Source organism: Lathyrus oleraceus, chromosome 5, assembly GCF_024323335.1.
Source record: "Lathyrus oleraceus cultivar Zhongwan6 chromosome 5, CAAS_Psat_ZW6_1.0, whole genome shotgun sequence".
NCBI classification, from domain to species: Eukaryota; Viridiplantae; Streptophyta; class Magnoliopsida; order Fabales; family Fabaceae; genus Lathyrus; species Lathyrus oleraceus.
Genome location: NC_066583.1, coordinates 144,607,879 through 144,679,967, shown reverse-complemented (window position 1 = coordinate 144,679,967; position 72,089 = coordinate 144,607,879). Strand labels below are relative to the sequence as shown.

Here is a 72,089-nt window from a genome sequence, read left to right as displayed (position 1 = left end):
TCTGATTGGGCTCCTCAGGTTTGATGGTCTATCATCTCTAGTATGTTGACGACATGATTATTCTAGAGGATGCCTCTTTCAAGAATCTTTGGTCCGTCAAGACTATCCTTCAAGTTTTTGAGTTAGGATCAGGCCTTCAGTTTAATTTTACAAAGAGTATCCTCATCAGGGTGAATTCCGATCTTGCTTTTCTTGACCTATATTGTGATTTCCTTCACTGTCAACATGGTTCTCTTCCATTTAAATACGTTGGTTGGTCTCCTGGTGGGGGCGAATCCCCGGTTGTTTACTACATGGGAACCCTTGATAAGTCCCATTACTATACGACTTCATTCATGGAGACATAAATATGTGTTTCTGGGAGGGCATGTGGTTCCTTAAAATTCTCTATTGAATTCTATTTCTATTTTTTTTCTCTAAATATGCATGTTAAGGTCTAGATGAAGATTTTAAAAATTTAAAGGAGTTTTCTGTGAGGTGGAGTTAAAGAGGTACTAAGAACACTTGGGTTAGGTGGTGTATTATATATATATATATATATATATATATATATATATATATATATATATATATATATATATATATATATATATATATATTCTTTTAAAAAATATATGTGTCTTTTGTGACTTCAAAAAGTAAAAAGAATTTAACTCCCATACCTAGACATACACTCATTGTCACAATAGAAAACAACTCTCATTTAACTCTTTGCTTCTCGAATGATTCAAACATCTTGTTAATACGATTATAAATATTATAATGTGTATTTATTTGTGATGTTTTGGATATTTTGATAGTTTAGGCACTAGTTTATAAAGACAATACTTTAATGACAAAACTGAGTACTCCTAAGTCTTATATTTAAGAAGTATATGCAAGATGATGTAGAAGAGTTGCAAATCACTTTGGATGTTCGATAAGGCAAATTAGCATGAGTTCTACTAAATTACTTGTAACTAATGTCATAATCGAAGGAGCATCAACTCCTAAGTGAAGTTAAATGCCATATTTATTTTATTAAAAAGTTACGATTTTTACACCCTCCACCTCTATAAATGGATAACCATATGCATGCTAGTTTATTAACAAGAGGCACTAGATTTGATTTAACTGAAGTTTATAGTAAGTGGTAATCATGAAGAAGGCATGCTTTTGGTTTTTCTTCATTTTGCTAACTCTCCTTACTTCTGGTGAGTCTTATGCACGATATTACAACATAACGATCATTATTTATATTAATCATGTTAATAACCGATGAATCAATAATGCAGGGATGGTTGTGCAAACGGAGGGAAGGCGTGATCGTCGGGAGTCAAGGAGTCATCGGTATAAAGAAGTCTGTTTAAGCGATCACAGCTGTGAATCGGATTGTCGCAGTCAAGGGTTTAGTTGCGGGGAGTGTCGGAGATTTCGCAGAGGCTGCTACTGCAGAAAGAATTGTTAATTGCTTATAAGTTTAATACTGTGAATGCAACATTTCAATCTTATTTATGTAGTTTTTCTTTGAATCGGTTCGTTAACACTCAGAGATTGGCTTTGAGCTAGAGATCAATTAACTAAAGTGAGTGCGATTAGAAACATTGTGAGTTTATTATTTTTTAGTTTTGAAAATCAATTTTATAATTAAAATATGTTTGGCTAAAATAGATTTGAGTTGGTTTTTTACTGACTTTCAAACATTTTTGGCTAAAAAGTATAGATTTTGTAGTTTATATTTTGTTTTTTACTCTGAAACATCACCACTGATCAAAGCGGATCTTCCTTCAAACCATCAATGTGCATTGTTCTATTAACTTTGACCACCATTACAACTATTCTAATAATTAACATCTAGCACATTGATCATCGTCGTCTAATAAACTTACCCGATGAAAAAAATGATTGAAATATGAGTGCAAGTTTCTTAATATCCAAAATATAGTCATATCATGCATGGGATGTTAGAATTTGTTCATAAGTTTATAATTTTATGGATATAGAAGTCAAAAATAGAAGTTTAAATTAATCTTTATCATCGGTCGATAACTCATTAACTTGTATCTCTTAAATCCATATCATAATTTAACCAAATAATAAAAGTAGAAGCGTATTTGAGTTTGTCATTGCATATCCCTGAAGATTTTGCGGGTATTTGACCTTTCGATTTATAGAGTTCCTCTATGGCTTCTTGATTCTCTTCTGATGGGGATGAATAGAGAATTTTCGATAAGCTATAATGCGTTCTCTACAAATTGAACCATAACCCCTATAAATAACCTAAGGGTTATTTCTTAGTTTTCAATATTCTAATTTGATCTCTCATCAGATTAGATATTGATTTATGGTATCTGCACAATAATCTCATATTTCATAATATTTATGTTTTTAGCCACATACTTAATATTGATTAGACTACTGCAGTTTTGGATAATTAAATAATGACCCTAACACATGTAATATTATATTTGTGACCCAAAATACTAACAATCTCTCACAGATCACATATGTAATTTTACACATGTGTTATACTTTATGAGCTCAAAATTTGCCAATATATTCTTTAAGTATGTCCAAAGTATCTCGTCCATTAGTCATGTCTCTATACAAAATCAAAGTGATTTTCGTTTTATTAATCGTAACTACACCCTTCAATGATCACTAATAGTGACACAACTAAATGAGATAGATCCATCATGAAATATGAAGCATGAAAATCACATGAAGTTGGCCTATATATGTTGATTTTCAACTGATCCTACTTTATTTTAGTGAGATAATTCAATAACTTTATTGTACAAAATATAAACTACTAAATATCAAACTTTATTAATTGGAAAATATCCAAAATCATAGTATATGCATACATAATACCAAACACATAACAAAAAATTCATAATTGACAAATTCCCACTAAACCAAAGACTCCTCTAATGGTAAAACACATATTCGAGCATTGTGCTCATGAAAGACCTTGGACGGAATACCTTTTGTAAGATGATCCGCTATCATGGAGTCTGTCCCCAAGTGTTCTATGGAAATACGTCCACTTTGTACCTTTTCCTTAACAACAAGGAACTTGATGTCAATATGTTTTGACTTGGTTGGGCTCCTATTATTGTTGGAATACACGACGACTAATTTGTTGTCACAATATAACTTAAATGGCCTTTCAATTTCTCCAACAATTTGCAGCCATTGACAAGATTCCTCAGCCAAATTCCATGGTTGGATGTCTCATAACATGCTATAAACTCTGTTGCCATGATGGATGAAGCTGTAAGAGTTTTCTTAGCACTGCGCCAAGAAACTGTACCACCAGCCAGCATGTAGATATAACATGAAATGGATATTTTAATATCTTGGCATCCAGAAAAATCTGAGTCAGTATCCAATGATCTCTAACTGATCTGACCTCCTATTTGTGAGCATATAGTCTGATATTCTCTTTAACATCCCAACTATGAACGCAATATCCTGACACGTACACACTTGGGCATACATCACACTCCCTACAGCTGACGCGAAAGAAATCTTTTGCATTTCTTGAATTTCTAAGTTTCCTTTTGGGCAGTGACAAAGACTGGATTTGTGTCCCTTAGAAATAGGAGTTTCTCTTGATTTACATTCCTGTATGCCAAAATATTTTAAGTACCTTTTCGATACAACTCCTTTTTGATAATCCTAGAATACCTCGAGATCAGTCTCGATGTATTTAAATTCCTAATACAAAGGAAACATCACCAAGATCTTTCATCTTAAATGTTCTTGATAGAAATTTCTTGGTTTCGTGCATCATGCATATATCATTGGCGGCAAGTAATATGTAATCAACATATAGGACCAGGAAAATGTTTTGGCTTCCATTAAATTTGTGATACACACAATCTTCAACAAGATTCACCTCAAAACCAAATGAGAGAATTAATTCATGAAACTTGTGGTACCACTGACGAGATGCCTGTTTTAGTCCATAAATGGATTTTGTTAATTTTCAAACCATATTCTTTGAGTCTCCTAACACAAAGTTTTCTTGTTTCACCATATAGAACGTTTCATCAATATTGCCATTGAGGAAAGTTGTCTCGACATCCATTTGATGGAGTTTCAAATCATAATGTTCAACAAGAGCCATGATTGTCCTAAAAGAGTCTTTCGATGAAACCGAAGAGAAAGTCTCTTTAAAGTCAATCCCTTTATTTAGAGTATAATCTTTAGCCACAAGATGAGCTTTATACCTCTCCACATTACCGTTAGAATCCCGCTTGGTCTTAAAAATCCACATTACAAGTTCTCAAACTTTATTGTCTTGCATGTAATTATAATCTCCATTCATTTCTTTAATCCACTTTTCCAAGTTTTAATCTTGCATGGCTTGATGGAAGTTAATTGGATTATCTTCCATCATACCATTATTTTTCTCATGTTCTTGGACAAAGACTATGTAATCATCCAGAATAGCATTTCTCCTTTCTCTAGTGGATCTCCGCAAAGGTATTGGTTCTTGTAACACTTGTTCTTGAGGGTTTTGAGTTTTTTTTCATGAATTACTTGTGGAGGTTCCATACTTGCTTGATCAAAAGCAACTGTATGAATTGGTTCTGAATTTTTTTACTGATTCTTCCTCTAAAACAAAGTCTCTAGCCTTATTCTTTCCCTCTTTCGCAATATCCTCAAAGAATATGGTTGATCCCGTCTAAAAAAATGAATTTAATTTGTGATTGTAGCCCATAATGTCACACCCCAATTTTGACCTTGAATCGTTGAATCGATACATACATCATAGCATTTACATTTATGCATATCATAGCATGTATTGCATACCGCATAATTCCTAGAATGTCAGTCGAAATGAATTTTTGAATCTAAAGGAAAACCGGTTGACTCAATTGTCAAATATGTGTCAAATCAACGGGCGGAAAATTTCCAAATCAAGCTTGCAGACATCAGTTTTATTAACCTACATTTCGCATAATTTAACCTGGTATGCTCATTTTACTTTTTGGCTACTTTTTTTAGTCATATTCTGATCCGTCTGAGCATTTTAACCGGATATTTTTTATTAAATTTTTTGACAATAACCTACTTATTTTGCACGATCACAACTGTGAATCGGATTGTCACAGTCAAGGCTTTAGTTGCGGGGAGTGTCGGAGATTTTGCAGAGGCTGCTACTGCAGAAAGAATTGTTAATTAGGTTTTAAGTTTATTAGTGTGTATGTAACATTTCAATCTTATCTATGTATTTTTTTTTCTTTGTATCGGTTTGGTAACACTCAAGGTTGGCTTTAGAGAGTTTATTAGTGTGAATGCAACATTTGAAACATCACCATTTATCAATGCGGATCTTCCTTCAAACCATCAATGTACATTTTTCTATTCACTTTGACCACCATTACAACTATTCTAATAATTAACAACTAGCACATTGATCATTGTCGTCTAATAAACTTACTAGGAAAAAAAATTGAAATATGAGTGCAAGTTTCTTAATATCCAAAATATAGTCATATCATGCATGGGATGCATGTATTTCAATGTGATTTTCTGTTTTTATTTGGCTTTAGAGAGTTAGGTAGTAATATTGATGTGACATAACTAATTTGATTAGTTGCAATAGATATAAATAAATATTTGCAATTGTTTCATAACTAATCAATTATAGAGAAAAGTCTCATATTCATCCTCACTTTTTCGCCCTCTTCTTTCTCTCGACGAACACTTGAGATTATTGTGATGGTATTAGAGAAGGTTCGTCATGCTCTGCTTCCGTTGTCTTATTATAGTTAATTTGATCAATTATTCAAGGTGACTGAATCAGTTTGAAGTATATTTCATAAGTTTTTCGTTTGTTGTGCAAGAGATCGCAAGTGCAATCATGGCAAGAAATAACATCAATAATAACCTTGCTCATAATCAAGTGTCAAATCAAGTTCAAGATCAACTTGATCCTTAATATGTGCATTTTTTTAGAAAATTCGTCGACTCTTTGGGTTACACCAACTTTATCCAATGATAATTATCATACGAGGTTGATCAAAATGAGAAGAGCATTGGCGATGAAGAGCAAGTTCAAGTTTGTAGATGGATCAATTCAAGTCCCCGATGAAGTCGATATGAACTTTGTAGCTTGGCAAAGATGTAACAACCTAATGCATACATGGATTATAAACTCCATCACACCTTCGATTCCGCGTATTGTGGTGTTCATTGATAATTCCATAGACTTGTGGAATAATCTTAAAGATCGTTTCATGAAAGGAGATCGTATTGGAGTTGCTCAGCTACATCAAGAAATTTCGAATCTAAAACAAGGAAACAATAAAATTTCATATTACTTTATTGAATTGAGAGGCTTGTGAGAGGATTTGGATCAATATAAATTAATGTCTAATTGTACTTGCCGTGTGCCTTGTACATTTTTAGCAAATGAGAAATGTCAAAAGCTTCAGGTATAAAGATATGATAGTACATTTATGGATAATTTCAAGGAGTTGTATCACAAGTTTTGCTTATGGATCATATGCCTAAGATAAAAAAAAATGTTTTATTTGGATATGTAGCAAGAAAGAAATCTACAATATGGAACAACCCCATAACGACATATAATTTCCTTTTTCAAGAAGCGAGCAACCACTTACTTTGTAACGTTTGCAAACGAGACTGCTTCCACTCACTCGGTGAAATAGTCAATGGCTACAAGGATAAAGTGATTCTCATTCGAGGCAGATAGCTCTATACGCCCAATCATGTATATTCCCCACATAGAAAAAGGTCAAGGGGATGTCAATACATTTAGTGGAACCGGTGACACATGTATCTTATCTATGTAGATCTGGCATTTATGACATATTTGCACATGACAGTGGCAATCAACCTCCATTGTCATCCAATAATAGCTCACAGTCAAGATTTTCTTAACCATTGTGTGCCCACTGGCATGCGTTCCAAAGAAGCCTTCATGAATTTCAATTATGATTCGGTTGCTTCGTGTATATCCACGCATCTGAGCAGGACTGAGTCGTAATTCCTCTTGTAAAGTACATCTCCACTTTAAAAAAACTTAGCTGAGAGCCTTCAAAGGTACTTCTTATCCGTAATGGATGTGTTCTCTGGATATTCTTGCTTTTCCAGATACCTCTTGATATAATAGAACCATGGATGACCATCAGATTCTCCTTTGGCTGCCCAACAGTATGTTGGTTCATTCAAGTAGTCAATACGAATAAATGGTGCTTTATTCTTCCACTAACCTCAAACATGGATTCCATAATGGCTAAGGCATCTTCTAGTTGATTTTCCCTTCGATGGATATGGTGGAATGTAATCTCATCAAAGTATGTGATTAGCTTCAAGACATGCTCCTTGTACGGAATTAGCTTGTGATCTCGAACCTCCCAATCTTCCCTAACTTTGCTGATTACCAAGGATGAATCTCCATAAACTTTAAAGATCTTAATCCTTAAATCAATTGATGCCTATATGTCGAAGATGCATGCTTCATACTCCTCTATATTGTTAGTGCAGTCGAAGCACAACCTTGCAGTGAAAGGTAGATGAAAACCGGTTGGAGAGGTGAGAGTGCCCCAATTCCATTTCCTTGGGCATTGGAAGCACCGTCGAACATGACCGTCCATCGCGATCTTGGTTCGGGTCCTTCCTCAGGGCCATAAATGTTGCAATATCTAATGAGCATAATATCTTCATAAAGGAAGTCAAAACACATAGGTTTATAATCCTCCATGGGTTGATGGGTTAGATAATCAGATAACACATTACCCTTGATGGCTTTCTGCGTGATATGCTGGATGTCGTATTCTGTTAGTGCCATTTACCAACGGGAAACTCTTCCTGTGAGTGCATGCTTTTCAAAATTTTACTTGATCAGATCCATTTTAGAGATCAAAAGAGTCGTATGCATCAGCATATATTTCCTTAAGCGTTTGGCATCCCAAGCAAGCGCACAACATGTATTCTCGAGCAGTGAGTACCTTCTCTCGCATTCAGTGAACTTTTTGCTTAGGTAGTAGATTTTGTGCTTTTTTCTATTTGTTTCATCATGTTGTCCGAGATCACATCCCATAGATCCCTCAAGAACTATTAGGTACATCATAAGCGGTCTTCCCAACACATGAGGCATCAATATTGTTGGCTCTTGCAAATATTCTTTTATCTTTTCAAATGTCTTTTGGAAATTATCATTTCACTCGATCTCCTGATCCTTGCGAAGTAACTTGAATATGGCTCACATGTGGTTGTAAGGTGAGATATAAATCTAGTAATGTAGTTTAATCTCCCTAAGAATCCATGAACCTCCTTTTAAGTTCTTGGCACTGGCATACCTTGTTTATCTTTGACTTTCTCAGGATCGACCTTAATCCCATGTTGGCTTCTGATAAAACCTAGTAGTTTTCCAGATCTCACCCCAAAAGTACACTTGTTGGGATTTAGTCTCAACCTGAACTTCCTCAACCATGAGAACAACTTCCACGGATGACTCAGTTGTTCCTCCTCAGTTTAGGGTTTTGCAATCATATCATCGACGTACACCTCAATCTCTCTATGAATCATTTCATGGAAGAGAGTTACCAATGTAAACTGATATGTCGCACCAACATTCTTCAACCCAAAAGACATGACCTTGTAGCAAAAGGTCCCCCATATGGTGATAAACGTAGTCTTCTCCATATCCTCCAATGCCATTTTGATTTGGTTATACCCGGAGAAACCATCCATAAAAGAGAATATTGAGAATTGGGTTATATTGCCTACCAACACATTGATGTGAGGTAGAGGAAAATAGTCCTTCGGGCTTGCCCTATTCAGTTCTCCGTAGTCGACACACATCCGTACCTTACCATCTTTCTTAGGTACAGGTACTATGTTCGTCACCCATTGAGGGTAATTTTCCACTACTAAGAAACTGGCATCCAGTTGCTTCTCGACCTCTTCCTTGACTTTCATGGTTGTGTAAGGTACAGGTACTATTTTGGACTTTTATAGTTTTGAGATTTGCTTTGAGGTCCAAGTTAACCTAAATCTATAAATAGAGGGAGTAACCATTACTTTTGTAATGAGGTGAATAGAGTATTCATAACATTGTATTCACAGTATTTTGCAGTTGCAAAGTGAATAACAAGTTTTCCACAGTTTGTGGGCAGAGAGAAACTCTACAGAATTTTAATTCTTCTTCTCCTTCATCGTTCTTTACACTCTTTTTTCTCCATTATTCTTTTCTTTTCATTGCTATTGTGTGGGTAATAACAATCTTGTTCATTAAGATTGATTGAAATTCTCCATAGATTTTGGTAGATTTCCAACAATGTGAACTAAATAGTTAAATGAAAAGAAAAAATAATTTATAAACCTTTTAATATATTTCAATAGCTTAGGGATCAATTTGAATAGATAATGATCATTGAGAGACAAAGTTAAATATTTATTAATTCTTATATTTATGGAGTGTATGCCAGATGGTTTAAAAGAGTTTTTACATATTTTGGATGTTGCATGAGCCAAACATGATCTCTACTAAATTACTCATAGCTAATTCCATAAGAGAAGGAACATCAACTCAAAAATGAAGTTAAACGCTATGTTTTCCAAAAACAAAATTATGTTGTTTACATCATGTACCTCTATAAATGAATAATCTGATAAGAGTTTGTAATGTTATTTATTTATCTTTGCTCGCTTTTGTTTTTCATGACTTGGCTTTGAGCTAGTGTGAAATTATCTAATCCTAGTTTTGTTATAAACAATCAGCTGAATATTTATAAAGATAGAATCAGCTGAGCAATTCATCCTACTTCATAAAGAAAGAAAATTCTCTAAGAGAATATTATGGTTCTTAGAAAGATCAGTCTTCCATTCTAATCAATTGAAAATCATATACCAAACACTGCTAATTAAGATAAAGTAACATAATTTAAAAGTTGACTCGATCAAATCATCACAAATAAGACAAACGATAAGATCAATGTCAATAATCACATTTCTTTTGAATAATATGTTTTAGAGGGAAACCTATCAAAGACACTAGCCAAAAGAAAACAATCACTTAAAAAAAATCCAACTATTCCAAATGTATAAAAGAGACGAAGGACAAAAGAGAACAATAAGATTAAAAAAATGTTTTATCTATTTTTAGATAAATGGTGTTTGAGGTTGATGGAAGAGAAGAGAAGAATGGTTAGTTGTTTAAATTTTTAGAAAAAAAATATGGATTATTAAATGGAAGAAATATGGTGTTAAGTAATGTTAAAGTGGCAAGTTTAATGAAAATAAATTTTAGACAATTTAATATTTAAATTAGAAAGAGAATTTTATAATAGTTGGACTTTAAGTTAGTTATTGTTTAGTTGGTCTTTTTCTTTTTTATCTCATTATTTATTATTGGTATTATGTACATGTACTCTTGTCGAGAAATTTCACAGAATTCATGAATAATAATGTTATTTTGATTTTTATATAGTTATTTTAATGTTCTTTCTCTTTTATTGTAATTTTTTTATTTTAATATTATTGTTTGATGGAGAAGAAGATGCCTATTAGTGAATTATTTTAATATTATTATACTACTTGAGGTATATGCTACCCATATCATGTTTCCAATTTTGGGAAGAAGCTCAAGGATGTCATCACCATTTTTTACATTAAAAAATAAATTGTGGTTTGTTTATACTGATCAATCTTACAATATTTGTATCGATGGAAATTACAAAAACTTTTTTGTAGCGACCGTTTTTACTATCGCGGACTACATTTTAAAACCCTTAACATTAATATTCGTTTTGTTTTAATAAATCTCTTATCTTTCCACTTTGTTATAATAGATATGTTGATTTTTAAGAACTTGAGGCATGCATCACTTGCAAAGTGTTTAAAAAACATAATTGAAGATTTTGAAGGACTTATTTATCTTGCTTTTAAAAAATCAAAAGGCTTTGCATATATGCATAAAGAGGTTGCTGGAGGAGTTTACTTAATGTTAGGAAATATAGAGTTGTGCATGCATCTTAAACCAACCCAAATTAAATCATATATATTGGTTGGGTTGATTCTTAATTTTTTTCTTCATAAAATCAGTTTTTTTTTTAAAAAACTAATTTATATGTGGATCGGTTCAGTTTCAGATCGATTCTTCACAAAAAAAATAATTAAAAAAAAAACAATTTTAAAGCAGGTTTGTCTGAAAACCAATTTTATTTTCTTTAAAAAAACATTTTAAAACGAGTTTGATAAAAACAAAAACAATTTTAAAATCTGTTTTTTTAAAAAAGAAATTTTATGTATGTTTTTATTTTCTTTAACTAGTTTTTTATTTTAACTCATTCTAAAACTAGTTTCTGTCAAAATCAGTTATTTAAAAAACATTGCTTTAAATTTGGCTCATCTAGTTTTCAAAATTATTTAATTTGAGATTAATTTATAAATAATTTTTACTTACAATCTCCACAAACAAAATATCAATTAAAAAGGATCATAAAATAAATTATGAATCATCTCACTATAAATCATTCAAGCTTCTAACATCTCTTTGGATCATCCAAACATCCAACATCTCTTTATATCATCCGTCATATCTACAATAAAATAAGTAAATAACATTGTTCTTAAAATAAATAAATCATAAAAAAATTAAGAAGACTTCAGTATATTTGAATTGCACTCATTCCTACTAAATTTTCTAATCATGAGCTCCACATAACTTTGTTATCAACCAAGAATTAATATATAAAAATTTGGGAAACGTTACAAGCTTTTTTTGCCATTGATATTTAGAGATGATGCATGTTTAGAAATTCTTCTTTTGCCATTGATATTTAGAGATGAAGCATGTTTAGAAATTTAGAATTGAAGAATTATTGATATTTAACACCTAAATAAAATTGCAGTTGTTGGGTATCGAATTCATGTGGATAACACTTTAGCTCTCGGTTATTTAAAATCTGAGGTAAGGACGACAATTTGACTCATTTCTATTGGGCACCTGCAAAATTTTCCATAACGGGTAGGGTGAAAACCCTCAAAAATGGGTATGGATACAAACTCGAGTAATTATCCATGAAAATCAACGGTTATGGGTGCGGGTATGGGCACCTTGGTACCCATCCCGCCTCATACCCGTATAATACATATTTATGTATTTATATTTTAATTTATATTATTATATATAAGCATTTTTCTATCAATTTTAAAAAGTATATCAATGTTAATACATTATGTATTTAATATAAGTGTTCGTTTATTTCAACAATAAATTTTTTGATTTTTTTTAATATTTTTAAAAAACTTAAAATGATAAGATAATTTATAATTGATCTATTTATTTTTTGTAGAAATGCGGGTCACAAGTATGGGTATGAGTACTTACATACCCATAGGGCACAGATACGTGTGTTAACTTTGGCGTCCAATCAGGTATGGGCTCGGGTACTAGGATTTTTTCAAATTGCGGGTATGGGGATGAATATTATAGTACCCTGCCCAAACATTATCCATTGCCATATCTAACCCGAGGGTAAAGTGACAACTTTTCATGATGCCCTTTGTTACCTCACGTGTGTAACCAAGGTTAAATGCCTTTCGCGCCCGAGGTTAAATGTGTTTTTGTGGTAGAGAGAGATCTTGATTGGGGTCGTTGTGTTGATACAAGGTGATTCATTTGTAGCTATTGTTTCTTTATTTTCCAATCTCTTGTTTATTGGAAGTCCAAGAAACATGTCATTGTTAGTTGTTCTTCTGCAGAGGCTGAGTACCATGCTCTTGCTTCAACTACTTTAGAGCTCCAATGGTTATGTTTTTTCCTTCATGATATTATACAACATCCACCGCATTTGTGTATTCTCTATATGATAAACAAAATATTAGACGATAGTACCGATCTAGAAGTGGGTTGAATAGATCAGTTTTTAAAATTTAGCGCTTTTTAAAAATGTTTTCAACGGTTGCGGAAGCACCCTAGATTATAATCGTCTAAACGATCCGTTAATGGAAAGATCGGATATGCGTGAAATCAAATGGAATAACTACGATATAGATAATCAACCACTATCTAAATCAATCGATTAACTACCACAATCCTTGATATCGTTACCTCTAATAATGCGTTAACACAATAAGTGAGCAAGTAAAATATTAATAGATTTGTGTGACATTAGTTTTATCAAACACTTGGTGTGCACTTCCCACCAAGTATCAATTTCACTCAATTTGAAAGTGTAGAATTTTACTCAGTTGCAATCAAAGTGATTGCACCAATTTATCGAACAGCTAATATGCACAACAATTAAGCGATATTGATTTTACTATTAATTTCACACAAAACTTACTTTATGCAGAATTTAAAGATATAAGGGAAAGAGAGAACAATACCGGATTTGTTGAGGTAGTTCTCCTATCGTCCTCTCTTAGGGTACGTCTGTCCTCAATTCTAAATCTAGAATTGAGATGTTTTTATTAACAAGTTGCAAAGTTTGCACAAGAGAAGTAATGATCACCACCAACAAACCCCTAGTATTGTTGCGGATCCTATTCGCTTCACTCCCCTTGATTAGAGTTGAACCAAGTCTTTCAAGCGCTTAGAACAAACCTCTGGTTATAGCTACCTTATTGCAAGAACGCCATGTTCTCCAAAATATCAACTCGACTGATTTCAATCGCAAGTCGCTTGAACCCTAAGCTTTCTTCACAATCCTCCGATTACCGTTACTTGTTTGACCGGACCCATCGTTCTTCAAACTTTTCACTCGGCTGAATATGTGAAGCAAAGGTTAGTGCAAAAACCCCTAATTCTTGGAGGACAAAACCCCAATGGTTTTATTCAAGAAAAAACCACACAAAGCCTCAACCCAAACTAAGATTACACAATCCTATTTGGACGTTATCACCACAACAATGCACAATGATCAACAAAAATTGTTATGTTTATTTGTTGAGAAATGCAATGGAGAATGAATATGAAGAGAACTTTGGTGTATATCTTTCACTTTTCTTGTTTATTGTTGAAGAAAAGACTCTAGAATATTTATATGATGCATGGACCAAATAACAAACATAACAGAATCATTTTGCAAAATTACACAGCATAAAATTGAGTCCAAGAAGCGACCACTCAACATGTTCATACAGGTCACTTGAACTGTATGGACCCTAGGAAAAATTGTTCAAGTGAAACAGGCGATGAGTCAACTCAAACAGGGGATGAGTTGACTCAAACATAGTTTTTCCAGGGTTGGGTCGACCTATGACTCGACCTGTTCAGACCCGTGGCTACATGGTTCAAATGGAAATAGGCAATGAGTAGACGTAACATGTGGATGAGTCAACTCATTTATTTTTTCCCAGGATTTAGTCAACCTGTGACTCGACCTGTTCAGACCCGAGAGTTACGCTCCGAGTCATGAGTCGACTCACAATTCTTAAATTCTCAAAAATGAGTTTTGAGATGTATTTTGATCAATTTAAACCAATCTCTTATGAACCTAGGGTATTACCGATGATCAAGTGCATGATTCACATCAATGATATGCTCTTATATGCCTGGACACGTTGAACATATATTTTGAACATGTTAGAGGATAAATGCATTCTATTATATGATGACACCGTCCAAAGTACACGTTATGGGCGACTAGAAAGGTTTGACATCACTAAAATAAGAACTAGGCATATTTTCCCTCACATAAAACACTCTCCACATTTTTTTAAAATCTTGTATTCCATGAAAGCACAAAACATTTGGATATTGGCCCTCAATAATTATTCGAGTGCTTATCCAAGCTTACCTTGGTAGGCATCTACCAACCTCAAGCTTACGGGGGGTAATAAACTTACGTGATGAAGAAAACTTAGAAACTTGAGTGCAAATTTCTTAAGGTCCAAGTTAAAGTTATACCATGCCTTGGAATGCATGAGATGCATGCATTTTAATATATATTTTTGTTTTCATTTGATATTGGAGAGTTAATTAGTAATACTGATGTGGCATAACTAACTTGATTAGTTGCAGTAGTTATCAGTAGACATTTGTAATTGTTTCATAACCAATCAATGATAGAGAAAAGTTTCATCTTCTTCCTCATTTTTCCATTCTTTTCTTTCTTTCGATGAACACATGAATTTCTTTGAGTACACATCGGTGAAGCTAGCAGAAATATACCCGAATGCATCACACGCTCGAACATGCAACAAAGTCTCCATTGAACTTTATTTATTCCCGAAGGAAAGGGAAAATATCGATAAAACTCGGGGAAAGAAAATCTAGGTAAGGAAGTCGGTTATGCAAGGGGAATGTATTATCACCCCTAACATCCATGGTACTCCATGGGAACCATTTTGATTGTTCTTACTCGAACGGGTGTTATACCTAAGATTTACTCACAAAAGAATGAGGGAAAAGAAAAAGAATACATAAAGTTCTCGGTGAGGATTGGGGCCCTCATGCCTACGTATTCTCATTGTGAAATGAGAAATTCAGAGCTTCGTAGTTCATGGAACTAGTGGTAGGAGGTGAAAGAATTTGTGATAAAGGTATGGTATAAACCAAAGGATTGTGTGATTGGAACTCCAATGAGGGGGTGAAATATGAACCCAAGAGTAAAACTAGTATAGACTAAGATGTGAAGGGACCTACGCATACCCACTATATTGTCTTACCAAAAAAAGGAGTTAGGTGTTTGGTATCAAGAAAAACATCTCTTGATTCACAAGCTGACACAAGATAGAGCTCAAAGAGATAGTGTATTTGGCTTAAAGAGAGAGGTATATCACATGAAGTTAATGAAGGTGGAATATGAATGCATCATAGAGATGACCGTAATGAAAAGTAACAAAAGTCACAGAAACGAAGGGTTTGGTAAAAGTGACTGGATAGTATAATTTTAAACCAAAGGTAAAGGTGTATGGGAATCCATAAGAGGAATGAAATTTGTACCATAGAGGGAAACAAGCATATTGGCCAAAAAGAAGGAATAAAATGTTTGTCATCCAGACAAACAACTCTTGGTACAAATACAGACTTTCTACTAAGCGTCCTAAAAGGGTATATATGGATATCCAAAGGAAGTGTATTTGATTTCAAAGAAACAGTATGTCACTGGGGTGAACAGTTCAACGATTGAAGGTAAATAATGAATTATGAAAGGTATGAGTGGTGCCCTAAGGCAAGAGGAATAATTAGGATTATGCTCGCCAAGGATTCTCATCCTTGTGTCTATGAATTCTTACTATGCAATGAGAAAGTCAGAGGATTTTATAGTTCGTGGAACCACGAAAACAACAAAACATGTAAGGAAGTGTTCACCTAAGCAACTAGGACTAACAAGACAAACAACTTCAAGGGTATGATTGCAGTGATGAATAATATACTTGTACCAACAAAATGGTAACATAGGAACCCATAAAGGAAAACTGGATTTGAACCCAAGAGTAAAAAGATACAGACTAAGATGTGGAGGGACTTACGCATACCCATTGTATCGTCGTACCAAAAAGAATGAATTAAGTGTTTGGCATCAAGGCAAACATCTCTTGGTTCACAAGATGGACAAATGTCCTAAAAGGATGGGTATGGGAGTCACAAGAAGGTGTTGTTTGGATACAAGGAAATATATATCATTTGCTGGGGATTAAACAATTTGAAACCAAAGAAGAGAAGTATCTTGGATCCATGAAGGAATAAATCTTGAACCGAAGAGTAAAAGAGGTATAGACAAAGATGTGTAGGAAACTAGACATGCCCACTCTTGTCATAACCAGAAACAAAGAGAATTAAGTGTTTGGCATCAAGGCAAACATCTCTTGGTTCAAAGGAAGACATTGATTATGGAATCCAAGGGAAAATGTATTTGATCTAAAAAAGATGGTATTGATTAATGAATAAATGAATAAGATAGGTTAATATATAAGGTAGCTCGTGGAGAATTTGGGTTCTCCTGCCTATGTATTCTCATTGTGCAATGAGAAAGTCAGAGATTTTGTAGTTTAACCTACTAAGGCTAACAACAAGATGATTGAGGAAAAATAAATGATTTATTGATAATGGAATATGAAGAGCGTTTGACAGTTATTTGATAAGGATCACACTAAAGTCTATGAATGAGGGCGAATGATTTGAATAGCTAGGTCCTACGCCCCGTACGCAAAGTCACTCTGGATAAGGATAGGAGAAACTCCATCTCATCATTTCTCATTACTTAAGGTTCATGACGTATGGTTTTTATCATAACTGACAAGTTGTTGGAGAAGAATCCTTATTGCTGCTCCTGGAGTTGGTGTTGCTTTATGTGAAGGAGACTTGGAAATTTATTTGATTCGCATTGCACTAAAGTCTATGAATGAGGGAAAATGCTTTGAATAGCTAGGGCCTACGCCCCGTACGCAAAGTCACTCTAGGCAAGGGTAGGAGAAACTCCGTCTCATCATTCCTCATTACTTAAGGCTTGTGACATACAATTTGAATCGTAGTTACCAAGTGTTGACCTTTGATTTATCTTGTATGATCCACTACTTGATATGATTGTGATGCCTTGCGTGAAAGTCTGGACTTGAAGCTTGGAGATCCACGACGTTAAAATTAGTCTTATCAAGTGATCAAGGGACTTTGGATCACTTGAAGTGACTGTGGGGTTCGACACCATCAAAGGATTTAGGTAATCAAAATTTCTTTTGATCAACTTAAATCAAAGGGTTTGAATTAGTTGGTAATTATGTACAAAAAAAGATTAATCAGTTAAAACCTAATTAACATCATCAATAATCAACTAAAATCTAATGTTTCTAATCATTTTAACAAATCTAATTAGAAGTTAAAAATCTAATCATTTCTAATGGACTGATTAATTTAATTAATTTCTAAAACCCAAATCAAGTTCTAAAAATTAATAAATCTAATTAACTTTTAGAACCTAAACAGGTTCTAAAAATTAATTAATCTATTTAATTTCTAAAACTTAAATCAAGTTCAAAAAATTAATTAAATTAAATATATAAAATCTAACTAACAAGATTAAAATTCTAATTATTCTAATCCTACGTTTTTTAATTCTAATTATTTCTAAAACCTAAAATATCCATAATCTTATTTTAATAATAAAAAAAGTAATAGGGAAAATAAAAATAATTGGTTTAAGAGATAAAATGGTTTAAGAGATAAAGGGGGTGTAAAGCATAACTCAATATTAAAGGCCCAAACTGAATTTATTGGAAAGTATTTTTCAGCAAAAATAAAAAATAAAAAACATGGGCCTAAGAAAAAGACATTGGGCTACAAACAAAAAAAGGGTTGCATTAAAAAGAAGAAAACTTTACCTCGTACCCCTACAATTTTACCCACACCCCTACATATAATTTTTTTGGACCAAAATACCCTCATATAAATAGGGTATATTTTTCAGAAATGAAACTTTTTACCATTTTCGCCTGAAGACTTCCGGAACACAAAATTTTGCATTTTTTGGCATTGTAAACCGGAACACTAAGAGTAAGTCTTCCGGTTCACATAGTGTATACCGGAACACTTGTCTAAAGTCTTCCGGTTTGTTGCCTTTTGGGGGCATTGAACCAGAAGTCTTTTAGAAAGTCTTCCGGTTTGGTTGGTTATATACCGGAACTCTTTCTTAAAGACTTCCGGTTTGGATGAACTAAACCGGAACTCTTTTAAAAAGTGTTTCGGTAGTCAACCTTTTACTTTTCTACACCGGAACTCTTCTTTGAAGTGTTCCGGTGCGTATTTTTTTAAAAAAAATTTTTAAAATTTTTTTAAAAATTTTTAATAATTTTTTTTGTAGTGGTTCAAAGACGAGGTGCAGATGGTAGGATTCCAGACCGCACTTTAGGGCGGGGCGCATCTTCATCTGCAGCTGAGCCGGCTGTATATCCAGGAGGGTCGTACGATACGTCTCTTTTGGTGAAGTACGAGCATCATGTTGCTCGACATTTATGGTTTGGTGAGGTAAATAAACGGGATATATTTGAAAATGAATAATAGTTGAATATTTTATATTGTGTTTTCTAATATGTGTTTTAATTATTTTTAGGAAAGAGGTCCAAAGAAAGAGTTGAAGGCTCCTCGACATGGACTGAAGCTGACATCTAGGGTTCCATTGGCACTTCCACCACAGATGGAGAGTTGGGTATCTAGATCTGGTTTATCTTCACTTCAAAGAACTAGTCTGAACAAGATAGACACAAATCTTGTCTCTACATTTGTGGAAAGATGGCATCTAGAGACATCTTCATTTCACATGCCGTTTGGTGAAATGAGCATTACTTTGGATGATGTTTCATGTCTGCTTCACTTGTCCATCAGGGGTATCTTCTGGAGTCCTTAGGATGTCACGGAAGAGGTAGCTGTTAAACTACTTAGGAGTGTCACAGGGTGAGGCACAATCACATGTTCATAGTTGCAGGGGTTCGTATTATAAGTTGGAGTGGTTATACGATTTATTCGTACAACATAGAGCTGCTTCCAGCTGGGCATATGCGACCAGAGCATATCTGTTGATGTTGGTGGGTTTCACCATTTTTGCCGATAAGACCTTCACATTTGTAGAGGCACGATACCTCTTACTGTTTACGAACTTAGATAGATGTTCAGGATATAGTTGGGGAGCAGATACACTAGTTACCTTATACAGATATATTGGAGATGCGTCCATGTACAGTTGCAAACAGCTCGGTGGATATCCTACTCTCCTACAGGTATATAATTTAATTTTGTTTATTAAGTGTTGGATTCATTTTATAAAATATGTTAACTTAATTTATTTTATTTATTATGTTTGTATTTTATAACAGTGTTGGATTCACGAATACTTTCTAATTGTTGGAAAAAGAGGGGAGAATTGGAAACCAGTTGATAATTATGGTCTTCCCCGAGCGATGAGATGGTCGTATAGGCAAGGAGTCCTGAAGGTTGATGATTTACGACCTATTTTGGACGAGCTGACACCTGCCGACGTCATATGGCGTCCATTTGAGGATCATAGAGCATGGCATCAGTTTGATGAGATATGTCTCTACAAGGGCTGTTTGAAGTGGGGTGACACAGTTGTTCCATACTTGCCTGACAGATGTTTACATCAGTTCGGGTATAGGCAGTAAGTTCCATCCCCACCTCTTGATTGTATGATGGCGACAGATATTGATAATGATTGGATTGGTTACCATCAGAGCGTTATCGCTGTGATCCGTCCAACTACCCTGGCCATTACTCCATCTGATGTAGAAGATGGTTATCTGGAGTGGTATTATTGTGTTTCATATCCACGGTTGGTCCCTCCCCATCGTGACGATCCAAGAGAGGTACCAGTTCCTGTATATGACGCCGGACCATCTGATCCTGATTGGGCTCGTGTATCTACATTGATTCATCGCTATCTGAGACAGGTTAATATCGAAGAGGAAGATCCACAGTTTGCTGATTTATTTGAAGCATTGCATATTTCTCGTTCACATTGATTTATGTATTAAGTTTTAGAACTGAATATAATAGACATAATATAAAATTCATGTTTTGATTACATATTCATGCTAATACAGGTGTAAGTAATTGTCAATGTTGTAGACGTCCTGCAAATCCTAACATCCAAGTAGTTGCTGTATGAGAACAAAATTTTCTCCAATCTAATGTGACCGGTGGCAACGAAAACCCCTCTTTCATGTTAACCTGATAAAGTAAAATAATTAAAATATTAAATCATATAAAATATTAAGTGAAATAAGTAAAATATTAAATCATATAAAATAACTTATCATACAAAATATGTACCTGAACCCAATGATTTTGGTTAACAAAACCAATGCAATAAATAGAGACATTTGGTGTATGTGAAATTGTCATCGGAAAGAAAGTCATGCACGGATTGCCTAAACAGACAAGTACAATATTATAGCGATTCGCTATCAAGTAACCCATATCTGGTAGAGTCAACCATTTTTCAGGTGGCTGTGAACCAAAGGATTCTATCATCAAAGATTCTCTCACTTATGACAATCGATTAGAAAATAACTTGTCATACAAAGTTGACCTATCCTTGTCTATTATTTCCAACCCCAACTCTCTGTGAACCATTGGCCAACCATCCTCACCATATTCATGCAATGGTGCATTGACTCTAAATCCATAATTACCATCTGATTTAACATTAACTACATATTCTACTGGTTTTTTCCCTTTCTTCTTCACTCGTCCTTTGATTTTTAGTTTCTCAGGTAGTGGACACAATGGATTCATTGTTGGGTATGCTAGTTCACATACCCTACTCTTTAATGCCCTTTTCCCAATAACATCCAAATAACCATAAAAGGGACTTATGTGCGCGTGCTCAACTTCGTAAAAACTCTTTTGAAAAGAAGCTTTAATGTTTCCCAGTTGTAACCTCAAGTTGTTATTCATAGCTTCCCAACATTTGACCATGTCACCTATACTGTTTCCTAACATCTGCTTTAACTTCCAATGAGCAGATTCAACCCTAAAAATATTGAAAATAACACATAAAAAATACATAGAAAAAATATCACATATAAAAATAACACATAAAAAATTATAAGATGTACCGATTAGTCGTTGTGTTACCCAAATGTAGCACTCGATTAATCCATGCTCCAACAAATCTATGCCTATGTGGAGTCAACCATGTGTCTTTCACATAATTAATAAACCCACTATAATCAAAACATGCTTGCTCAAGTTGATGCAACCGTTGACCATACTCAACCTCATCACTAGCCCAAACAACTTCCATCCATAATGTGTCTATCGTCTTTTGCAGGTCATTCACCACATGTTGTTTGCATTTGGCACCAACGTTTTTGTTAATGTGAAATCTACATAGCAAATTAATCGACTTGAGAAACAAAATTTCAATTGCTTTCATCAAAGAAAGATCTCTATCTGTCAAAATCACTTGTGGACACATGTCTTTCTTCACAAACAACTCTTTTAGTTTCTCCAATACCCAACAAAAATTCTCTGTCTGCTCAGACTCCATATATGCAAATGCAACAGCAAAAGTCAACTCGGTTGATGTCATGCCAACAATTTCAACCAAAGGTTGTCTATATTTGTTTGTCTTGTAGGTGCTATCCATAACTAACACAATCGGAAAAATATTCAACAACTTAACTAAATCAGGACATGCCCAAAATATCTCTCTCACAACTTCCGAGTCATCCTTTTTTCTACTCCAATAGACATAGCCTGCATACTCAATAAGCTTAAACAAATGTTGTATCTCACTTCAAGGATCTCTTATCTCTTTTTATATCACAATCTTATGCTAGTATACTTGTGTAATCCGAGTGACATTCTCAAGATCTCGGTCTTGCAAGGAAAGCAATATGTGTCTAGGTGGTACATGTCTCTTTGTCAAATCAGCGACATGTTGCTTCTCATTTGTGGTCAACCTATCAATAAAGGAATGACCTTCTAATCTATCAGGTAAACCATGATTATGTAAACCACATTTTACATCAATCTTCCAACCAGATCTATCTTTCGTTGGAGTCGACCTGATTTTAAATGGGCATCCACATTTCTTGGACGCACTTTGGGTACCACTATCAGTACTCTTGTGTTTCCCACTTTTATCACAACCAAATATTAATTTGTTACTTCTCCCTCTCTTCCCTGTTTCAGTATCTGAACGACTGATAATAATAGTTACTTTATTATCGATTCCAACCTCTTTAATCCATCTGATAACCTCTTCTCGTGTACCAAATCTTTCAGTCATTATAAACGCATCAGTAGTATCTACACATATTTGGGGAAGATTTTCCATTCCTGCAAAATAAAATAAAAATAAAAATAAAAGCAAACCGGAACACTTTTTGAAAGAGTTCCGGAACACATAATACACAAACCGGAACACTTCTTCAAAGAGTTCCGGTATGTGTAACTTTGTTTACCGGAACTCTTTCAAAAAGTCTTCCGGAACGTGACTTTTTTCTTAAAGAACCGGAAGTCTTTCGTGAAGACTTCCGGTTCATTGCTTCGTGTGTTCCGGATGTCTTTTGTGAAGTCTTCCGGTTTAGAAAAAATACATACCGGAAGTCTTTTTCCAAGAGTTCCGGTGCGAGGGTGAAACGTGTAATTTTTTAAAGTTTCAACTGAATGGTAAATTGGTTAAAACCAGTTAAGGGTAAAATTGGAATTTTTAAAAAATTATAGGGGTATGAGGCTAAATGTAGGGGTACGAAGTAAAATTTTCTAAAAAGAGGAAAGAAAAGAACTTCCTCCTCAAACTGAACCGAACCGGCCGGTTCACTAGACCGGACCGGACCGGTTCGTGAAATAGCCCCTCCCCCTTATGTTGAACGCAAAAACACAGTAGGAAGAGCATAAAAAAATGGTCGTGTGGGTGGCCGTTCTTGGCCGCGGTGGTGGCCGCCCGGCCGCAGTACCCCCCTCCAAGAGGTGTTGTGATTTTGCATCTTCTCCAACTCTTCCAAGCTCCATTGATACTTCTTCAAGGTTTTGAGGTAAGTGGGAAAAATCCAAATCTTACTCAAAAATGTTCAAATAAAAGTGTTTCATACTTGAATTGTTATGGGTTTTCATGATTGAGTATTTATCTTTTGATAATTTTCATTGTTTTCAAGATAATTTATTTATTTTTATGTTAAGACATGTTTGGGAGTTATGGAAAAATGAATTATTCTAACAATCTATTAATGTTGACTCAAAGTAAATCATGTAAATTGAACTCTAAAATTATGTTAGAAATTGTCATGCTAATTACCACTTGAAAAGTTGATATTTTAAAAATGCAAATAAGTGCTTATGGAAAAATGTTGTTTGTTTCCATGAAACTAATTTTCTGTTTTAAATTTGTTTAATTACTATGCCAAGTATGTTAATTCTATGTCAATGATTATGCTAAGAATTAGAGACTATTTGTTAAGTTAATTTCTATGTTACCTACACTTTGGTTTTCTTTGGAAATAAGTGCTTATGTAAAAAAGCTATTTTGCCCTATGCCTAAATCAAATTTATTGTTATACTAACTACCACTCCAATGTTATGTTAAGTGCAAATCCTTGTTAGACTATAGGGAAGACTATGTTATGCTCGTTTTCATGCTATTTTAATTATCAATTTTTTGAATAATTAAACTACTTTTTGTGATCAAATTAACCTCAAAACAGTAGCAAAATCTAAAGACTCAACCACATGCAATTAACAATATCCACCACACAAGAGGATTCATGGTAATTACATGGAAATAGTGAAAGTTCAAGACTTACCAACGGAACCTAGACTTGCTCCGGTGCGTGTTGAAATGTTACCGAAAAGAAGCAAAATTCGGAAAAACTTCAAGAGGTAATCCTTTTATTATGCTTCCAATAATCCAAATGATAAGATGAATATTGATGATTAGAAGTTAAAATTAGGAGATGACGGAAAAGCGATCTATGCTTGAATCTTGATGAAATTGTTGAAAATTAATGGACACTTGAATTGTTGAGAATGATGATGAATATTGAATTATTGAATTGTGATGAATCTTGAATTGTTGAATGATGATTGTTGAATGCTTATGGTTAAGTTCTACCAAAACTAGAATTTCAATGTTAAATTTTAGATGATAATGGTGATGAACTTTGGTGGAGGTTATGGAAATGATGAAAAGGTTGAGAGAAAAGTTAGAGGTTAGAAGTAAAATGGTGGGAAAAAAGGTTAGAATCATTAACCTCCAAAGTTGGGAACAAAGAAATTTTATATAGATTTTTTTGGTTAGTTATAGTTCATTGGATTATGATTCAACTCACTATTTTATCAACGGTTAGAAATTAATCAAAAATTAGTTGCGGATCACTAAAGTTAGTCATTGGATCAATTATTATTAATGGTTGAGGTTTGATGAAAACTTTCTTAATTTTGTATTAGTTTGTGAACTTTAAGGAAGTTAGAGTTAGTTAGGGAGGTTAAGGGTAAATGAGTAAATGCATGGTTTTATGTTAAAATAGGTAGTTAAGGGTAGTTATAAGTAAGACATGTTTGATGTCAGCATAAGTACCAAGTTTAGGGGTGTAGCACCTCAAATTTGCACCTACTTCTTGTACATACATTCTCATATTAGGTCATAACATAACATGGTCCACTGCATAACATTGCATTGTCCCTTTGCCTCAAGTGCAAGCCAGTCAGAAGAATTAGGTCAAACTGGTCAGGAGATCAGTCAGTCAAGCAAGCAAGTGCAATTTTCATTGAAACAAGGCCCTAGGGTTGGTCCAACATGTTCACATGACTTGGGGATCCATTTGAAGTGTTTTGGTCAAGGATTGGATGTTCAGAAGTCATCAGTCAATGCACAGTTTGCCAGAAACCCTAAAAAGTCAAACTTGGTCAACTGTGTCTGATTTTATGGTTTTGATGGTTGGATTTGGTTTGAGAGAGCTCATTCATGTCCAAATAGGCCTCATGTATCATGTCAAAGACCATCATGGAAGAATTTGAAGCCAGATCAGAAATTTCCAAAAATAGAAACTGGACCTGTAATTGAAACCTGCCAAAAATGGAAACTTCTTGATCCCAAACTTACGTCATGATACAAGCTTCAAATGAATTTTTTCCCAACATGAAAGTTGAAGATCTTGTTCTCCCATTTCCAAAAAGTCCAAGAACTCTCAATTCCCATGTATGGTTGGCAAGATATGATCAATTCATTTTCAAAAATTCTTGAACTTCAAAAGGCCATATCTCTCAAACCATTTGGCCAATTTGGGTGGGGTTTTTTTTTCCTACAAGTCACATTTGATCCCCTCTTTCCAAAAATGTCATCATCATGCACCAAAACATCACCATTCAAAATGGCCTTTTTGGACTTGCTTGAATTAATTTCAAGTGAGGTTGAAATTTGACTTTTCCAAATAACCATTTTTAATCATTTTGGCCAATTGAGAATGACTAGGAATCATATTTTGGACATGTTCAAGGCCCATTTTCGCAGCTACAGCTCATGCACCATGCCACTTGAGTGAAATTAGCAAAAGGACACTTTTTACCAACTCCAATTCCACTTTTTCATTAACCTTGATTAGTACCATTAAACAGAGTATATATACATCATTTTCTCTCTGAAAGAAACCCTAGCAGCCACTCAAAACCAACAGAAAACTCATTCCTCTAAAAAACACCATTTTCTTCATTTGCAAAATCTGTTAAAAACTCAAGAGCACCCGAGTTTGTTTTGGTTTGGTCATCATATACCAACATCTTGGAAGCATCTGGCAGCCATGTATCACACCTGTATCATCATTTCCACCTCTGTTGCATCAAAGGGGATGTCCATGGCAACTTTGATTTTGAGCTAACTCCAACATTGCTAAGCCAAAGCCTTCCATCCATTCATCAATACCAACACCATAGCGCATCTGTTTTGACAAAACACAAGGAAATAACCACTGCTCCGTTTCTGTGCTCCGAATTTGGCCAGGTATCGAATCTCTTCATTTCCAAAATCATGAACTACATCTTGTAGATCTTTTTGCCATGAACTTACTGAGCTTTGAATCGAAGGAAACGGTTAGAAATTGAGAGAGAACGAGAGTTTTGAAATTTTATGTTCATGGCAAGATTCAATCGATTCTTCATTTTGTTGTTGTTTTGAGATAAATTGCTTGTAGATTCGTGTTAAAGGTTGTTAGATCTTCATAAACATGTGCTTAAATGGTGTTTCTGGGATTGTTGAATTTTTCTGGAGATTTCGCGCACGAAGATCATGAAGATCTTCATGCTGTTCATGAGACTGCACTTTTCCTGCGGATTCTCTTGCAGCCTTCATGAGGCTAGCTATGACTTTTCCTGCGGATTCCTGGGCTAGGGTTTTTGCATGAGTTCGTTACTGTTGCATTAGCATGGACCAATCAGCTTATTTCGTTTCAGCAGCCAAAACGCTGCGTTTGGATTAGTGGCATGGGTAATTTCAAAAATGCCACTGGCCGTGCCCCATGTCCCATTAAAGTCATTTTGTTTTTCATATTTATTTCAATTTGTATGCTCATCTTGCAAAAATCATAACTTCATCATGTTTGATCCAATTTCCATGAGATTTTTTGCATTCTTTTCATCATGATCTCTACTTAATTGTCATATTTTTTTCCAGATTTTTGTGATGAATGGATTTTATTTGGCATATTGGTTTGTGACATGTGCTCATATTTTGTACACTTTGCCAAAACATTTGTGAAATGATGATGCTTTATCCAATGGCTCCCAAATTGTTTGTGCTTAAACTAGACACATGCATGGTGATTTTGGTGTAGAGTTTGTGAATTTATCATTGTTGGTTTGTGAGTTATGATTTTATGAATTAGGGTGTGACAATTTGTGTCACACCATTGATGTCCAACTTCATGATTTTCATTACCATGCTTCTTGAACTCAAATTGGTTTTAATTTTTGCATGAATGTACTCTTGGATGTCTAGTTTACATGTGAATTTTCTTGGAATTATTTGTGGCATTTCCTAATTGTTTGGGATTTTCTCTCCTGTTTGGTCATATGTTGACCTTTTGTGACACATGTTCCCATTTCATTTGTGAAATTCTCATACTTTATTGGATGGACATGAAATTTGATATGTGACTAATAGACATCTTAAGGTTTATCATGGTTTTAGTCCCATTCATTTCTCATATGTTGTCACTGATTTATGATTTATTGAAGTTGGTGCATGTTTGGTTGACTTCTTTGAGCATGTTTAAACTTGCCTTGCCTTTCTGATTTTCATTGACCTATTTCCCATGATCCAATTGAGCTGAAATTTGACATGAATACCATGCTATGGATTATGTTTGATCATGATTTATTTGATGATTTTTGGAATTGTTTGTGATTAGTTTTGAGTTAAGTCTTGCTGTTGACTTCTATGAGCTTCCATATGCCATGCTTTGACCTAATTTGCTCATGAAATGATAATGATGAATGATGTGAATGTGAAACCACTTGGGTTTGTTTCTTGATTGTTTGAACTTGATTTTGGATACTTGCCACTTGCTGTTTTGCCTTTCTCATTCTCTTTTGACCCTAGGCTTGCCCTAGTGGTCCTGCTACTCACGCTTGAGTTCATGTTTTCAGGGTGACCAACAATTATCCAATGAGACCAATACAAATTGGTTGTGTTTGTTTGTTTATCATGACTAACCTATTTGTTTTGTAGGTTGCTTGGCTCACATGCCTTGAGCCTTGTGCATTGCACACTTAGCTTGTTTGTGTTGACTGGTTGATATCTGTTTCCTTTTGCTTTAATTTTGAAGTTGTGTACTAATGTTGTCTGACTGGTTTCAGGTGCTTTTAGTTGCTCAGTTCCTTGTGAACTTTTGCTTTGCTTTGCTTGATAAGCAATTTGCATTGAGGTATACCTTTCTTATCTTCATGTAGTCTGGAAGACCTGGCCTGTTGCTTGGCCAGGCAACTGTCTGAAGTCCTCCTTAAGAGGCAATGTCTGTGACTGTTTACATTTGTCCTGTACATATTCAAAGACCTCCTAAGTGAAGAGGCATTGGCAGACACAAGGGATGTGCAATCCATCCCCTGCTATTCTGTGTGTCATCTACTTTGCTCACACCACTGTGTTGACGCATTGCAGATACAAACCCAAGATCTTGTACAATTGTACAGTTGAGTCAGTTTCAAATGTGTAGAAGGGTTCCCACCTTCTGAACCCACACATTCTTGTCTTAAGCTCTCCCAGGCCAGGGATAAGAGCTGTGAAGTCTTATCTTCACTCACCTTTCATCTGCTTCACCTTAGCCCCTCAATGGCAAGGTTAAGAGCTAACACTACCCAGTTCCAGTGGTTTGTTTGTTGAGGTTGATATGACCCCTCGACTAAAACCTAACCTTGTTTGAGCCCATTGCTTGCATATAGTGTGTGCTACTTGTGCTTGTGTGTTTGCTTTAGCTTGCTTCCTGTGCAAGTTAGGTTTGCTTTAGCTTGCTTCCTGTGCAAGTTAGGTTAGGTATGGCTTGCTTCCTGTGTAAGTCATGTTTAGGATAGGCTTGCTTCCTGTGCAAGTTAGCTAGAAACCTTAACTTAGGGATGATTTTGCATGACAACATCTAGGCTCGAGTCGTAGTCTCCCTAGTGTTGTGTCTCCCTCTGTTATCTGGTTAGGCTAGTCCTTTATCTCTCCGTAGGGGAACTACGTCGCCCTGATCCTCATACCAGATGAGGTACGTAGGCAGGAGATGAGCTGATCTCTCCGGGCGCCCTTTTGTTTTGTTTGTGTGAGTTGTATCTCCTTTTCTGGTTGGAGTCTGACATAAGTCCAGCGATTGGTAGTTGGTTTCCTGTGTGTGTTTTGGTTCGGATGCTGATGTAAGCCCAGTGATTGGCATTCAGGCTCCACGTTTGCCTTCTTGTGTGTGTTTTGGTTCGGATGCTGATGTAAGCCCAGTGATTGGCATTCAGGCTCCACGTTTGCCTTTGCCAGTGTTTGTTTGTGTGTGTGTCAGCCGAGCTACGAATGCTCTGATTCTTCTCTCGTCCGAGGAGATACGTATGCATAGGATGCGATATCCTAGCGAGCATGTGTCGTTTCCCCAGTCCGAACTACTTCGACTCTGATGTCTATGCTTGATAGACTAAGTAGGCCTAGGATGCGATATCCTGCCGAGTCGGTTTCAGTCTGTTTTCTTGTGTCTCTTTCAGCCAGTGTGTGTGTGTTTGAGCAGTGTTTTAGCAACCATTTTTCCTTCCTTTTGTGCGTGGATCCCGTCGAGTATGACGGATGCGTCGGGGTGCTAATACCTTCCCTTCGCATAACCGACTCCCGATCCCATTCTCTCTGGTCGCGAGACCATGTCTTTTCCCAGGTTTACTCTGAGCGTTTCCCTTCCCTCTTTTGGGATAAATAACGCACGGTGGCGGCTCTGTTGTTCTTGTTTTCCCGCCGGTTTTTCGCGTGATGCGACAGCTGGCGACTCTGCTGGGGAAATAAGAGAAGTTGACCTATGCTGGTCCATCTTCCCTAAGCGAGTCTCTCCTAGCGCTCTCTAGGATAGGGTTTGGTTGCTTTTGCTGTTATTTATTGCATTCATTTATTTATTGTTTGCATTCATGTTTGCACTTATGTTTGCATTCATTCACATTCATTATTCATCTGGCTGGTTGTCTGTTTCTCTCTGTTGGGGTGGGAGTTACATGAGGTAAAAGGCCCAATACCCAGGCCATGAGTGAAATCTAGGATACTTAGGAATAGAGTGATTCATGGGAAGCGGGTGGTATTGCGCCACTTAGCGGAACATTGATATCACGAGCAGTTCAGACCCTGGTGGGATATTATCGTTACATACTTCGGGTGTGTATATGATGATGTTCTGCGAAAGGTTATTTATGCTGCGTTTCTCTCGACCTTACCCTGGCCTAGATGACACCCGTGAGTGGGGAGGGAATGATCATTATTACAGGTACAGTTGGTGACTTGTTGGTGACTTGTGATCCTGTTGGTGACTATTGGTTCAGAAGTTTGGGGTCTCAAATGACTTTGGGTTTCAGATGAATTTGTGGTTCCGAGTTCAAGCCGAAGCTTTGATCCTGTGTTCTGAGAGACACAGCCAACCAGTCGTGTCTGCATCATTTGCATCATAGCATGTTTATTTTCAAAAAAAATACGCAATAAAAAAAAAAAGGGAAAAAGAAAAGAAAAAAAAACTAATCCCTGCATGCATATCATTTCTCAGGTACATTCCAGAGCTTGTTCACTGATAGAGATGGCAACAGTCCCAGGGTTGAAGCGGAAGACTTGTTCCTACAGCTTTCACCGTGAACCTTTGACGTCTCTGATTGAGTTGAGTAACCTTATGACCAGTGGTAACCAGAAGGGGTTTGTCGACCAGTATGGAGATATTCTGACACTGTTGAAGATGGTAGTCGATCCGGTGCCGTTGCAGACTCTTCTACAGTTCTACGACCCAGAGCTTCATTGTTTCACCTTTCAAGATTATCAGTTGGCGCCTACTCTTGAGGAGTACTCCATTCTGCTGAGTGTCCCGGTCCGGTATCAGGTTCCTTTCTTGGATGTGCCCAAGGAGGTTGATTTCGGAGTTGTTGCCAGAGCTCTCCATTTGGGTATTAAGGAAGTCAGCGATAGTTGGAAGTCCAGTGGGGATGTTGTAGGATTGCCTTTGAAGTTTCTGTTGAGGGTAGCTAGAGAAGAAGCAGAGAAGGGAAGTTGGGAAGCCTTTCATGCTCAGTTGGCCGTCATGATCTATGGGATCGTCCTGTTTCTGAGTATGCCCAATTTTGTTGACTATGCTGCAGTCAGTATTTTCATTGGAGGAAATCCAGTTCCTACTCTGTTGGCTGACACTTACTATGCTATTCACAGTAGGCATGGTAAGGGTGGGGCTATCAGGTGTTGTCTCCCGCTTTTGCTCAGATGGTTCTTGTCTCTCCTGCCAGTCAGTGGACCTTTTGTGGATGCTCAGAGCACGCATAAGTGGACTCAGAGGGTTATGTCTCTTACTTCCTATGATATCAGATGGCAATCTTACCGGATGGATGTGCGTAACGTCATTATGAGCTGTGGAGGATTCCGTAATGTGCCACTCATAGGGACTAGGGGTTGCATCAATTACAACCCGGTTCTTTCCCTCCGCCAGTTGGGGTTTGTGATGAAGGGAAGACCACTTGAGGCTGAGGTAGCAGAAAGTGTGTATTTTGAGAAGCAGAGTGACCCGGATAGATTGGAGCAGGTAGGAAGAGCTTGGAAGTCTATTGGTATGAAGGATGGATCTGTCTTAGGGAAGAAGTTTGCCGTTGCTATGCCCGATTACACTGATTGGGTCAAGGAGAGAGTAGAAACTTTGTTGTTACCCTACGATAGGATGGAGCCGTTGCAGGAGCAACCACCTTTGATCCTTGCTGAGAGTGTGCCTGCGGAGCACTACAAGCAAGCCCTGATGGAGAATCGCCGTTTGAGAGGGAAGGAGCAAGATACCCAGATGGAGCTGTACAAAGCCAAAGCTGATAGTTTGAACTTGGCTCATCAACTCAGAGGAGTGCGAGAAGAAGATGCTAGCAGACTGAGAAGCAAGAAGAGATCCTACGAGGAGATGGAGAGCATGCTAGATGCAGAACACCAGGAGTGCTTGAGGTTGCAGAGAGTTGAGGCCAGCTATCAGAAGAAGATCAGAGACTTGGAGAAGAAACTCAGAGATAAAGACATCCAATTGAAGAAGGAAGTAGACTTGAGACAGGCATCAGAGAACCACCTTGGAGGAGAAGTGGTAGAGCTTAGACGACAACTGAAGGAGAAGATCACTCTTTTGCCAGAATGTTCAGAATGTGACCTGTTGATAGACCAGTGTCAGTACTTGAAGACTCTCATTCCGGGAGGCCGTTTGTCTTAGCTTGTATCTTTGATGTGTATGTTGAGAATCACCTCCAGGCTTGTTGGATGGGATTCATTGTTGTACTCCGATTGTTTGGATTTTCTTTGTCGACTTTGTTGTATGATCCTGTTGCTCATATAGATGAGGTTGTTGGTTTCACCTTGTACTCATCACTCTTGTGTATGTTGTTTCTGTGCTTCTGTGTTGTTCTTGCTGCAGGTTGCCATCTTTTGAGGATGACTCAGGCTCTTTGAATGCCTGAGGAATGAACATATCATGTGCATCATACGCATCATTAGCACCATACTCATATCATTTTGCATAACAGGTGTTCTTGGTCGTGACTTCTCACTCTTGGTTCCTGTTCAGGCAGGATAGCTGATCAACGTTCGCACCGCTACTCAACAAGACTGAATCAACAGAGAGGTATGGATCAAGTTCAAGCTGAGTTGGCTGAGATGAAGGCTAACATGGCCCAGTTCATGAATATGATGCAAGGGGTTGCACAAGGTCAAGAAGAACTTCGAGCCTTGGTTCAGAGACAAGAGGCTGCAATTCCACCGGTCAACCATGCTCCGCCAGAGGGAGGCCCGGTCAATGATAACAATGTTGCTGCTGCTGTACCCATCAACAACTATGCTGTAGGTGATGAGTTGGGGGGTATTCGAATCAACGGTCAACCTATTGCTCCAGATGCCGCTAATGCCAGAGCAGTCCGTGCCCCGACCCGTAATCCTGCTCCGATTGTTGACAGACAAGAGGATATGTTCACTCTGCTCAGTGAAGACGAAGACGTTCTGGGAAGGGTTGATGAGAGGGATCGTAAAGTTGATGCCCTTGCTGAGAAAATTAGAGCTATGGAATGTCAGAATTCTCTCGGTTTTGATGTTACCAATATGGGGTTGGTGGAAGGTTTGAGAATCCCTTACAAGTTCAAAGCACCGTCCTTCGATAAATACAACGGTACTTCTTGCCCTCGCACCCATGTGCAGGCTTATTATCGAAAAATCTCTGCGTATACCGATGATGAAAAGATGTGGATGTATTTTTTCCAAGATAGTCTATCTGGGGCTTCTTTGGACTGGTACATGGAATTAAAGAGAGATTCGATCCGATGCTGGAGGGATCTAGGTGAGGCCTTCTTGAGGCAATATAAACATAACATGGACATGGAGCCTAGCCGGACTCAGCTGCAGAGTCTATGTCAGAAATCCGGAGAGAGCTTCAAGGAGTACGCCCAGAGGTGGCGTGAACTGGCTGCTAGAGTTCAACCCCCTATGCTGGAGAGGGAGTTGACATATATGTTTATCGGTACGCTTCAAGGTGTGTTTATGAACCGGATGGGGAGCTGCCCATTCGGTAGTTTTTCTGATGTTGTCATTTGTGGAGAGAGGACTGAGAGCTTGATTAAAACTGGGAAGATCCAAGATGCTGGTTCCTCTTCTTCTAAGAAGCCATTTGCTGGGGCACCTCGTCGAAGAGAGGGTGAAACTAATGCTGTTCAACACCGCAGAGATCAGAACAGAAGTGAATACCGTCAAGTTGCTGCAGTAACCATTCCGGCACCTCAACCTCGTCAACAACAACAACAAAGAGTTCAACAACCGCAACAACAACAACAGCAACGTCCGTATCAGCCCAGACAAAGGATGCCTGATCGACGTTTTGATTCGCTACCCATGTCGTACGCCGAACTACTGCCCGAACTACTCAGGTTGGGGTTGGTTGAGTTGCGTACAATGGCTCCGCCTACAGTATTGCCTCCTGGGTACGACGCCAACGTCCGTTGTGACTTTCACTCTGGGGCACCAGGGCATCATACTGAGAAGTGTCGGGCTCTCCAGCACAAGGTCCAAGATTTGATCGATGCCAAGGCGATCAACTTCGCTCCAGTGCCTAACGCCGTAAACAACCCTATGCCTCAGCATGGTGGGCATAGAGTGAACAATATTGAGGGGAAGGAAGCTGAAGATCTGGTTGTTAATGTTGATGATGTTCAGGCTTCTCTGCTAGTTGTGAAGGGCCGTCTGCTGAATGGGGGTGTCTACTCGGGTTGTGATGAGGATTGTTTGGGCTGTGCAGAATCTGAGAATGGTTGCGACCAGTTAAGGGCCGGTATCCATGGTATGATGGATGAGGGTTGTTTGCAATTCAGTAGGGCTGTAAAAGATCGTGGAACAGTGTCAACTATCACCATTTACTTTAAACCAACTGAAGGACGTGGACAAAGGGTCGTTAGTGCACCTGCAACAAATTGTACCCCAGTTACCATTTCCGTGCCTGTAACCATCAGTGCTCCAACTACTATCGTTGCGTCTGGAAGAAGGGCTGTTGAGAATAGTAGAGCCGTGCCGTGGAAGTATGATAATGCTTACCGCAGTAACAGAAGGGCTGAAAGTCAGACAAGACCAGTGAATCAAGCTCCAGTGACAATTGGTTTACCGAATAGAGTTCCTGCAACTATTGGTCCGGCTGTGGATAATGTAGGGGGTCCAGGAGGTTTTACCAGAAGCGGTCGTCTGTTCGCACCGCAGCCTTTGAGGGACAATAATGCTGAGGCTCTCGCCAAAGCAAAGGGTAAGCAAGCTGTGGTTGAGGAAGAGCCTGTCCAGAAGGAAGCGCCCGAGGGCTCATTTGAGAAAGACGTGGAGGAGTTTATGAAAATAATCAAGAAGAGTGACTACAAGATTGTAGATCAGTTGAACCAAACTCCGTCCAAGATTTCTATACTTTCACTGTTGTTGTGCTCTGAGGCACACCGTAATGCCTTGCTGAAGATGTTAAATCTGGCTTACGTGCCTCAGGAGATTTCTGTCAATCAACTGGAGGGTGTGATGGCCAATGTGAGCACCAGGCATGGTGTAGGATTCACCAACCTGGACTTACCGCCTGAAGGGCGGAACCATAACAAAGCCTTGCACATCACCATGGAGTGCAAGGGGGCAGTGTTGTCTCACGTATTGGTAGACACCGGGTCGTCGCTGAATGTGTTGCCTAAGCAGATTCTGAAGAAGATTGATGTGGAAGGGTTTGTGCTTACTCCCAGTGACCTGATCGTTCGTGCTTTCGACGGCTCCAAACGTTCTGTGTGTGGGGAAGTTACCTTGCCTGTGAAGATAGGTCCTGAGGTATTCGATATCATCTTCTATGTTATGGACATCCAGCCCGCCTATAGTTGTTTATTGGGGCGTCCATGGATTCATGCAGCAGGGGCAGTCTCGTCGACTCTCCATCAAAAGCTCAAGTATGTCTGGAACGGTCAGATTGTGACCGTGTGCGGTGAAGAAGAGATTCTGGTGAGTCATCTATCCTCGTTCAAATATGTTGAGGTGGATGGCAAGATCCACGAAACCTTATGCCAGGCGTTTGAGACTGTGGCTCTTGAGAAAGTGGCGTACGCTGATCAGAGGAAGCCGGGTGCTTCGATTGCTTCGTACAAGCAGGCCAAAGAAGTTGTTAAATCCGGCAAAGCTGAAGGCTGGGGCAAGATGGTGGACTTGCCTGTTAAAGAAGACAAATTTGGCGTTGGTTACGAGCCTTTCCAAGCAGAGCAGAATGGTCAAGCGGGTCCGAGTACCTTTACTAGCGCTGGGCTGATGAATCATGGCGACGTCTCTGCAACCGGTAGTGAAGACTGTGACAGTGATTGTGATTTGGACAACTGGGTTCGCCCGTGTGCACCAGGGGAGTCTATCAACAACTGGACGGCTGAAGAAGTGGTTCAAGTTACTCTTCTAACAGAGTAATTTTCTGTTGTTTTTTCATTTTGCATGAAAATCCTACGATCTGCCCAAGGCGTAGTGATTCATTGTAGGGCCTCATCATGTTTTAATGATTATCATTAATGAAGGACATTTTTGCAATCAAACTTTGTGATCCCTGTCTTTCTATTTTTTGTTTTCATCTTTTTTTCAAAAACAATAAAAATGGCAATGTTTTTGTTTTTTTGTGACTTTATTGAACTCTTTTTCTAAAACAAAGCATTAAACATGCAGAAGCGATCTTATGGCATTCACTATGAACAGTTCTGTTATGGCTCAGTATGATTTCGACAATCCCATCTACCAAGCTGAAGAGGAGAGTGAGGAAGACTGTGAACTTCCTGCAGAATTGGTCAGATTGCTGAGGCAGGAGGAAAGGGTCATCCAACCTCATCAGGAGGAGTTGGAGGTTGTTAATTTGGGTACTGAGGACGCCAAAAGAGAAATCAAGATTGGGGCTGCTTTAGAGGACTCTGTCAAGAGGAGGCTGATTGAGATGCTGAGAGCATATGTGGAGATATTCGCCTGGTCATATCAAGATATGCCTGGGTTGGATACAGACATTGTGGTGCATCGATTACCTCTTAGAGAAGGATGTCCTTCGGTCAAGCAGAAGCTTCGTAGAACGAGTCCTGATATGGCAACTAAGATCAAGGAAGAGGTTCAGAAGCAGTGGGATGCAGGTTTTTTGGCTGTTACGAGTTATCCCCCATGGGTAACCAACATCGTTCCTGTGCCGAAGAAGGATGGTAAAGTCAGAATGTGTGTCGATTACCGGGATTTGAATAGAGAGAGTCCGAAAGATGATTTCCCATTACCTCACATTGATGTATTGGTTGATAATACGGCTCAATCCTCGGTATTCTCTTTCATGGATGGTTTCTCTGGATATAATCAGATCAAGATGGCGCCAGAGGACATGGAAAAGACGACATTCATTACACCTTGGGGCACGTTCTGCTATAAGGTGATGCCATTTGGGCTAAAGAATGCTGGTGCTACCTATCAGAGGGCAATGACGACTCTTTTTCATGACATGATGCACAAAGAAATTGAAGTGTACGTAGATGATATGATTGCGAAGGCGCAGACAGAAGAGGAGCACCTGGTTAATTTGCAGAAGCTGTTTGACCGGTTGAGAAAGTTCAAGCTGAGGTTGAATCCGAACAAGTGTACGTTTGGGGTGAGATCAGGGAAGCTTTTAGGCTTCGTTGTCAGTGAGAAAGGGATTGAGGTTGATCCAGCGAAAGTCAAAGCTATTCAAGAGATGCCTGAACCAAAAACGGAAAAGCAGGTCCGTGGGTTTTTAGGGAGATTGAACTACATTGCAAGGTTCATATCTCACCTAACTGCCACGTGTGAACCAATTTTCAAGTTGCTAAGAAAGAATCAAGCAATCAGTTGGAATGATGACTGTCAGAAAGCTTTTGACAGGATAAAGGAGTATTTACAGAAACCTCCAATCCTTATACCTCCAGTTCCAGGGAGACCTCTGATAATGTACCTGTCAGTGACTGAGAACTCGATGGGGTGTGTATTGGGACAGCATGACGAGTCTGGTCGAAAAGAGCATGCCATATACTACCTTAGCAAAAAGTTTACCGACTGTGAAACAAGATATTCACTGCTCGAGAAAACTTGCTGTGCTTTGGCCTGGGCTGCTCGCCGACTGAGGCAGTATATGTTGAACCATACTACCTTGTTGATTTCTAAGATGGATCCAGTGAAGTACATCTTTGAGAAACCGGCTCTCACCGGACGCGTTGCTCGTTGGCAGATGATTCTAACAGAATATGATATTCAGTATACGTCACAAAAGGCCATCAAAGGTAGTATTCTGTCAGACTATCTCGCCGAGCAACCGATTGAAGATTATCAGCCTATGATGTTTGAATTCCCTGATGAAGACATCATGTATCTTAAGATGAAAGATTGCGAAGAGCCTCTTGTCGAGGAAGGACCGGATCCGGATGACAAATGGACACTGATGTTTGATGGGGCTGTGAATATGAATGGTAACGGTGTTGGGGCAGTATTGATCAATCCTAAAGGTGCTCATATACCTTTTTCTGCCAGATTGACGTTTGACGTCACCAACAACGAAGCTGAGTATGAGGCTTGTATCATGGGGATAGAAGAAGCCATTGATCTGAGGATCAAAACTCTTGATATATTTGGGGATTCCGCTCTAGTGGTCAATCAAGTCAATGGAGATTGGAATACGAATCAGCCGCATTTGATTCCGTATAGAGATTACACCAGAAGAATATTGACGTTCTTCAAGAAGGTGAAGTTGTATCATGTCCCCCGGGATGAGAATCAAATGGCTGATGCCTTGGCTACTTTGTCTTCTATGATCAAAGTTCATTGGTGGAATCATGTGCCACATGTTGCGGTGAATCGACTCGAGAGGCCTGCGTATGTGTTTGCAGCCGAGTCTGTTGTGATTGATGAGAAGCCCTGGTATTATGACATCAAGAACTTCCTCAAGACTCAGGAGTATCCTGAAGGTGCGTCAAAGAATGACAAGAAAACCCTGAGAAGGCTAGCTGGAAGCTTCTATTTGAATCAGGATGATGTGCTGTATAAGAGAAACTTTGACATGGTCTTGCTCAGATGCGTGGACAGACCCGAGGCAGACATGTTAATGCAGGAAGTTCATGAAGGTTCCTTCGGTACTCATGCCGGCGGACATGCAATGGCTAAGAAATTGTTGAGAGCGGGTTATTACTGGATGACTATGGAATCCGATTGTTTCAAGTATGCTCGGAAGTGCCATAAGTGTCAAATTTATGCTGATAAGGTGCATGTACCACCAAGCCCTCTGAATGTCATGAATTCGCCTTGGCCGTTTGCCATGTGGGGCATTGATATGATTGGGAAGATTGAGCCTACTGCTTTGAATGGACATCGTTTCATTTTGGTAGCGATTGACTATTTCACCAAATGGGTGGAAGCAGCTTCCTATGCTAACGTTACCAAACAAGTGGTTACCCGGTTCATCAAGAAAGAAATCATATGTCGTTATGGAGTTCCTGAGAGAATCATCATTGACAATGGTTCGAATCTCAATAACAAGATGATGAAAGAGCTTTGTAAAGATTTCAAGATTGAACATCACAATTCTTCTCCTTACAGACCGAAGATGAATGGTGTTGTAGAAGCGGCAAACAAGAATATCAAGAAGATTGTGCAGAAGATGGTCGTTACGTACAAGGATTGGCATGAGATGCTGCCTTTCGCTTTGCATGGGTACCGTACCTCAGTACGTACGTCGACCGGGGCAACCCCTTACTCCCTTGTGTATGGTATGGAAGCTGTCCTACCTGTTGAAGTGGAGATTCCTTCTCTGAGCGTTTTATTGGATGTCAAGCTGGACGAAGCCGAGTGGATTCGAACAAGGTTTAACGAGTTGAGCCTTATCGAAGAGAGACGGCTAGCAGCTGTATGCCATGGACAGTTGTATCAGCAAAGGATGAAGCGAGCCTTTGATCAGAAAGTGCGTCCTCGAAGCTATCAGATCGGTGATCTAATTTTGAAGAGGATCCTCCCTCCCGGTGCAGATAACAGGGGCAAGTGGACTCCTAATTATGAAGGTCCATATGTTGTGAAAAAGGTATTCTCCGGTGGAGCCTTGATGCTTACAACTATGGATGGTGAAGACTTTCCGTCTCCTGTTAACTCAGATGTAGTCAAAAAATACTTCGCATAAATTGACCCGCTGGACAAAAAGAAAAAAAGAGTCCAGGCAAAAATGGGCATCCCGGCGAACCAAAAAACAGAAAGGAAAGGTTCGGGCAAAAATTAGGGATAAAATGAAAAGAATTTGTACACCCGGTAAGTCGAAAACCCGCAAGGGCGGCTTAGGCAAAAATGGGTATCCCGGTGGATTGAAAACCCGAAAGGGCGATCCAGCCAAAAGAGGGATTAAAGCGAAGACTACAGTCTGAGTTGTCTGTACTTCATCGAGCTTTGTCGTCTGCCATCTCGAAAGATGTGATCCGTCCAGTCATTCTTCTCAGAAAGCGAGGAGTTGGGAGGAAAACTGATGATCTGTGAGTTATAACAGAATTGGGAAATAGCGGATGCCGTGTTCACATTGCCATTAGAATAGATTTTTCCTTTTGTGCGCAATTACCTCTTTCTAGGAATTGCTTCCCAATGTATTTGCCTTTTCAGGCACATTTTCAATAAATAAAAGTCGTTATTCAGATAAATGGCTTCTTTTGTTTTTATTTTTACTGTTTTGTTTGCAAAAAACGTCCGAATTTTTGATAAGCATTGCATATAAAAACATGAAGGCTAAACAATAGCTTGCAGGATGACAAAACATTTGAAAATCATTTGAATGTTGAGGACACTTGAGCGTATCTTGTCCATGTATCCCCTGGGGGCATTTTGTTGTGCTGTTTTTCAGGTTGGCATCTGCGAGGACGTTTCCTCAGCAGATATTCTCCCCAAGCAAGTTTGGAAGCTATCAGAGCTATGTTCCCCCAAGCGGAGTCCCCGAGTGGATTGGGTCCTATGAAGGATATCCCCAGCGGAGTTTACCTTTCCCCAGCAGCAGTGCTATTCCCCAGCATGAGTGAGAAGTCGTTGCTCTCCCTGCAGGGTCTCCCCGCAGGGTTGGAGTACCCGATCAGTTTTGGCTCCCCAGCCGGAGTTTTTCATCATTTTTTCATTTTTGCATTTTAGTGATCATTGCATCCTCGAACTGCGTAGCATTCCCATTCAATATGGAGCATTACGCCATAGAAAAATTCAAACATATGCATTCATGTGTTAACCCAATCAGACAATATCCCCGGCAGAGGCGGATCATTTTGTTCAACATCGGTGCAACATGTAACACTCTTCTAAATACCCCAAATTATTATAATTAAAATAACAATATATATTCATCAGAGTAATTATGCCCCGAAGGGTGTCACACAATCATTTCACAACAATTATCAAAATATCCTGTCATGCTCATTTCTTTAACCAAATAAGATTCTTTGCATAAATCGCAGCGGAAATAATTCAACATCAATGTAAAACATGTAACACAATACATGTCAATCATTCAACAACAGAAATCAAATAAATTAAAACATCCCCTCCCGATGTTACATCTATCAGAGCATGACCCATAAGAACTACTCTAGACTCCAAGCAATTGCTTCTACTCAACTCATTTCTCGTTACCTGAAAAATAGGTGTAAGGGTGAGTATCTCAATCAATATAATGAGCATTATAGAACAATATGTAATGCCAAGTAATTAACACATTAATTCACCCTAATTAGACTACGCATTCAGCAACAGCAATATTCGTTCAAACATCATACTCGACAGTAGATTCTCAACCATATTCAACATCAACAATATAACACACAATACACATATAATACTGGAATACATCCATTCATATTATATGCCATACATTTATTATGCAATGAGACTCTATGCATGCGGTACCGACTATTTGTGAACATATAGTTCAACCTCACCGTCCAAATCCAGGCACGGCTACCAAGCTCACTAGTCCCACTCATTTGAGACATAGTGACTCACTCACTAATTCCTCACCATGGGAATTAGCTACCACCCCAAATGGGCCATGCTATGCACGCTAATCACCTAGCATGCAAACATCAACAACGATCAAAATGATTTACTCACTAATTCCTCACCATGGGAATTAGCTACCACCCGAAGGCCACAATATGCATGCTAATCATCTAGCAATGCAACATCAACAAAAATCAAGAATAGACACATGCTCACACTCTAAGCCATAATACAGTCTATTCACACATGTATACATTCACATCATCATGTATACTATCACATATCATCAACAAATTAATCACAAAAGCATATCATATCATGCCACATAATCAAACACAGTATTAGCCCGCTCTACTAATACCTATACCACTCAAAACAACGGGAAATGATCCCTATCACATCATATCTCAGCTAAGTACACCACTCAGCCTCAACAACCAAAAACTGCACAACCACAGTTCAGGAAAATCCCAACTCTGCCCATACGCGTATTGCCCATGCCATACGCGTATTGCCCAAACCTGGCCAACTCAATACGCGTACTGCCCACTCTCATACGCGTATTGCGCATTTCCTCGCCCAACTCATACGCGTACCGCCTATTCCATACGCGTACGCTACGCGTAACAACTTCCCATTACGCGTACCAACAGAGACCAATTCACGTTTAAAATGTCATCTTTTTCTCCCATACGCGTAAGGCTTCCCCCCATACGCGTACCAACATCTCATACGCGTATTGCCTAGTGCCATACGCGTATGACCAGAAACCAGAACTCTCAGATCTGCAATGGCTTCCTTGCTACGAAGCCTCTCCGATCCGACCTTCCACAGTCCAATTTTCACACATAATTCCTTCCTATTGTCTAACACAAACAGATCCTGTTCGATTCCACAAGGTCTAACATTTCTACACCTAATTCCTACGAATTCTTTTCTATTATCATTCAATTTCGTTCATCCAATATTTCACAAATTCATCATGCATCAATCAAATCAGAGGTACAACCAATGGTTATTACTACCCAGTACATATTATCATATAATACCCTTTAACCGATGATAAACCCCCCTTACCTGAGTTAATCCGGCAGCTTCCGAGCTCCAAGCTTCTCCTTCCTTCAACCTTCGTTCTCTGGCTTTTTGCCCTTTCTGCCTCTTTTCCCTTTTCACGTGAAAACCTTTTTCCAAAAATTGAGACTTTTTATTATTCCAACTTATATACTCCAATAATATTATTCCACTAAATAATTATCCCAATAATTATTATTCCAAAATAATAATAATAATAATAATAATAATTCAATTATTTAATTAAATCAATAAAGATATTATTAACTTAATTTAAATAATTATTATATTATTATCGGGGTGTTACAACTCTCCCCCACTAAAAGAGTTTTCGTCCTCGAAAACATACCTCAAGCGAACAACTCCGGATAAGACTCCTTCATTTGGCTCTCAAGTTCCCAAGTCACATTGCCACCTGCTGGTCCTCCCCAAGCTACCTTCACCAAGGCGATCTCTTTACCCCGCAACTGCTTCAACTCTCGATCCTCGATCCTCATAGGTGATGTTTCAACAGTCAGGTTATCTCTCACCTGTACATCATCTATTTGGACCACATGCGACGGATCATGAACGTATCTCCTCAGTTGAGACACATGAAAAACCTCATGCAAATTCGCAAGCGACGGCGGCAAAGCGATACGATAGGCTACCTCTCCTATCCTCTCCAAAATCTGATAAGGACCAATAAATCGAGGTGTCAACTTCTTCGACTTCAAAGCTCGACCAACACCGGTTATCGGAGTAACACGAAGAAACACATGGTCTCCCTCTCGGAACTCAAGGGACTTCCTCCTCTTATCATGATAACTCTTCTGACGACTCTGAGCAATTCTCATCTTCTCCTGAATCATCTTAATCTTTTCCGTAGTTTGTTGAACAATCTCCGGTCCAACTACAGCACTCTCACCGGACTCATACCAACATAAAGGTGTCCGACATCTCCTACCATACAAAGCTTCAAACGGTGCCATACCAATGCTCGAATGAAAACTATTGTTGTAGGTAAACTCAATCAAAGGCAAATAACCATCCCAAGCACCTCCCTTCTCCAAAACACAAGCTCTCAAAAGATCCTCTAGCGACTGAATCGTCCTCTCAGTCTGACCATCAGTCTGCGGATGATATGCAGAACTCAATCTCAGCTTAGTTCCCAAAGCCCTCTGCAAACCTTCCCAGAACTTTGATGTAAATCTAGGATCTCTGTCCGAAACAATACTCGACGGAATACCATGCAAACTTACAATCTTCTCAATATACAACTCGGCTAGCCTCTCTAACGGATAATCCATTCTGATCGGAATGAAATGAGCCGACTTTGTCAATCTGTCAACAATCACCCAAATAGCCTCAAAATTCTTACTTGTCCTCGGCAAACCAGAAACAAAATCCATACTGATACTATCCCACTTCCACTCTGGAATAGCCAACGGTTGCATTAGCCCCGACGGCTTCTGATGCTCAATCTTTGACTTCTGACAAGTCAAACAGGAATAAACAAAACTCGCAATTTCTCTTTTCATTCCCGGCCACCAAAATAACTTCTTCAAATCATGATACATCTTCGTAGCCCCAGGATGAATACTCAAGCCACTACGATGTCCTTCCTCCAGAATACTCTTCTTAAGTTCGGTCACATCCGGAATACACACCCGACTACCAAATTTCAAAATACCATTCTCATCAACTCTGAATTCGCCACCTTGACCTTGATTCACTAAAGTCAACTTATCTACCAAAAGCATATCAGATTTCTGACCCTCTCTAATCTCATCCAGAATACTACTCGTCAACTTCAACATTCCCAATTTAACACTATTGTGAGTACTCTCACACACCAAGCTCAAATCTCTAAACTGCTCAATTAAATCCAACTCTTTAACCATTAACATAGACATATGTAAGGATTTCCGACTCAATGCATCAGCCACTACATTTGCTTTACCCGGATGGTAATTCAAACCAAAATCATAATCCTTCAGAAATTCTAACCATCTTCTCTGTCTCATATTCAGCTCTCTCTGATCAAACAAATACTTCAAACTTTTATGGTCACTGAAAACTTCAAATCTTGATCCATACAAATAATGCCTCCATAACTTCAGAACAAATACCACAGCTACCAACTCTAAATCATGGGTCGGATAGTTCCTCTCATGAACCCTTAGTTGTCTCGAAGCATAAGCTATAACCTGCTTATTCTGCATCAACACACCACCTAGACCCAACAATGAAGCATCACAATAAACCTCAAATAATTCCGACGAACTCGGTAATATCAGAATAGGAGCAGTAGTCAACCTTCTCTTTAACTCTTGGAAACCTTCTTCACACTTTGAGTCCCAAACAAATGCTTGCCCCTTTCTAGTCAACATTGTCAACGGTAACGCCAACTTGGAAAATCCCTCAATGAATTTCCTATAATAACCTGCAAGTCCAAGAAAACTCCTTATCTCAGAAACTGACTTCGGAGCTTCCCACTTAGATACCGCTTCTATCTTAGAAGGATCAACAGCAACACCACCTCTTGAAATCACATGACCAAGAAAACTAACCTCTCCTAACCAAAATTCACACTTGGATAGTTTAGCGAATAACTTCTTTTCTCGTAGAACTCCCAAAACCACTCTCAAATGTTCAGCATGCTCTTCTTCAGATTTCGAATACACCTAAATGTCATCAATAAACACCACCACAAACTGATCTAGGTACGGATGGAAAATCCTATTCATATACTCCATAAATACTCCAGGCGCATTAGTCACACCGAAAGGCATTACAGAATACTCATAATGTCCATACCTTGTTCTGAAAGCAGTCTTCTGAATATCCTCAGTTTTCACACGTATCTGATGATACCCAGACCTCAAATCTATCTTGCTGAACACACTCGCACCAACCAATTGATCCATCAAATCATCAATCCTCGGTAAAGGATACCGATTCTTGATCGTCACTTTATTCAATTGCCTGTAGTCCACACACAACCTCATAGTACCTTCTTTCTTTTTAACCAGCAACACTGGTGCACCCCAAGGTGACACACTCGGGCGAATAAATTTCTTATCCAACAAATCTTCCAACTGACTCTTCAATTCAGCTAGCTCAACAGCAGACATACGGTAAGGAGCCATCGATATCGGTCTAGTACCAGGTACCAAATCAATCGAGAACTCAACTTCACGCTCTGGCGGCAATTCATTCACTTCTTCCGGAAACACATCAGGAAAATCACACACCACAGCGAGATTGCCAATCACCAGTTTATCTTTAGCCTCCAAAGTTGCTAACAGCATAAACAACTCTGCCCCATCTGCCACTTCCTCATTCACCTGCCTGGCTGATAGAAACAAACTCTTGCCTTCCTCAATCTCAGGAAAGATCACAGTCTTATCAAAACAGTTGATGGAAACTCGGTTAAACACCAACCAGTTCATACCCAGAATAACATCAATCTGCACTAATGGAAGACACACAAGGTCTATCCCAAAATCCCTACCAAAAATACTCAAAGGACAACTCAGACAAACAGAAGTAGTAGTCACTGAACCCTTCGCAGGAGTATCAATCACCATACTACCAAGCATCTCAGATATCTCTAACTTAAGTTTCACAGCACAATCCAAAGATATAAAAGAATGAGTCGCACCTGTGTCAATAATAGCTATAAGAGGAAAGCTATTAATATAACACGTACCTCGGATCAAACGATCATCTGCAGAAGTCTCAGAACCTGATAAAGCAAAAACCTTGCCTCCTGACTGATTCTCTTTCTTTGGCTTAGGACACTGTGGACTGATATGACCCAACTCTCCACAGTTGAAACAAGTCACAGTCTTCAACCGGCAATCTGCAGCTAAATGACCACCTTTTCCACACTTGAAACATTTCTTCTCATTACTGGTACACTCATGGATCCGATGTCCAGCCTGGCCACATCTATAACACTTAACAGGAGCACTAGAATCTCCTCCACTAGGCCCCTTCATCCCACTCTGCCTCTGAAAACCTTTGCCAGCTGCATATGGTTTTCCACGATCCATCTGATTCTTGCCTCTCCTATCAACTCTCTGCTGATAGCTCTCAGCTCTCGCCTTAGAATCCTGTTCGAAAATCCTGCAACAGTCAACCAAATCAGAAAACACTCTAATCCTCTGATATCCAATCGCCTGCTTGATCTCGGGACGCAACCCGTTCTCAAACTTCACACACTTTGAAAATTCCCCAGCAGCCTCAGCATAGGGAGTGTAATACTTTGACAGTTCTGTGAACTTAGCAGCATACTCAGTAACAGTCCGGTTACCCTGCTTCAATTCCAAGAACTCTATCTCTTTCTTTCCTCTGACATCCTCGGGAAAATACTTCCTCAGAAATCTCTCTCTGAACACAGCCCAAGAAATCTCAGCATCTCCAGCAGCTTCCAACTCAGTGCGGGTAGCAACCCACCAATCATCAGCTTCTTCTGACAGCATATGTGTACCGAACCTGACCTTCTGGTTATCAGCACACTCAGTTACTCTGAAGATCCTCTCTATCTCCTTCAACCACTTCTGAGCACCATCTGGATCGTATGCTCCTTTGAACATTGGAGGATTGTTCTTCTGGAACTCACTCAACTGACGAGCAGCTCCCATTCCCATAACATTTGGATTCCCTCCAAGTACTCCAGCTAGCATACCCAGAGCCTCAGCAATCGCAGCATCATCTCTACCTCTTCCAGCCATCTCTATTCTGAAAACCCAACAAGCTAAAACAATAAGTACTGATAGGGTTACACAACACCTATCCCGTACAGGGGAAACAGAAAAATTACGACTCGACTCGACCGACTATGCTCTGATACCACTAATGTAACACCCTTCTAAATACCCCAAATTATTATAATTAAAATAACAATATATATTCATCAGAGTAATTATGCCCCGAAGGGTGTCACACAATCATTTCACAACAATTATCAAAATATCCTGTCATGCTCATTTCTTTAACCAAATAAGATTCTTTGCATAAATCGCAGCGGAAATAATTCAACATCAATGTAAAACATGTAACACAATACATGTCAATCATTCAACAACAGAAATCAAATAAATTAAAACATCCCCTCCCGATGTTACATCTATCAGAGCATGACCCATAAGAACTACTCTAGACTCCAAGCAATTGCTTCTACTCAACTCATTTCTCGTTACCTGAAAAATAGGTGTAAGGGTGAGTATCTCAATCAATATAATGAGCATTATAGAACAATATGTAATGCCAAGTAATTAACACATTAATTCACCCTAATTAGACTACGCATTCAGCAACAGCAATATTCGTTCAAACATCATACTCGACAGTAGATTCTCAACCATATTCAACATCAACAATATAACACACAATACACATATAATACTGGAATACATCCATTCATATTATATGCCATACATTTATTATGCAATGAGACTCTATGCATGCGGTACCGACTATTTGTGAACATATAGTTCAACCTCACCGTCCAAATCCAGGCACGGCTACCAAGCTCACTAGTCCCACTCATTTGAGACATAGTGACTCACTCACTAATTCCTCACCATGGGAATTAGCTACCACCCCAAATGGGCCATGCTATGCACGCTAATCACCTAGCATGCAAACATCAACAACGATCAAAATGATTTACTCACTAATTCCTCACCATGGGAATTAGCTACCACCCGAAGGCCACAATATGCATGCTAATCATCTAGCAATGCAACATCAACAACAATCAAGAATAGACACATGCTCACACTCTAAGCCATAATACAGTCTATTCACACATGTATACATTCACATCATCATGTATACTATCACATATCATCAACAAATTAATCACAAAAGCATATCATATCATGCCACATAATCAAACACAGTATTAGCCCGCTCTACTAATACCTATACCACTCAAAACAACGGGAAATGATCCCTATCACATCATATCTCAGCTAAGTACACCACTCAGCCTCAACAACCAAAAACTGCACAACCACAGTTCAGGAAAATCCCAACTCTGCCCATACGCGTATTGCCCATGCCATACGCGTATTGCCCAAACCTGGCCAACTCAATACGCGTACTGCCCACTCTCATACGCGTATTGCGCATTTCCTCGCCCAACTCATACGCGTACCGCCTATTCCATACGCGTACGCTACGCGTAACAACTTCCCATTACGCGTACCAACAGAGACCAATTCACGTTTAAAATGTCATCTTTTTCTCCCATACGCGTAAGGCTTCCCCCCATACGCGTACCAACATCTCATACGCGTATTGCCTAGTGCCATACGCGTATGACCAGAAACCAGAACTCTCAGATCTGCAATGGCTTCCTTGCTACGAAGCCTCTCCGATCCGACCTTCCACAGTCCAATTTTCACACATAATTCCTTCCTATTGTCTAACACAAACAGATCCTGTTCAATTCCACAAGGTCTAACATTTCTACACCTAATTCCTACGAATTCTTTTCTATTATCATTCAATTTCGTTCATCCAATATTTCACAAATTCATCATGCATCAATCAAATCAGAGGTACAACCAATGGTTATTACTACCCAGTACATATTATCATATAATACCCTTTAACCGATGATAAACCCCCCTTACCTGAGTTAATCCGGCAGCTTCCGAGCTCCAAGCTTCTCCTTCCTTCAACCTTCGTTCTCTGGCTTTTTGCCCTTTCTGCCTCTTTTCCCTTTTCACGTGAAAACCTTTTTCCAAAAATTGGGACTTTTTATTATTCCAACTTATATACTCCAATAATATTATTCCACTAAATAATTATCCCAATAATTATTATTCCAAAATAATAGTAATAATAATAATAATTCAATTATTTAATTAAATCAATAAAGATATTATTAACTTAATTTAAATAATTATTATATTATTATCGGGGTGTTACACAACACGCCTGCTACAGTGGCTCCTGACAGCACTCAGGATTGATATTCCCCAGAGAGGTTTATTTCCTCACCCGTCCGAGGACGGAAAGTTTGTTTCTCCCCAGTGAGATCCCCAGCAAGTGGTCAACCTTGCCTTGACATATCTAAGATGACGTTCTTGTGATACCGGTAGGTGTCATGCCAGCACCCACGTGTGTTTCTTTGTTTGGTGTCGGTAAACACCATTGTTTCGGTGTCTGTAAACATCGGGTATTCTCCCCAGTCATCAGTAAATGTCTGGTCATCATTTTTGGTGTCGGTAAACACCATTGTTTCGGTGTCTGTAAACATCGGGTTTTCTCCCCAGTCATCGGTAAATGTCTGGTCATTTTTTTGATGTCGGTAAACATCATCTTTCGATGTCGGTAAACATCGAGTCTTTTCTGCAATCATCGGTAAATGTCTGATAATCCCCAGCTAGAGATCCCCAGTAGAGTCATCGGTAAATGTCCTATCTGGTTTCCAGTTGCAAATATTTGTTTTTTCCCTTAGTGAAGTGTTCCCCAGTCATCGGTAAATGTCTGGTCGTTTTTGGATGTCGGTAAACATCATCTTTCGATGTCGGTAAACGTCGAGTCTCATCCCAGTCATCGGTAAATGTCTGGTCATGCTTTGTTTCCTTGTTGATAAAATCAAGATCCCCAGAAGTCGTCGGTAAACGTCTTGTCTGATTACACCACAAAGATTTTGTTCCTCCCCAAGTGGAGACGTCATCGGTAAATGGCCCCGTATGCTTCGATATCGGTAAATATTGAATGCCCAGTTTTATCCGCCATCGGTAAATGGCCCCGTTTTCTTCGATATCGGTAAATATCGGATTCCCAGTTGCAGTAGCCATCGGTAAATGGTCGAGTTGAAGTTGATATCGGTAAATGTCAAGTTTCTTTGCAGCAGCCATCGGTAAATGGTCTCGCTGAAGTTGATATCGGTAAATATCAAGTTACCAGTTTTCTAACCATCAGTAAATGGTTTCGCTTTTCTGAAGTTGTCAATGGCAGGCGTCATCGGTAAATGACGTGGTTCTTCTTGTATCATATCCGGCAGAGTGCAAATTTCTACGGTTCTTTGGTATTCAATCCCTGTTTACCCTGAAAGTCTGACAGCCGTCGCTATCATCCGTTCGGGTTCCCAGCTGATTGAATAGGGGCAGCTGTAGCACCTCAAATTTACACCTACTTCTTGTACATACATTCTCATATTAGGTCATAACATAACATGGTCCACTGCATAACATTGCATTGTCCCTTTGCCTCAAGTGCAAGCCAGTCAGAAGAATTAGGTCAAACTGGTCAGGAGATCAGTCAGTCAAGCAAGCAAGTGCAATTTTCATTGAAACAAGGCCCTAGGGTTGGTCCAACATGTTCACATGACTTGGGGATCCATTTGAAGTGTTTTGGTCAAGGATTGGATGTTCAGAAGTCATCAGTCAATGCACAGTTTGCCAGAAACCCTAAAAAGTCAAACTTGGTCAACTGTGTCTGATTTTATGGTTTTGATGGTTGGATTTGGTTTGAGAGAGCTCATTCATGTCCAAATAGGCCTCATGTATCATGTCAAGACCATCATGGAAGAATTTGAAGCCAGATCAGAAATTTCCAAAAATAGAAACTGGACCTGTAATTGAAACCTGCCAAAAATGGAAACTTCTTGATCCCAAACTTACGTCATGATACAAGCTTCAAATGAATTTTTTCCCAACATGAAAGTTGAAGATCTTGTTCTCCCATTTCCAAAAAGTCCAAGAACTCTCAATTCCCATGTATGGTTGGCAAGATATGATCAATTCATTTTCAAAAATTCTTGAACTTCAAAAGGCCATATCTCTCAAACCATTTGGCCAATTTGGGTGGGGTTTTTTTCCTACAAGTCACATTTGATCCCCTCTTTCCAAAAATGTCATCATCATGCACCAAAACATCACCATTCAAAATGGCCTTTTTGGACTTGCTTGAATTAATTTCAAGTGAGGTTGAAATTTGACTTTTCCAAATAACCATTTTTAATCATTTTGGCCAATTGAGAATGACTAGGAATCATATTTTGGACATGTTCAAGGCCCATTTTCGCAGCTACAGCTCATGCACCATGCCACTTGAGTGAAATTAGCAAAAGGACACTTTTTACCAACTCCAATTCCACTTTTTCATTAACCTTGATTAGTACCATTAAACAGAGTATATATACATCATTTTCTCTCTGAAAGAAACCCTAGCAGCCACTCAAAACCAACAGAAAACTCATTCCTCTAAAAAACACCATTTTCTTCATTTGCAAAATCTGTTAAAAACTCAAGAGCACCCGAGTTTGTTTTGGTTTGGTCATCATATACCAACATCTTGGAAGCATCTGGCAGCCATGTATCACACCTGTATCATCATTTCCACCTCTGTTGCATCAAAGGGGATGTCCATGGCAACTTTGATTTTGAGCTAACTCCAACATTGCTAAGCCAAAGCCTTCCATCCATTCATCAATACCAACACCATAGCGCATCTGTTTTGACAAAACACAAGGAAATAACCACTGCTCCGTTTCTGTGCTCCGAATTTGGCCAGGTATCGAATCTCTTCATTTCCAAAATCATGAACTACATCTTGTAGATCTTTTTGCCATGAACTTACTGAGCTTTGAATCGAAGGAAACAGTTAGAAATTGAGAGAGAACGAGAGTTTTGAAATTTTATGTTCATGGCAAGATTCAATCGATTCTTCATTTTGTTGTTGTTTTGAGATAAATTGCTTGTAGATTCGTGTTAAGGGTTGTTAGATCTTCATAAACATGTGCTTAAATGGTGTTTCTGGGATTGTTGAATTTTTCTGGAGATTTCGCGCACGAAGATCATGAAGATCTTCATGCTGTTCATGAGACTGCACTTTTCCTGCGGATTCTCTTGCAGCCTTCATGAGGCTAGCTATGACTTTTCCTGCGGATTCCTGGGCTAGGGTTTTTGCATGAGTTCGTTACTGTTGCATTAGCATGGACCAATCAGCTTATTTCGTTTCAGCAGCCAAAACGCTGCGTTTGGATTAGTGGCACGGGTAATTTCAAAAATGCCACTGGCCGTGCCCCATGTCCCATTAAAGTCATTTTGTTTTTCATATTTATTTCAATTTGTATGCTCATCTTGCAAAAATCATAACTTCATTATGTTTGATCCAATTTCCATGGGATTTTTTGCATTCTTTTCATCATGATCTCTACTTAATTGTCATATTTTTTTCCAGATTTTTGTGATGAATGGATTTTATTTGGCATATTGGTTTGTGACATGTGCTCATATTTTGTACACTTTGCCAAAACATTTGTGAAATGATGATGCTTTATCCAATGGCTCCCAAATTTTTTGTGCTTAAACTAGACACATTCATGGTGATTTTGGTGTAGAGTTTGTGAATTTATCATTGCTGGTTTGTGAGTTATGATTTTTTGAATTGGGGTGTGACAATTTGTGTCACACCATTGATGTCCAACTTCATGATTTTCATTACCATGCTTCTTGAACTCAAATTGGTTTTAATTTTTGCATGAATGTACTCTTGGATGTCTAGTTTACATGTGAATTTTCTTGGAATTATTTGTGGCATTTCCTAATTGTTTGGTATTTTCTCTCCTGTTTGGTCATATGTTGACCTTTTGTGACACATGTTCCCATTTCATTTGTGAAATTCTCATACTTTATTGGATGGACATGAAATTTGATATGTGACTAATAGACATCTTAAGGTTTATCATGGTTTTAGTCCCATTCATTTCTCATATGTTGTCACTGATTTATGATTTATTGAAGTTGGTGCATGTTTGGTTGACTTCTTTGAGCATGTTTAAACTTGCCTTGCCTTTCTGATTTTCATTGACCTATTTCCCATGATCCAATTGAGCTGAAATTTGACATGCACACCATGCTATGGATTATGTTTGATCATGATTTATTTGATGATTTTTGGAATTGTTTGTGATTGGTTTTGAGTTAAGTCTTGCTGTTGACTTCTATGAGCTTCCATATGCCATGCTTTGACCTAATTTGCTCATGAAATGATAATGATGAATGATGTGAATGTGAAACCACTTGGGTTTGTTTCTTGATTGTTTGAACTTGATTTTGGATACTTGCCACTTGCTGTTTTGCCTTTCTCATTCTCTTTTGACCCTAGGCTTGCCCTAGTGGTCCTGCTACTCACGCTTGAGTTCATGTTTTCAGGGTGACCAACAATTATCCAATGAGACCAATACAAATTGGTTGTGTTTGTTTGTTTATCATGACTAACCTATTTGTTTTGTAGGTTGCTTGGCTCACATGCCTTGAGCCTTGTGCATTGCACACTTAGCTTGTTTGTGTTGACTGGTTGATATCTGTTTCCTTTTGCTTTAATTTTGAAGTTGTGTACTAATGTTGTCTGACTGGTTTCAGGTGCTTTTAGTTGCTCAGTTCCTTGTGAACTTTTGCTTTGCTTTGCTTGATAAGCAATTTGCATTGAGGTATACCTTTCTTATCTTCATGTAGTCTGGAAGACCTGGCCTGTTGCTTGGCCAGGCAACTGTCTGAAGTCCTCCTTAAGAGGCAATGTCTGTGACTGTTTACATTTGTCCTGTACATATTCAAAGACCTCCTAAGTGAAGAGGCATTGGCAGACACAAGGGATGTGCAATCCATCCCCTGCTATTCTGTGTGTCATCTACTTTGCTCACACCACTGTGTTGACGCATTGCAGATACAAACCCAAGATCTTGTACAATTGTACAGTTGAGTCAGTTTCAAATGTGTAGAAGGGTTCCCACCTTCTGAACCCACACATTCTTGTCTTAAGCTCTCCCAGGCCAGGGATAAGAGCTGTGAAGTCTTATCTTCACTCACCTTTCATCTGCTTCACCTTAGCCCCTCAATGGCAAGGTTAAGAGCTAACACTACCCAGTTCCAGTGGTTTGTTTGTTGAGGTTGATATGACCCCTCGACTAAAACCTAACCTTGTTTGAGCCCATTGCTTGCATATAGTGTGTGCTACTTGTGCTTGTGTGTTTGCTTTAGCTTGCTTCCTGTGCAAGTTAGGTTTGCTTTAGCTTGCTTCCTGTGCAAGTTAGGTTAGGTATGGCTTGCTTCCTGTGTAAGTCATGTTTAGGATAGGCTTGCTTCCTGTGCAAGTTAGCTAGAAACCTTAACTTAGGGATGATTTTGCATGACAACATCTAGGCTCGAGTCGTAGTCTCCCTAGTGTTGTGTCTCCCTCTGTTATCTGGTTAGGCTAGTCCTTTATCTCTCCGTAGGGGAACTACGTCGCCCTGATCCTCATACCAGATGAGGTACGTAGGCAGGAGATGAGCTGATCTCTCCGGGCGCCCTTTTGTTTTGTTTGTGTGAGTTGTATCTCCTTTTCTGGTTGGAGTCTGACATAAGTCCAGCGATTGGCAGTTGGTTTCCTGTGTGTGTTTTGGTTCGGATGCTGATGTAAGCCCAGTGATTGGCATTCAGGCTCCACGTTTGCCTTCTTGTGTGTGTTTTGGTTCGGATGCTGATGTAAGCCCAGTGATTGGCATTCAGGCTCCACGTTTGCCTTTGCCAGTGTTTGTTTGTGTGTGTGTCAGCCGAGCTACGAATGCTCTGATTCTTCTCTCGTCCGAGGAGATACGTATGCATAGGATGCGATATCCTAGCGAGCATGTGTCGTTTCCCCAGTCCGAACTACTTCGACTCTGATGTCTATGCTTGATAGACTAAGTAGGCCTAGGATGCGATATCCTGCCGAGTCGGTTTCAGTCTGTTTTCTTGTGTCTCTTTCAGCCAGTGTGTGTGTGTTTGAGCAGTGTTTTAGCAACCATTTTTCCTTCCTTTTGTGCGTGGATCCCGTCGAGTACGACGAATGCGTAGGGGTGCTAATACCTTCCCTTCGCATAACCGACTCCCGATCCCATTCTCTCTGGTCGCGAGACCATGTCTTTTCCCAGGTTTACTCTGAGCGTTTCCCTTCCCTCTTTTGGGATAAATAACGCACGGTGGCGGCTCTGTTGTTCTTGTTTTCCCGCCGGTTTTTCGCGTGATGCGACAAGGGGTAAGGTGAATGATCACAAACTTGGAACTTGAAAATAATTGAATTTATGCCTTGATTTTTTAATGGTTTTGAAATCTTGTGAATCATTCTACATCTTCAAGTGCTTTTGGGAATTGATTTGTTGTTGGAAATAAGTATTTTTGAATGGTGCAAATTATGGATTCAATTCCCATTTTTTTGTGTATGAATAGGTTTGGAAAAATGTAGAAAATAGAGAAGTCATGCCAACATTTCTAAGTGTTTATGCAGTATTTTTGTGTGACTTTCCCATAGCTTTTGGATGACTTTGATTGATGAGTTCGGTGATTGACTTGTTTTATTCTCTTCCTTGTAGTATGGTGAAAAAAGTGGTGGAAGAAGTATATTGAAGCACCAAGGAAAGCAGGAGAAAAAGCCATGGAAAGAGAACCTGGAGGATGGAAAGTGTTGAAAATCCTTTCATGAAACATGTTCATGACATAATTTATTTTTCCATAAAAATTGTGAATTCTTGTGATCAAATGAATGTGAGATATGTCTAGGAATATTTAGGAGTCAAAATTGAGTCAATGGTCAAAAATTGACCAAAAGTCAACAGTTGATCAAAAACTCAACCATACCAAAATGATGTAAATTTTTATCATTTTTCCTTGTAATCCCTTATCTTCACTTGTGTCTCAAACAATAAGTCTTGTATCATGAATAAATGAAATATTATATGAATTTCCAATTTTGCCCTTTTCCTTTAGTTCAAGCAATCTTTTGAGTAAAACATCGTCATTAAAGAGCCTATGTCCCAATTGTTACAAATGAAGATGGAATGGTGAAATATACAATGTATGTCAATGAAATGAATGAAACCGACACATGCATGATGAATGATATGAATAACGTCGTAAGCTAGGTAAAAAGAAAAAAGGTAGGGCAAATTTTGGGGTATGACAATTGGCATGAGAGGTGGGAACACACCTGGTTTGATATAGGAAGGAGATTAAACATGTACAAAGAGGATATATGCCTCTGCTGAATAAATATGAAATTGTCAGGCGGTTTCAATTGCCATAAAGTCATGTTGGTAACAATGTCGAAGTTGCTGAACCGCAAAACATCGAGATAACGATTATCTGCAAAGGCAACATAATCTCAACAGTGTTTTAAAAACCACACCGGATAGACTAGTCAAATCGAGAACCTGATGTGTCACCTTTCTGGTTTGATTGCTGGATCGAGTAAGCTACTTGACTAATGGGAACCAGCCAGAATCTGATGAAACCGGTAAAAACCATTGAATCAACAATTTTGGAAAATTGGTAAGTTCAATGCTTGCTCTTTTTTTTTCTATTACTCAGACACAGGGATGTCGTTTTAATTAAGAAAATAAATTATAGAAGAAATAGAAACTTCTAGAATTTCATTTGAGTTGAGTTGCTAAAGTTAAGAGATTGAGATTGGGAAACAAAAACCCTTACTTTTTCATCGTCTGCCACCATTCTCGTACGTCGTTTGTCATAGCCTTCCTCTTAGCCTTGATGAGTTCATCATTTTCTCCGCATTCTATTCCACCTCTTATCATACTCTTCCTCTGTACACCATTTCTTTTACATATTTCCATTCTTAGCATACTGAATTTGTACTTTAGAATAATATCTTGTATATCTTAAAAAATACGATCCTTCAAGAAGCGCATTGCACGCTCGCGGAAAATTGTTCGAATAGAGTCGCCACCGAACTTTATTTATTCCAATGAAGGAATGGGAAAATATCGATAAAACCTTTTAAAAAAAGAAAATGGTCGTCGCAACCATATTCGGGTTCGGGAGTCGATTATGCAATGGGAAGGTATTAGCACCCCTCACGTTCGTTGTACTAAACGAAAACCTTTTAGTTAGATTTGCGATTGAATGTTAGCTTATGTTAATTGTTTTCTTCGAGTGGTAAAAAGATAAAAGAAAAAGAAAGGGTTCGCAAAAAGTTTTTTTTACTAATGGGTCTGACAAGATTACGGGTCTTGCTCCTATGTATCTCCAGGTGCGATAGAGAACTCTAGGCTACATAGTTATGGGTAGAAAAATGTTTTTTTTGTTGACGATTTTAGCAAAAGTTGTTGTTGTCGCAATCGAATAGAAAACATTGCTTACCCAAAATAGTTTAGATGAGCGGATGTTGAATCACATTGAATGGATTTCTACATATCAACAGTCACGGGAAAACGTCACTCATCTCAACTCCAACATATATGGATGAGGCGTTATTTTTCATCATCTCGAGACGGTAACACCTTTCGTTTATCAAAAAGGGTTTGACATTGCACTAAGGCGGAAAGAATAGGTTTGATGTGTTAAGTATCTTTTAGGCGAAAGGCGGGTATCTGAACATAGAGCTTTACATCGTTGCCCAAATATTCGGGGAAGGGGAAAGTCTACACCATCCTTCCTTTTTCTTCTCATTTTATTATAAAATATTATATGGCGAATTGAGTTGAAGTTCAATTAATGGAAGGCGGTTATTCACACAGAGAGCTCTACAACATTGCCCAAATAATCGGAAAAGAAATGGTCTACATACATCCTTCTTTTCCTTATATAGGAGAACCAACTTAATTTAAGTAATTATTGTGTTTTAATATGGAGGACGGACGTTCGGACATAGAGCTCTATAACATTGCCCAAACATTCAGAGAAGGAGAAGGTCTACATCACCCTTCCTTTTTCATCCATCTTGTTTATAAAAGTAGGATAATAAATAAATGAATTTGATTAAGAAAATACAACTCAATTTGATCGAGGTTTGACTTTCGTTGCAGAAATGGTTGAAGTGGATTCAAAATAATTTTAAATTGATAGTGCAAAGTGGTGAGATCTTTTGAAAAACTATCTTGATGTTGATCAAACGTTTGAATCTTATCTTGAAAGGTTGATTTTCTTATGCATATTCATCTCTTATTTAGAAATCAAAGGTCTTCATACAAGACTTCATAAGTCATGCAATGATTTTCAATCAAATATGGCATATGATCTTTAAATTAACTAGTATCACACAAGGCACTCAAGCATTCAACACTCGAAAATTAAGGATCAAAAGATTTAAGCCAGTCATGAGTCAAGATTATTTCTAAGTACTAATTTTTAAAAGAAACTCAATGGATTTTAGAAAGTATAGTTTAGATGAGACAAACCCTAGGAAAAACATATAAAATTGAACTGTTTTATTTTATTTGGTTTTAACAAAACACTAAATACTATATTATTTGTTAATAATCTATTAAAATTTATTTGATAAAAAAACTCAAGCTTTCTTAAATTATGGTGTTTTTTTTTATATTGTAACAAAAATACTAAGAGAAAAACAAAACAAAACAAGTAGCAAATGGGCCAAGGGGGTATCACAATGGCTGGTAGGTGCGGCCCAAATAAGTGGGTTGATTATGTGAAGATATATATATATATATATATATATATATATATATATATATATATATATATATATATATATATATATATATATATATATATATATATATATATATATATATATATATTTGGAATAATACAAGTTGTAAACTTATTGTCTCAAAGGAATTGTTTTCATAAAGTCTATCGATATCTCTAGTACTTCTAAAATTGGAGACAAATTGTTTAAGCTTTTCAAAGAAGTAGTTTTATATGTTGGCCCAGAAAATGTTGTATAAATCATTATAGATAATGTTGCTAACTATGTTGCTGCTAAAAATTTGTTGGAAAAGGAGTTTTCAAAGTTGTATTGTATCCTTAGGCAACACACTGTATTAATTTAATGTTGCAAGACATGAGAAAATGATTGGAAGTAAGTGAGGAAGTTTCATGTGCTTCAAAAATTACCAAATACATATATAATCATTGTTCTGCATTGTATTTGATGAAACAAAATACAGGTGGAAGAGAAAAACTTCATACTGCTCCAATCCTCTTTGCCAATCCTCTTTGCCAATAACATCCAAAGAATGGAAAACCACAACTTATTACAAAGATGTCAAGGCAGAGAAATTTGTAGAACAAGTCTTAGACTCAAACTTTTTGTCTACATGTGCTGACATAGTGAAAATCACAAAACCACTTATACATGTATTGCATATTGTTGATAGTGAAGATAAACCATCTATGGGCTATCCCTAACGAGTTATGTATAAAGAAAGAGAGGAAATTAAGATGATTAAAAGAAGTAAGTTTAAAATGGAGTCTTATTTGAAGATCTTGGTAACCGTTGGGATGCACAACTTCACAAAAATATTCATGATGGTGATTATTGGTTAAATCCATCTTGTATAATGAATCCAGAATATGAAAACCACAAGTCCACCACATATGACCTTTTATATGTCATAGAAAAATATGCTTATGAAAGTAAGGACCTGCGAACTAAATTAATTATTGAGATGAGATCATTCAAAAGTTTTGATGGTAGTTTTGGAAGGATAATAGTCGTAGAAAATTAAGATGAAGTGTTTCCGAGTAAAATTAGTTGATAATCCTGATGTATTTTAGTATGATATCAATATGTATTTTAAAACATTTTTTAATTTTATCACATGCATTTTTCTAGATCAATGGTGGGAAACTTATGGAACAGAAGCACCCAAATTGCAAAAGTTGTTTGTTTGGGTTTTGATTCAAACTTGTAGTGACTTTGGTTGTAAATGAAATTGGAGTATGTTTGAGCACATTCAATAAAAAAAGTTATAGATCAAAAACTTAGTGATCCCGTCTTTGTTCGTTACAACTTAAGACTATAAAATAGGTATCACAATTATTATGTTTTTTAATATGTTCAAGCTTGATTTATATTGTGTAAGATTTATAATGCATCTAATTATCTAATGATTTATAGTGCCTCTATTTATTTTATCAAATAGTACTCTTGGTTTGTTTAGCATATAATAGAATTCTCTTTCTAACGATTTCTAAAAATAATAAGAAACAAAATTATGACCCTATAAATTTTGAAACACTTAGTTATCATTCTAATTGAGTGTTAGAGAATTCACCACCATTCGTAACTATTAAGTAGATGGAAGCACTACTCAATCATCTTGCTAGTATGATATTCCATCCTATTTCAAATGATATTGGTATGGTGTTAGTTATGGTGATTATAATTTTGTTATTTTATTTATTACTACATATCAATTGTTGAAATTTTTGCTCAAATACCTCAGTTTTTCAAAAAAATTCCCAAAATAATCCAGTTTTCAAAATAATTCTCAAACTACCTCAGTTTCAAAAAAAAATAGGGCATAGGCGCCAGATCAATTGGCCCATACCCTTAAACATTAAGTGGAGGCGTCAATTGAATTGGCTACAACACATGGTGCTGACAATCCAATTGGCGCACATCTGTTATTTGGAAGAGGAGGCGCCAATTGGTTTGGCGCCTCAGTGTAATGTGCAATTTTTTGTGTTATAAATAGAGTTGTTGTGTTAATCATTTTTCCACATCTCATTTCGTCATATTTCAAACATGTTTGGTGTTCGTCGCCGCTACGGAAAAGTGATTTATTTGAGAGACAAACCTCCGATGTTGATGCTCTTTTGGAACATCTGTAGTTTCGATCAACTGAAGAGGGAGCTGGTTCGTTGGTTAGATAGAAAAATACCAGAAGGGGAAAAATTAGAAGTATTGAGAGACTCGATAATATATTTGGTTGGGTGCGAGTCAAAACTGATAAGGATGTTAGGGAAATGATGTTTGGACAAGATGACATCAGTTTGATTGTTGTAATCAGTTATAAATGTTCTGTTTTAAGTTTGCTTATGTTGTAGTGATGTTTCTTGTTAACCTTGTTGTAACAAAAAGATAATGATATATAAAAATCCAAGGTTACAAAAATTAAAAGGAGATACTATCTTATGATGCTGATGTTGCTTCTAGAGTAGGATAATTGTTCTTATTGTGTCCTAGTTGACGACATATACTATATAGTCTTATCATTTTATTAGTCGTATCCATTTCGGTTCTAATACGCGTGTTGTTTGGCTGTCCTTTTTTCTTTCTTCGCATCTCATTGTTGTGCCAAACTATGTCACCTTCATATGGAGGTCAGTATTCCTCCATTGGTAGCACTGAGAAGCTTTTGAAATACACATTCATGACGGTAATGACCTTGTAAACATCAGATAGATGGTTGTAAGCGTCCTGATGAGTATGTGCGCATGCCGCAATGACATGGGAGAAAGGAATACGGAAGACCTGGAACTTTCCACAATCACACCAACTTCTGTTTAGTTTTACAACATAGGATAAATTTGGCCTCCCCTCATTATGGTCCATTGTTTTCTATACACTGGAAGTTTGCCTATGACGGTCAAGTACTGTAACCGCGTATGTGCTAGCTTTGATAATTTCCTCTTTCATCACTTTCATACAACATTCACTGAATATTTGACCCGACATTAACACTGCACTCCATCTTTCACCTCTGGTTGTGAAGGTAGAAGCCAACCTATAATAGGTTGTTCTGACCAAAGCGGTTATAGGTAGATTTCTAATGCCTTTGAATACGCCGTTCATGCATTCCATAAGTTTTGTTGTCATGTGGCCCCATCGACAGCCTCCGTCAAATGCCCTTGTCCACTTCTCTACTGGTATGTTATTCACCCATCTTCTTGCATCTGCATTAGACAATCTATTTTCATCACGGTAATAATGAAATGACGGCTGAGTTAGAGCATACCCAACATTCACCACTTTTTTGTGAAGGTTCTTATCTTTGATTGCACGCATGATGTTTTGTGTAATATGTCTAATGCAATAGACATGGGTAGAAGGAGGATCATCCCATTCGTTATCATGGTTATTGTAAGCACTCTTAATGGTAGCATGTCTATCTGAAATCAAATAGAGATTGACTTATGGAGCGACATGTGTTCTGAGATGTCGAAGAAAGAAACCCCAACCATCAGCGGTTTCACCTTCAACCAGAGCAAAGGAAATGGGAAATACATTGTTGTTTTCGTCTTGTGCAACAACCATAAGCAAATGACCCTTGTATTTGTTGTATAACCATGTTCCATCAATTTGAATAATAGGTTTGCAGAATGCAAAACCTTTTATGCACGGTTCAAACGCCCAAAAGAGGCGGTGAAAGATTCTATTTCCAGCAACACAGGTTCCGTCTGGCGTAAATGCTAGCAATGTCTCCATAATTGGAACAGTTCCTGGTACGTATGTTTTTAGGACCCATAAAAACAGTGGCAATTCTTTGTATGAATCCTCCTAGTTGCCTAATACTTGTTCAACAACCTTTGTCCTTGCAATCCATACTTTCTTGTATGATGAAGTATAATCATATCTTATGACGATATGAGATATTATTATACTTATATTTACTAATGGGTCATTGTTAACAAGCAGCAAAATCTCTTGACATATCAATGCAATGCTTAATTTACAGTGATCTTGTTCAACATTAGTTGAAATGCAATTGTGAGGTGGGTCTATAAAAGCTATCTCCCAAGAGTCGCTTCTCTTTTTGTGAGACGCAACCAACCGAAACTTGCAAAGGATGTTATGACATTCGATGACATACCTTCTCGAATCAGTGCGTTTCACAGTGAAATCAGCAGAGTCATTCATGTGAAATTTTTTGATAGCTCACACACATTCTTCTTTAGTGAGAAATATGTCTCCCACTTTTAACTCATCCTCTGATCGTGGATAAGGGTTACAAAAAACATTGTTGGATGTTTCATCGTCATGCAGATCCATGTTTGTCATATGTTGAGGCGGATTATATACATGACTTAGAGGTAATTTCGTTGGTTGAACGTCATCTTCAATGTTTTTGTTCAACATATGATCGACCTGTGTCTCGGTATCTTCTTCTACTTCATCAACGATGTTGACTTCTGCTTCTGCTTCTGAGTCGGTGTCATATGAGTTTTTTGAATCAAATTCATCAGATTCAACTTGATTAGTTATCTGAGATTACTGAGACGGTATACTTGGTTGAAGAGTAATATACAACTCAATAGAGTTTCAACCATAATGTTCGTGACTAACCAACATATATTCAACATCTTCATCATCCCGTACCTTCAGTGGGAAAATTTTGCATTGACTGTTCTAAAAAAACAGATTTTGATAGGTGATATGTGACACAAGATCAGATCCTATGCAGGATTCAATTCGTTTTTTCAAATGCAAGAAATTTGAATTTCTCTTGATCTAAGTAGCATAGTATCGGTGTTTCAAAAACAAAACCCGTATAACTCATACTCATATGTCTCACCATTACAGTGAGTATTGGTAGTATATTTTAGTGCAGATGACATTGTAATATTTCTTGTGCAGATGAAAAGTAATTTTTTGACGCAGATGAATTTGTGTTGATTGTTGGGTGTAGATAGTAAGACACTTAAATAGGAAAGTGATGTGTCAAACATGCAAAGATAGAGGGAAGTGATGTGTCAAGTATGCAAGCAAGAGGAAAGTGATGTGTCAAACATGCAAGCTAGAGGGAATTCATGTGTAAATCATGCAAGCCCTAGCGCCAGTCCAATTGGCGCTAGCTTGTAATGCTTATACATGGGCGCCAGTCCAATTGGTGCTACCTTGTCTTCCATGCAGACCTCGTAACTAAGCATGCATAGCCATGCATGCGTCAGGCTAGGTTAAGATGTAGCATGCATGCAAGCCTAGGAGGCGCCACTTTGATTGGCGCTAGCATGTGACAATTGCACATGGGCGCCAAACCATTTGGCATGAGCATGCAATCACCATTATCCATGCATTCATACTTTTGCATGTCACACCTTATAAATAGCCAAGAAAGTCTCACATTTTTTCTTCATCAACACTCACTTCTTCCTCAACAACAACAACTATTTCATCTGTAACAGGCACTTTTTCAGCATTTACTCCGACAAGATGTCTCTCCTCACAATGGGTGAATCGCACAGAGGCACGGTTGCAAACATAGCAACTTATATAAGCGTTTAATTATTCTATTATTTGTCTAGAATAATTTTTAATAACAATACTTAATTTGTTGTTTATCTTTTATAAAGTAACATATTTTGTTGTTTCTTTTATATGACGTTTTTAGGTTTCGAACTCGGGTCCACGAATTTGTACATATAGGCCCGATGATTCAACCTTATGTCAAACTCGTCGGTTTTGGACATATAAGCAAAATAATATTTTGGTCGGTGGATAATAAATTTATTCTTGAGTTATGTGAAAGATGGCGTCCCGAGACACACATTCTGGTTTCCAATCGGTAAATGTACTGTGACGTTAGAAGATGTCTACATGTTATTGGGACTGCATATCGAAGGTAAGGCGGTAAATGGTAAAACCAACTATGCAAATTCAATTTGCATGGACCTCTTGGATGTTGATTTGTCAGATGATAACTCGAGAGGTCAAGGTATACTCCTTTCACGCCTTAAGGCCTATTATAAGAGCTTACAGTTAGATGAGAATTCTACCGAAGAGCCTCGAATAATAAAAACTAGGTGTTATATTATGCTTTTAATTGGTTCATTTTTATTTCCCAAAGGTAGTGGTTCTAGTATGCATGTTATGTATTTACCTTCACTAAGACATGTAGATAGAATAGGAAGTTACAATTGGGGATTCACTTGTTTGGCTTATCTTTATAGCTTTTTGTATAAAAATTCACACAAAGACACATCTACCTTTTCTGGATGTGCTGTTTTGCTCCAAGCATGGGGTTGGTCCAGACTACCGTCCCTAGCGCTCGTCAACCACAACCCTTTCACATTCCCGTATGCACAAAAGTAAGTTCTTAAAAATGGACTATATTTACTTACTTTACCGATTATTATCTCTAAATAATATTTTTACCATTATGGTGCAGATGGTCGACACATGATATGAGTTATAACAGATGTCATATACATTGTATTACCCAGTATTACAATCTCTTGGATCACCTACGACCGACAGATGTATGACAATTAACCTAATTATTTCGTAATAATTTGTTAATTTCTTCTACCAAATTTATAATATAACATATGTTCACATTTTAGTTTATTTGGCGTCCATATCTAAATTTGGATCATGACCATGAAATCAACGAACAAGACGCAGCAATTTGGACCCCATGCACATCGATCATAAGATTCACCACTGTGGAGATGCACAATAGTGATCGTGTTAAATTGCAGTTCGGTATGCTTCAACACATCCCAGATCCCCCGAAAAACTTAGGAGAATGACATCTACACAAAGTTAATGACCAATGTAACTTTAACCCATGGCAAAGCTTCGCTAGATTTGAGTGTCGCAAATGGAAGCACCGCCATGACCATGTCTTAACTAAAGATGTGATGGAAACTGAAGAAAAACCAAGTCGTAATTATATGGCTTGGTACAGATCGGTTGAATTTGAGCTCATCGCATAGGATATGTACCTATACGACCCACGCCAGGAAACTTACACACCAGAAGGCTCAACATCTAACCCCCAACAACATTGCCAGACCGGTTACTCACAACCCCCAATCCATCAAAATTTTCGATCCACAAACACACAAACCTACAATCCTAACATGCCAAACACCCAACCACAATACCTAGAGCATACCTCGTACCACCAACAACAACTAGATCATCATCAAGATATCCAACATCGCTTTGCACCCAACATATCACCCTATCATAGCCTCCTTAGCCAAAATACTCAACGATCATTTAACACCAACCGTCCCTCCACCTACTATAGTCAAGAATCTCAAACATCTCAAAACCAAAACCTTCAACAATCATATGACTACCAAACACCACAACAATCATTTCAACCTTTCCTCGACGCATCATTCACGCCAATTTCTCCCTTCAATCGCCTCGGTCGCCCTCCAACAACTCAAACACAATCCAACTACTCTGGCATAGGTCATGAACTCAGCTATGGCGGTACCCATTCGATGCATACACAAGACTACACTGGTTTGTCTGACTATCTGAGGTAATCTCCTACAGTTGGTGGTGATGTTCCTGGGCCCTCAGATACCCAAACACCTGAGGTGAATCATCAACGTGGGTTAGGACCACAAGTTCGGGTAGCTAGGGGATGTGGGACCGGAGGTCGGTTAGGTGATCCTGGTCATCGACATTAATCTTTTTTGTGTAAACGGATATTAATATTAATATGTGTTAAGCTTTAAAGGAGGCGTCAATTGGTCTGACACAATTGGTCCGATTTCGACTTTACAAAACACACAAAAGTGTCAGACCAATTGACGCCTCCTTTAAAGCTTAACGCATAGGCGCCAATTGGATTGATAACACAAGGAGCACCGGTCAATCCAATGACGCCTCCTCTCTAAGTTTAAGAGCAGACACCAATTGGTCTAGCGCCTCCTCTTCAAAGTGGGGTAGATTGGGAAACTTTTTGAAAACATAGTTATTTTGGGATTTTTTTTGAAAAACAGGGGTATTTGGGTAAAAAATTATCAATTGTTAAACTCTCTAAATTGATGTTATTGTAGATCATTTAAGTTTGGATCAAGTTGAGGATGATGTATAACTCAACTCTGGAAAAAATATGGACCAAATTAATGATATCGTTGATGGAGAAGATGTTGCAACTGAATTTAATGTGGATGTTTATGATGAAGAAGGAGAGCCCGACATTGAAATAAATTTTCTTCCTTGGAATTAAATTTATTAGACAGTGCAATTGTTTAGTTATTCAATTTATGTTACAATTAGGTTATATTACAAAATTAGATTTTGTTCAAAAGTTATTTAGTTTTGTATTTTGTATTATTTTGTTGTGTTTGATGACTGAGTTTATAATTTTAATTTAAATAATGAACTTATGAATTTATGATATTTTCAATTTTTCAATTTTTTTAGGTGTTTCAACCCGTTTAATAATTATAAAATTTTGCTGGGAAAACGGCATAAATATCATTTACAATCATAATTTAATAATATCAATCTTTATTTTTTATTCTCTGTTTTCACTCCAAAAAAAATATATCACGCACTAATAAATCATGTTGTGAATATTTATCTACTGGTATAGTTTTTAATTCCACAAAAGTACACGTAGTATACATTAGTTAGGTGGTATGTAGGTCCATATGCAACTAGACGAGGTTTCTTCTACGTCTTTGTCATCCTATAATCATTTCTAGATTAAACTTCCGGAATCTGATTCTGCATATCCAATTAGGTGGTAAAATAACATTTTTACAAAAATATATTCAGAAAAAGGAAATACTATATCACTTTCAACAATGAATTAGGCACTTCCAATTATAAAGTCACATATAAGATTGTTATCTTTTTATAAATAAGATTGGTTTGTCAACGTGTGAAATTATACGTTAGCGAATTATGATGTCCTTTAAATGACTTTACAAATGTGGAATATATGCAACATGCCGTTGAACATTTGCAGATTATAATATTGGCTGGTCCTTTGCGTGTTAATAATCTTTATGACCTATAACAAAATGTCTATAAATTTTTTAATATATTTCAAATGTAGTGTTACAAAGACAGATTGTTTGTTTAAATAGAAAAAAATTATAGACCAACGAGTTTTTCTTTAAAAACTCATACAATAAAATAAAACTAACAATTTACGATCTATTATTTACAATATTTTTTCTTAACCAGTAATGAATATCAATTATTTAAAGATTACATGTAAAATGGTTGAATCATTTGGGTCGTAACTCTTTATTAACGTATATGTCAACTCATGTTTAAAAGGAATATAAGTCGTGGTTATCAATTCACAATCTAACTTCTCTTTAACGAAATATCGATTAATCTCAATGAATTTTGTCTTGTCATGTTGAATAAGATTTTCTACATTATTGGTGATTGATTTGTTGTCATTAATGTTGAGATTATGTTTTAGTAGTTTCATCGGTTTTCTTTTCTTTTTGATGTTTTCTCCTCCTATTTTGTTATTTTGATTCCTAAGATTGATTCCCCCTCTCATATGAGATATTTTTGACATTTTCTCTAGCTAGGTTCATCTAAAAATTCATCGTTAAAATTTTGTCTGGCAGACTTTTCGGAGTTATGGATAAGCTTGTCTCTCCTAACCATTCAATATTTCTCAAAATCAGGCTTCTAGTTTATGAGGTGATTATTGTGAATGAGTTTGTGGACCTAGCAAAGAAGATTAAAAAATCTTTTCTTGTTTTTAAAGTGGATTTTAATAAAGCGTATTATTCAGGGAATTGGTCCTTTTTGGATTATATGCTATCTAGGTTCAATTTTAATGACAAATGGAGATGTTGGATTCGTACTTGCGTTTTTTCTAGTAATCTTGCAATATTGGTAAATGGCTTCCCAACCCAAGAAACTAACATCCAAATGGGGTTGAAGCAAGGTGATCCTATGTACCCTTTCCTTTTCCTCTTTGTGGTTAAAGATCTTAGTGGATTATTCTCTAGGGATGTGGATTTGTAGGTGCTCTCTGTTTTTAGAGTGGTACCCTCTTATCTGGTCGTCTCTCATCTTCAGTAGGTGGATGAAACAATTAATTGACATATGCTTTCATTGATAATATGTGGTTCGTCAAAGCTATATTATGGGTAGATGATTAGCCATTAGATTCAATTGACTTGTAAGCTGTATACATGTGATATTTATTGAAAAACTTGAATGGTTGAAATATAAATAAAATATAAAAAATTTAATATATTTCAAAAGTAGTGTTATAATACGACATATTGTATGTCTAATTAGAAAAATCATAGACCAACGAGTTTTCTTTGTAATAAAATATTGACTTAAATGCACTTTTGGTCCCCCTAGTTTGGGCGTTTTAAATAATTGATCCCCCTATTACAAAACATGTGACCTTTAAATTTGATTGCGTTTGAATTTGTATGGTCCCCTATCCAATTTTGATTATGTGTCAATTCATTAATGACGTGGAAGGTACTATTTGGATCCATGTCAGCATTTCCGAAATATTTTAATTCACACCTAATGTAGAAAATATTTAAAAATATTTTGGAAATTAAAAAACAATCTATAAATTGCTGAAATTGAAATTCTTCCATACACTTTGTTCGTTCTTTAGAAATTGAAACCCTAATCTCCTTTTGGCAACCCATAATCTCCCAATCACCTCCATCGTTCAAGTGTGCGTTTTGTACAAGCCGAAATTCGTGAAATTGTGTGTGTTTCAGAGGTGAGTTTTTACGAAGATGAAGAACTCTGGAAGTCAAATGGAGAGGGTCAAATATTGTCTAAGGTATGTATTATTGTCCTTGCGGTCCCATTAGTTTAGTATTGCTAAAGTATTATTTTGGTCCCTGGTGTTAGTTTATGTTTGTTTGATTCAATTTTCGTCAAACTTTTTCCAGGCCTGCTATGACTAATAAGATTAGGTTGATAATACATCATAGTGGTAAATTAGTTGAGACACCTGTAAAGTGGTATGTAAATGGGGAAGTTACTAAGATGAACTGGAGTTGGAATCTTGATTATATGTCTTACATGGAGTTAGAGGATATGATTAAGAGTGAGGTTATGTAAATATAAAATGCTTGTAGTATTGGAACTCTGCATATAACTTTTCCCGTGGTCTTAGACCCTTGAACAATGGTAAGAATGTACTGCATTTTTCAAAAGATGTTGTAGGCTATGATGTAATAGATGTGTATGTAGAGCATAATGTGGGGATTCCTGAGATTATTGATGATAATGAACTAGATGCTGAAGATGATGCACAATGCACTGGGTTTAAAAGTGCAGATGTTACTGAGGAAGTCACTATTGATCCTAATATTGTTGTTGAACAAGTCACTACTGATCCTAATGTTGTTGTTGAAGAAGTCACTATTGATCCTAATGTTATTGCTGAAGAAGGAACTACTGATCCTAATGGTATTGTTGAAAATGATGTCATTACTGATCCTAATATTGTTGCTGAAGAAGGAACTACTGATCCTAATGGCGTTGTTGAAGATGATGTCACTACTGATCCTAATGTTGTTGCTGAAGAATTTACTACTGATATTGATGAGGATTATGTTGCAAGTCAGGGTAGTTTTGAGGATAGTGAATTTCAATTTAGTGAAGAATATGAGGAGAGTGAGATGGACTGGACTAAGTTACTTCCCGAAGAGACTTTAGGTGAGGTTTCTAGCTGCCAAAACAGGAAAGACCAGGCTGAGATGGTTCATGATGAAAGTGAGGATTAAGACCATTTATATACACCTCTATGGAGTGATGATGAGAATGAGAGAATGAAGTACCCTTCCTACAAGTCTGGTCAGGGAATGAAGTTTCAGCTCGGGATGATGTTTACTAACAAAGAAATGATAAGGTATGTTGTCAAGGACTGTGCCATGGAAAATCAAAAGAATGTATTCATTAAGAAGAATGATTCCAAAAGGATTGTGGTTAAATGCACTGATGATTGTAAGTTATACATGATATTTAGCAAGAGGATTGGAAACCAGTTTGAGCAATTTGTGACTTTAATTGAAGATCATACATTCCATAGGACTGCTGCAACAGGAGTGCAAAGACAACGTGGCTTGCCAATAAATTTGCAAGCATACTTAGACATAGTCCTCATATGAAACCATCAGGCCTCAAAGCTGAAGTTGTTGAGATATGAAGAGTGAAACTATCACATGATCAGGCATACAGGGCAAAGAGGGAAGCAATGGATTTAGTTCAAGGGGTTGGTATTGAGCAATTCACTCATTTGAGAAGTTATGGACAAGAGTTATTGAAATCAAATCCTAATAGTACTGTTGTAATATAATGTGTTGATAGTAATGGAAACCATGTGTTTGAAAGAATTTTTGTTTGTTTAGAGGCTTGCAAGGTAGGGTTTGCAAAGACATGCAGGCCTCTTATATTTTGGATGCATGTTTCTTAAAAGGGGATTATGGTGGACAATTAATGACAACAATAGGGAGGGATGACAATAACCAAAGTTTTCCATTTGCATATGTTATAGTTGAAGCTGAAACAAAAGATTCATGGAAATGGATTTTAGACCTTCTTATGCATGATTTGGAAGGATGCAATCAGAGGTCATATGCATTTATATCAGATCAACAAAAGGTAAAGCACTTATACTTAAACTTATGCATTTACTTGTTTATATATTATGCATTTAGATGTTTACATATTATCCATATGTTGCATATGATAGGGACTAGTTCCAGCTGTTCAAGGCATCAGTGCCAATGTGGAGTCCATATTATGTGCGAAGCATTTATATGGAAATTGGAAGAAGAAACACCCTGGGTTGGAATTAAAGGAAGTATTATGGGCAGCTGCTAGGGCAACAACAGTTCCAGCATGGGAAAGGGAAATGTTGAGGATGAAGGTAATGAAAAAGGATGCATGGAAAGATATGTTAGATGTCCCTGCTTGCCATTGGAGCAG

General features: G+C 37.7%; 1 long non-coding RNA gene across 1 annotated transcript; it reads left to right on the top strand.

The window, feature by feature from the left end:
- Positions 1-23,302: 23,302 nt before the first annotated feature.
- On the top strand, positions 23,303-56,431 carry LOC127086036 (uncharacterized). Its single transcript, XR_007789378.1, has 3 exons — positions 23,303-23,466; positions 24,133-24,307; positions 56,070-56,431. It is a non-coding gene; the product is annotated as an uncharacterized LOC127086036 (long non-coding RNA).
- Positions 56,432-72,089: the final 15,658 nt, after the last annotated feature.